Genomic DNA, 72,089 nt, shown 5'->3' with positions numbered 1-72,089 from the left:
GTGTAAATATGTCAGAGAGGAGGGAAGAAAATCTGACCAGCACCATCTCTATAGCATTAAAAAGGGATGGAAATCATTTTATAGATTTATTCTTAATTATCATGGTTTTAACAAATGCCTTAACACACAACTGTGAGGACTGTATCAATATCCCTTCTCATGTCCACAGCACGAGGATCAGCCTTCAGGCATTTATTTACAGGTGATGTCAGACTGAAACTGAAGTAAACAACAATATTTCTGGTCTTGGTGATTGGTGTTTTTGATGTCACTACCACTGGTGATTAATAGAAGTATGCCCTGTTACATTATAAATGCCCCTGGTAGGCTTCAAGCATAAACACAACATACTGATTCGTTATCACCTTTACCTGTTATGGTTCTTCTGTGTTGAGGGTTTTTAAGAGCTGGTGGATCTTGAGTAAACCAGATGCAGGCTCGGTGAAAGATGTGAATTTACAAGAAGAAGAAGCGAAAGGTTAACCAAAGCACGCGGAACTTTCTTTTCCAGACGCCTGACCAGATGAAACCATCGGCATCCCAACCCCTCCCTTCCTTCCTCAGCGGGGAAATGACAGGGACCAGGAGCAGGTGGGTTTGGAGCGATGCTGGCGACAGTCTTGCCAGGCAGGCTACATCTCACAAACACACAAATGTCTCCTCCTGCGTTTAAAGACACAGACTGCAGCAGCACGCGCGCGCCTGTGTCCTGTGCCTTTATCCCGTGCCCTTCAAATTAAAGCAGACGTCCGGCTCAGCACGAGAAAGAGAGAGCGCGCTTCCGTAAACGAGCAGTCGCTGCCTGCCAACGATGTTCGGCTGATGATTAACGTTACAGTAATGTCCGACTCTATGCGCACAGAACTACAGCAGATAGAAAGGAAATACGCTATCAAATACATACAAACACGCCTACAAACATGGCTTCCGCGCGCGAGCTGAAGGGACACTTCCCTTTCTCTGTCTGTCTGTCTATTACACGCTCGTGCACCGACTCGACGCTGGTTTCCATTACAACATTATCAAACCATCACGGTTAGCCCATGTTAGGGCGCGAGCCAAAATACCATTTAACAGTGTAGATTTGTAAGGGGCGCTCTATGTCGTCAAAGTCTATGGTGAAGCACTACTGCCACATATTGGTTGAAGTGGCGAACTGCGTCGTATCTTTCCAGTTGAATCGAAGCACGTGTATATTTTAAATGGCCCTTTGTAGTAACACTTAGTCAGAAACCGCCCCCCAGCTCAGATTATTTTTGTTGGTGGATAAAAGATTTGGTGCAGCCCCCATACGTTTGTAAATATAAGCGCAAGAGCGAAATGTTGGGTTCAAGGGACAAGGTGTCTTGTCTTGGCAGAACTGTGTACTGTTAAGAATGAAGCTCCCCACTGATCCCTGCCTTCATCAAATGAAGAAATGCTTTTTGCCAAAACTTTATTAAAACCACCTTTTTAAAAGGCTCTTATAACCACGCTCCAGCACCTCAGCCTATGTATTTTACTATGTAGCCTATATACTGGCATGTAGGCTATATTTATACTATACTTTTACTTTACTAATTAAATGGAAAGTATTTGGCATAAACATCCATCCATCCATCCATCTTCTTGACCTCTTATCCGTGCAGGGTCACAGCCACACTGGGGAGAGTGGGTACACCTTGGACAAGTCAGCAGTTCATCACAGGGCTGGCACAAACCTATTGGAATTAATTCAGTTTTATTTGTAAGCTATAAATCTATACAGTCTGTATGACAACTTATGTTATTTTGGCCCTTAATTCAGACAAACTCCCCCTCACACAAAACCCTTTCAGTCCTCATTTTTCTGTATAGTGTTAGTATAGGCCTACTATATACTATTTTTTATTGCAGGACAGGTTGACCAAGCCTGCATGCTCTTTTACAGATACACCATGACGGTCAGAGGAGCCCCATGAGATTTTCTGCCCTTCACTCACCTCTGATGATAACGAGTTTTTAATTTAAGATTTAAGACTGTACAGGGACAGACTCATAAGTGCAGAGCATGAATGGGATAGATATTTTGAGGCTGAAAGGAACTTTATCACCAGATTTGAGGGAGCTGAGCAGTGGAGCTTCGATGTTAGAGTTTTGGTAATGAGGAGATTTCAGACTTAATGGGCTTTGTTTGTTTCTCCCTCTATCAGAAAAGTTTAATGGCTGATTATTTACTAATTATTTACTTAAATATTATTGTATTTACTACACATAATCTCTAAATAAAGACTTATCAGGTACGCCTACCACCATATAACCATTAAAATGATTGTATTTTGACACAAGCTGAAACACCTCCACACTGAGCCAAAGCAATGGATAAGGTGTTGCCAGATCAACACCTGAGGGTATCATATCAATCTTCATGACCTGTGGCCTTTATATGATTGATGTCAGAAACTGTGTGTGTAAAGACCACACCACAAAATATACATCTGAGGAAATGTATTGCATATGAATCAACACTTCAACATCTTCCTGTGGTTCACCAAAAACAAAAACAACTCATCACTGACTTTTATACCACTTTAAGGACTAATTCACAACAATGAGCTGCTGCTGATACTTTACCTCATTTATGTTCAGAGAAAAGTTCTGTTGTTGACGCAAATCTGTTGTGATATAGGCTAAATTATGTTATGTATATGTAATTCATCTGACTTAATTTCAGCACCATGCCCTGTTCAGAAAGCCTGCTGCCACTCTGCACATTGTTGCAGTGTTAGATGTTACTGTATGGGGTGAGGTCATATTTATTGGGATTTATACAAGCCTTCTATTTACAATTTATCTACCTTAATATCAGCTTTTGCCAGATTAGGTCCACAGGCTGCTATTTTCTCACCACTGCTGTAAAGTTTTAAATTGTAATTTGCAGTAATGTCATGTGGCAGTATTCTTTGGCTTCACCTCATCGTATGTTTAGCTGTCATTACGGAGTTAGTTGTTACACTTTTTTTAAAAAGGTGTTACAACCCCTGTTTAGCCATTGTTTAGCTAGTTGTAGCAGCATGATGGTTTAAATTAGCATACATAAAATGCATCACATTTTACCCAAGAGACTACTCTGATCTACACTGTAAACCCAAATAAGTTCAGAATACTCAAATTATTTGATTACCTCAGCAGTGGTAATATTTTTGAGTAAACCTTAACTTAAATATAATACATTTTTAAAAAACATTTAATTTCCGCATGCTAAATTACATTGATTCACTGATGCTTAATAAAATTAATCCACTAATTCTTTATTCAATAAATGCAATTGTGCACAACTTATACTCTGAGTCTAGCACAAAACATATTTTTTTGAGTAGATTTCCCTCAAATACTAATGGAAACTCACTCAACAAAATTACTACAAATCAACTTTAAATTTACAAAATGCCCATTTTCAGATAGTTGTCCTGAAAAATACAAGTGCAACTCCATTATTGCAATTCAATTATTAGTATCAAAACATCTTCTGTCATTTCTACATTTTTAAGGACACAAAATAAGGCACATCTTGCATAAAGCTGAATAGACTAAGTAATTGACTGCTTGATCAGATAATCAACCAGCAACAATTTTGATAATCAATTTGTTTTCATTCTTTTGTGCAATAATGTTGAACATTCTCCTAATGAGATTTTTTGGTGTTAAGTGATAATACCTTAAATCTTTTGAGCGAAATAAAATTTCCTTTCACTACTTAGTCACTTTTTCCACAAATTGGGTTTTGTGGAACAAGCGACTATGCATAATTTTATTCCATGAGCAGCACTTTTACTTAAAATTAAAAAGTATTTTATTTAAAATTTTATGGAATCATAAGCAAATAAAGATGGTTTAAAATAAGAAGTTCCACACTATGCAAATTCTTAAGTCAGGTGGACGAGGTAATGGAACAATCAGGGTTTCTGCAGGTTTCACCTGGTCAAATTTAAGACCATTGTGAATGAAATTTAAAGCAGTGGTATTATGCCTTTTTCTCCTCTCTTTCATTGAGTTAGATACCTTTTTTGTGCATGTAATAGGTTTGCAAAGTAAAAAAGCCCAAAGTCTAGCCCAAAGGGAGTTCCCATCTCCCACAGAAAACACTGCTCTGAACTGCTTGAAAACAGCGTGTTTATAGTCCAGCCGTTTCCCTTTCATCCCTGTGACGTCACAGGAGTGAAAGCTAAATGCGCCTCATTTAACGCTCACCAAGCGGCTAGTCCAACTCCCTTCCAAACACTAGCTACCCTCCAAGCAGTCAATGGACATAAAGTTGTTACTGTGATGTAGAGACAGAGCTCAGTTAAAACCTTATGGATGAAAAATACATTTGTTACAGATTAATAACTCACTCTGAAACTCTTGCTCCAGTCTATGTTGCCAAGCTGGTCGGCAACATGTAGCCTACAGCTGAATCGAAGCTGTTTACTGGCTTCTCGCTGACCTGCCCATCTCTGCTTCCGATTGGCGATTGGCTAGTAGTCCTTAACTAGGAACTGCGCATGTGCAACTCCCAACAAAGATCATTTAGTGACAAGCTGTATCACTCCATAGCTAAAACGAAGCCTTCGACACACAGGGTGAAAAGAGGAGCTACAGCAATATGCAGTATGAAAATAAAATATGGTGTTTTTTGAAAGTTAAACCTCAGGCAAGAAAATTTTCTTTGCCTGAAATGTGTTCGGGGTTTACGAAAAAGATGGCGTGTAGGGGGCAAGAGTGTAACTTTGTGTTGACGGGGACATAGGGAGTGTGACATACACTTAGCTCATGAAACATGAAGAAACACAATTTTGGGTTCACAAGATGAAAATTGTACACTGGTTTGATAAAACGTTTGATGTGTAAGTATATGATGGGGGGTCTGGGGTTCCTACCCCAGAAGATTTAGAACATTAAACACTTCATTTCCTGCATTCTGGTAATTTTTCTGCCACCACCTATAATCAGTGCTTGAAGTGGAAGATATAGGTGCTGGTACTTGGGGCCGGGCAATATGGCTGAAAATGTTATCACGATAAAACATTTGATATCATTCAATATCGACTATTCTTATGATAAATGTCAAATTATAAGCAGATTTTTGCTCCTGAGTGAAAATTGAAGAAACCAGATGGTTCATTGTAGTTTTAAACTATTTTTATGGTCAGAAGAAACCCCCCCCCCCTGCGTGTGTTCACTCGCACAGACTTTCCTCGGTTAAAAACACGTTACAAGTCGAGGTGGATATTTTACAAGCACAGACCAGGTAACGTAAAGCAACATTGAACACAGGGTGCAGATGTTGGTTTCGGCTGTTTGAGTTGTTTGATAGGCTGCCTCATTAACAAGCAAGTGGCTCACCTGAAAAATAATAATATAAATAATAAAAACTGTGTTAACGTGCGATAAAATAATTGTCAGCGTTAATTAGCCTAATTAATGCGTTAATAACGTGTTAACGTGCCCAGCCCTACAAAAAACGCGTCTACACGTTGACCTTTTGAGTGACACCTTAATTGACCCAATAGAAATTTCCATGTCCTGTCCACGGCCTACAATAGCCAATGAGTGTCCACATAGCCAGGAAGTGCCAGTCCCCTTTCTTTCGTGTATACACCGAGCCACCAATTGTGCAGAGAAAGACGCGACAGTTAAAAAAATATTTTCCACAGACATGTATTATTGTCGAATACAAAAACGCCTCACACCGGAGAACTTTAAGCTCTGAAACCTGTTCTGGTACAACTCCTAAATAGGATTTTGAACCTGAAAATGAGCATAATACCACCTCTTTAAAACCTATATCAAAGGAAATACAGTCACAAAATTACATGCAGAGTAAATGTATTCAAATTAGGGTTGGGTGATGTCTACAAAATTGCCATTGGACAATGTCAACAATGAAACACCGGGATGGATGATGACATTGATAATCTACGTAATTAACAAGATGGCATGCGGTGTACCTGCTGACGTGAAAAATGGATCACCGGTGGAGAGAAGAAAAAAACATGGAAAATTCAGGGGAGCAGACAGGGAGAGAGGGGTCCAACTGCAGACCCCCATTGTCAGGCCACCTCCACTGTCAGGCCGGTCTTTTACGTCCCCACAGGACGCAACGTGATGCATTCGGTTGTTTCGCTAGGTGACTGGTTAGCATTATCCAAAACATTGAGTAAAGTCTGAATGCACTGCTCTTGGTACATGTTCACTGTCAATATTGTACATCTAAATCACACAAATTACAGAATGTTACACGTGTGTAAATTAGGTTATTTGTCATTCTACATAGGTAACTTTAGGCTACGCCAACGGTGGCTAGCGTTAGCTCCTGAAGTAGCAGGATTAGCTTTTTTCTCCATTGGATAACGTAAGCTATTCATACTGTATGAAGCTACTGTGTGTTCGTTTTTGTAAAGCGTTTTGCAAGGGTATAGGTTTGCATTTCTCTTAACATGTTGACGACGCTCAGCTTAGTTACTTGTCCAAAAGAAAAGAAAATAAAAATCTATATCATTTAGACCATTCGGTGTAGCTTTTCACACTTAACGTTAAACAGTGTGCAAAGACTTTGCTGGCTGTATGAATTGATCTTAGTTGAATTGACGTTTATGTACTATGACAGTGTTTCCCAACCCTTTCCTGAAGAAACCCCATGTCCTGCATGATTTAATCTCTCCCTGCTTCAACACAGCTGATTGAAGCAGCTTCAGGATTCATAACGAGTTGATAGTCTGAATCAGCTGTTTTGGAGCAGTGACATATTGAAACAGTCATCCACATAAAGATACTACTCCTCACCACAGTCACTGTTGGCATATCCTAATTTGCGTGATTTAGATGTAGAAATGTTTAAAGTGGTAGATATTTTGATGGAACATGCCAAGACCCATGCATTCAGACTTTTTATTAAATGTTTTGGATAATGCAAATCAGTCACTGCTGCCAACTCCTTTTCTAACTGTGTAATCTGTGTGTGTGTACAGTGAATAAAATAAAAGTATTATTACAGTAGGCTATTGTCTCCATTCATTTTTAAAAAGTGGATATTTACAAAATTATAGATGCAGGTATGTTGTATTGCATCTGTGTTCATTTTTACGGATTGTACAGTTTGATAGTCCAGCAGGGTTCTAGTTACGGTACATAAGGAGAGTCTGAGCTCTTATTGAAGCAGTAAAATCTGTGTGGGTCAGTAATTCATTTACCAACAACCATTATTTTTAATCACAAATGTACATTATATTAATAAGATAAACACTAAAATAAACACGTTTTCCAAACGAACTATGCTGCGCACCACATGAATGTCATTACGACATGATTAATAATAATTAATATGATACCATAAAGGGCGGTTTGCGGTCTCTCCTTGAGCAGTAGTCTTTGTTGGTTTATTTCAGGATTTTAAAACTTAAACTTTGTTGCAGTATCACACTCACATCTGGGGCAAGTAGTGTCCAGGCTTGTATTATTTATTTATTAATCCCACTGGTAACGTCCATTATACTACAGACTCCCACGAAGCTCAAATTGTAGTCCAGTTTCGACAGTTGTCCATTTTTCCTATTAAATTCAGCTGATTGCAGTAAAATGCACTAGTATATTACTCTTCAAAGGTAAGTTATGAATGAGAAGTGTGTGTGTTTTTCTTTTAGGATGACTGTAAGAGAGGTTACGAAGTTACGCTCTTAATCAACAACGATGTTTTTCTGTGAATGGATGTGGCTAGCTGTATGGATGGAATTAACGTCATATTTTGATGCCATTAAATAGTGCCTGTCAAAAAAGATACTGTTACTAGTTGAATGATTGAAGCGATATACAGTGGGCTTTGTTGCTACATTGGCACGTTAAGTGTTAAGTAGAATAGGCTCAAATCAATGTACTATATTTAAGGAATTAGCCTGCTAGTCTCCCGTTACAATGTTGACTAATTAAATATAAAACAACAACAAAAACCCTACCCCTATGTCTACGTGATTAAACTTTATAATTTTTGAAAGCATTTCCTGTCAAATTGCATGCTTTTATTTTATAGTTTTTGCGTGTATTTCCTGTCCAGACCGGCCTGACAGTGGAGGTCTGCAGTTGGACCTTCTTGGACAGGGAGACAATAACAAACTACACCCCAAAAACTAAACTTGCTAAATAAGTCTACTGGGGTTGAATTATATTAGATCCGGGAAAATTTATTTGGTTAGTTTTGATGCTCTCCACAATGATTTTACATTCATTGCGCAGCACCAAGCAGTTTTGAGCCTCATCACCTTATAATGGAAGGAAAACACTGTTAACATGACCTCAGAATCATTACAGATAGGACAGTTCATGTTTGCCTTTTGTGTCTTAATTTACTGCTTTATACATCTGTAGAAATTAACAGAAATAGGCAACATGAGTACATTAAAATTGTTTTAACGTTACTAACCTCAGCTCCTCCGTGGTCAACAGTCTTTTTAATTTAATGTAACTATCAAGATGTACAGTAGAGGACAGAGCTGTAGCCCGACAACTTAATACTGATCTCCGCTAACTTTCACCGCCACTTTCTGCCACTCTCACATTCGCTCGTCATTTGAAGACCGAGGAGAGGGAGACTGCCACGGTAGTAGCTTACTGAAAATAATTAAGGATCGTGTGAAATTTTAATAGTGGTGCTCATTCATTAAGCAGTGACAGTAGGCTTCAAATATATTGCTAGAGACTGGTTTTAAGCCCCAAGAACCGATAAGGTTGCACTTCCACATAGCTGAAGAATAGGTCCGAATCTGTTCTGTTGTACATTCTGAAAGACACTTGCGGCAATAACACAAAAGCTGCCTGTTAGTCTTTGTAGTCGTAATACAGCAAATTATATTTGGACTAGCAACAGGAAGGGGGGAAAATAAAAAAAATAAAAAACACACAAAAAAACCAAACAAACACATTCTTGAGCGCTGCAGGGGCATTTCAGTGAGCATTAGAGGTAGCGTTACATGGACGTTGAAAAATAAAAACCCGTTTAAAATTATTATAAAAGACCTTTAAAACAAACTTCAGCAAATTTAAGACCCCACGGAAAACCTGCAGGACGTCTACCTGACAGGTGCAGTTATCAGAGCAGCTCCTTTAAATCTGGAGGTTTCAGAGTGTTTGATTGTGACAGAAAGTGACAGTGAATCTGAGAGGAGGAAAATATTCTGGCATGTCGGTGTGTCATGATTCTGCTTCTCCAGACCAACAAAAGTATGTTGTTCCCAAACAGCGGGAGAAGTGAAGCAGGTTAACAGACATCTCCCCTTCAGACTGTTTAGTTCCATTTATAGAAAGTAAAGACCAGTTGTATTTTATTCCAGCATACCTGTCCAGCTGAGAGAAAAAGAGGTGTTCTGAACGCAGACTGAACATCCATGGGGTACCATATTTGGGTCATACATAGCGACTTGTCATCAAGGTAGACCCATCCTAAATCTTCCCCTGTTTCTAGTCTATTTTCCTCTAAATGGATCATTACCAAATGAACATCATGCTGTGTTGACGAACACTTGAAACTAGCAACTGAGACCATATACGATCCAGTGGAGTCGCCCGAGTGCTTGATGTTAGAGAGAATGCAGGTTTGAGGCTACATTTTTCAAACCTGGGGTTCCTGCTTGGTGAGACACAAAGCTGCTTCCTGGTTTCACAAATCAGACACATTAAATATCAAATTCTCGTATGGTTTTGAAACGGACCAATCAAAGAACGAGAACGTGCGTGCGTGTGCCTCATCTTGTGGACCTCGTCACAGCTGGCCTGAACGTGCCTGAAGGATCGGGGACCGAGTGAAGACTGGCAAAGACAGACACAGTCAATCAGCTATCAGTTCCTCCTGAAGCGATCAATAAGCCTGTGTGTACTGACAGCTTTTGGTGTTGCTCAGGCTCAGCCTCAGGTTGTCCATGAGCTGAGCCAGTTTACTGCTGGAATTGTGAAGACTGAGGATGGAGACACAACTGCTGTTCAACAGGTACCCAGAGACTGTCCTCACCTCTGTCCTGTCTGTCCTCACCTGTCCATCCTCACCTCAGTCTCTTGTTAAGCTGGGCCTTGATGTGTTCTCCCAGCGTGTTGTCGTGATTGGATGCCCAGTGTCTCAGGATGCTGGTGGTGAACTGGTCCTCGGGGTGACAGGGACGACTCAGGACCATCTTCACCATCCCCTCACTGAGCCTGGGACACACAGACAGACGTTAACGGGGACCCAGGAGTCTCTAAGACGAGTGTCCAGGTGTTGGTACCCGGCAAATGTCCAGCAGCGCGGCGGTGGGATGAGGTTTCATGGAGTGATTCATCACCGGGATGGCTGGTTCTGACACACAGGAGGAGTAAAAAAAAAAAAAAGTAGGTTAGAAAATCTGCACAAATGTTTCCAGTCGAGCTCAACTTCAGTGAACCTGATGGAGATGAGCTCTGACTGGACGGAAAGCCAGAGAGTCCAACATGGAAGAAGCTATCATAGCTTATTAGCCATCAGCATGCAGACCTGGTTTACATACACTTAGCACTAGGGATGGGGATGGTAAATTTTCATTTATACTGCTTAATGATCCGATCCTGATCACCCTGACTGCCACATATTGTTTTGGGTTTATTTACGCTACAGAGACACACATTTGAATAGTTATGTTTAGTCACTCTTTTGTTCAATAAATGGCTTTGATCATTTATGCTGCCTCTTTTGTGTGTATGTTCCCTCTTTTGTCATGGCCCATGAGCCAGGTTGTGACAATACTTTATTATTTGGTAAGACCAGACCTAACGGGCATGAGGTAGGCCTGCACGGTATGAGGAAAATAGTCAACGTGCGATAACATTGTTATATATTGAGATCACATAAATAAACATATATTGAAGTGTGCATATTAACTGCCTGGTTGTTTCTCTGATCACTGTCTGGTTCATCTTATCCCAACATACAGGCAGCGACTGAAATCTGCTAAACCTGTTGTAAAGACTGTGAAAAGATGGACCAACGAGTCAAAGCTGGAGTTACAGTCCTGCTTTGACTGCACAGACTGGAGTGTTTTTGAGGCTGCAGCCACTGACCTGGATGAACTAACCAACACTGTGACATCAGTTTGTGAGGACATGTGTGTGCCGACTAAAACCTTCCGCACATACAACAACCAAAAACCCTGGTTCACAGCGAAACTCAGGCAGCTTCGTCAGACCAAGGAGGAGGCCTTCAGAAGTGGGAACAGAGTCCTGTACAACCAGGCTAGGAACACTCTGACTAAAGAGGTCAAGCAGCAAAGAGATGCTATGCTGAAAAGCTACATAACAGCTTTGCAGCCAACGACCCTGCATCAGTGTGGAGAGGCCTGCGGACACTCACCAACTACAGGAGACCATCCCCCAACACTGCTGGCACTCAACAACTGGCAGCTGAGCTGAATGACTTTTATTGTAGATTTGAAAAGCCCTCAGTCACACCTCTCCCCCGCTCCAACACCATCTTCAAACAGTCACCTTCCCCCTCTGACACACTGCCACCCCCCCTCTCTGACCCCTCACCTGCATTCAAGATCTGTGAAGAGGACGTGAGCCACCTCTTCCAAAGGCAGAAGATCATGAAGGCTTCTGGTCCAGACGGTGTGTCCGAATCAGAAGGAGCTTTATTGCCAAGTAGTGTTCTACACATACGAGGAATTTGCTGTGGTGATAAGGTGCTACACGTAGACAAACATACAGCTGACATAAATAAATGTAGAAATATATAAATATGAAATGGAAGAACAACGTTGCAGATATATACATGTGCATTATTCTGGGTCTGTGCCGTGCAGAAGTAACGTAACGGAAGAGATTATTGTGTACATATAAATATATAAACTGACAACATAAAAAATATACAACAACAAAGATCAACAACAAATATGTGCAACGTGCCACGTCTGTGCACGACACGAGATGAAACAGTATTTACATGTGCAGAGACATTTGTATCATTTGCAAGGGGGGAGTGTCAGTGGGGGACCCAAGCCTTGTTAATGAGGCTAGCTGCAGGACAGAAAGAAGCTGTTTTTATGGCGAGAGGTTTTGGTCCTGATGGACCGCAGCCTCCTGCCAGAGGGGAGAGTCTGAAACAGTTTGTGTCCAGGGTGGGAGGAGTCAGCTGCAATCTTTCCTGCTCGCTTCAGAGTCCTCGAGGCGTACAGGTCCAGACGAGAGCGAATGATGTGCTGCAGCCTGCCCTTGTCCCTGGCAGTGGCAGCAGCGTTCCAGATGGTGATGGAGGAGGTGAGGATGGACTCAGTGATGGCGGTGTAGAAGTTGTCTTTGGCAGGCTGAACTTCTTCAGCTGCCGCAGGAAGTACATCCTCTGCTGGGCCTTTTTGATGATGGAGGTGATGTTCAGTTCCCACTTGAGGTCCTGGGAGATTCCACAGTGGTGACTGGGGAGTCACACAGGATGATGGGGGAGGGTGGGGCTGGGCTCTTTCTAAAATCCACAACCATCTCCACTGTCTTCTGAGCGTTGAGCTGCACCAGGTCACCAGATGGTCGATCTCCAGACCTGTAGGCACACTCATCCCCACCTGAAATGAGCCCAATGAGGGTGGTGTCGTCCGCAAACTTCAGGAGCTTGACAGACTGGTGACTGGAGGTGCAGCTGTTGGTGTACAGGGAGAAGAGAAGGGGGGAAAGAACGCAGCCTTGAGGGGATCCAGTGCTGATGGTCCTGGAATCAGAGACATGTTTTCCCAGCTTCACGTGCTGCTTCCAGTCCGTCAGGAAGTCTGTCAGGCACGCTCAGCTGGGAGAGATTGTCCTGCAGCAGGGCTGGGATGATGGTGTTAAAAGCAGAGCTGAAATCCACAAACAGGATCCTGGTGTAGGTTCCTGGGGAGTCCAGGTGCTGGAGGATGTAGTGAAGGGCAATGTTTACTGCATCGTCTACAGACCTGTTGGCTCTGTAGGCGAACTGCAGGGGGTGAAGGAGTGGGTCTGTAATGGATTTTAGGTGGGACAACACAAGGCGTTCAAAGGACTTCATAACCACAGAGGTGAGGGCGACGTGTCTATAGTCGTTTAGTCCTGTGGTTCTTGGTTTCTTGGGGACAGGGATGATGGTGGAGGCTTTGAAGCAGGCTGGCACATGGCATGTCTCCAGTGAGGTGTTAAAAATGTCTAAACACCGGAGACAGCACAGTGCTTCAGGGTGGATGGGGAGACAGTCCGGCCCAGCTGTTTTGCAGTGTTTCTGCCTCCTGAAAAGACCGTTGACTTCCCTCTCTGTGATGGAGAAAGGAGTGGAGGGGGTGGAGGTGGCCAGCTCTGGGGAGGGGGGGGAAGAAGTGGTGGACTGAGGCTGAAGCTGAGCAGAGGAGTCACGGGGGATGGTGTCCGATTGACTCTCAAAGCGGCAGTAGAACTGGTTCAGCTAATTTGCCAGGCAAGAATCCTTTATGGAGTGGGGGACTTTGGGTTTATAATTTGTGTTCTGTCTGAACTCCCTCCAGACAGGAGGGTCCCCAAAAAACCCTCCATCTCTGGACTAAATGACTACAGGCCTGTCGCCCTGACATCTGTAGTCATGTAGTCCTTTAAAAGACTGGTGTTGGCCCACCTGAAGGACATTACAGGCCCCTTGTTGGACCCCGTGCAGTTTGACTACAGGGCTAACAGGTCAGTCGATGATGCAGTCAATTTGGGACTGCATTACATCCTGCAACACCTCGACTCTCCAGGGACATATGCAAGGATCCTATTCGTGGACTTCAGCTCGGCACCAAACTCACCCAGCTCACTTTGCCAGCTCCACCTGTCAGTGGATCACAAACTTCTTGACTGACAGGAGTCAGCAGTTGAGACTGGGGTCTGCTGTGGAATCCTTCAGGTTTCTGGGATCCACTATTTCCCAGGACCTGAAGTGGGAGCCCAACACGGACACCATCATCAAGAAGGCCCAGCAGAGGATGTACTTCCTGCGCCAGCTCAGGAAGCTCAACCTGCCTAAGGAGCTGCTGATCCGCTTCTACACAGCCATCATTCAGTCTGTCCTCTGCATGTTCATCACTGTCTGGTTTGGATCTGCCACCAAAAAGGACAGGAGCAGACTACAATGGAACAGTCAGGACTGCAGAAAAGATCATCGGTGCCAACCTGCCCTCCATTCAGGACTTATACATTTCCAGAGTCAGGAAACGGGCAGGAAACATCACTGCAGATCCATCTCACCATGGACACAACCTGTTCCAGCTTCTCCCCTCTGGTAGGCGCCACAGGGCTCTGTACGACCAAACCAACTTAGGAACAGTTTCTTCCCACAAGCCATCACTCTGATGAACAGCTGATTTCTGACTCACAGTGTCAAGAACAATTCTTGTGCAATACCCCAGTAACTCTGCCTCTAATCAGCCACCTGTTTACTGGCTAACACTTTTTATTTACTCACCATTCTCTATTTCAGTGCTGTTCATACTGTTATAATGTCATATTGTAGATACTGTATAACAAATCCACCTATCTCCTGCACAAAATTCTTATTTATTCCAGCATCCTTTGCACTATGCTTCATTGCACTGTGTACATGTATGCATGTATATGTACCTGTGTATCACATCCACCTACAACATTTACATACTCCTGCATCCTTTGCACTCTGCTCACTGCACTATTTGTCAATATGTCTATATTGTTTTTGTTCATAGTGTGTATATTTGTGTTGTCTACACTGAAGTCTGTGTCTGATTTTATCTTATTTTTATTATTGTGATTTTGTATTTTTGTATGAGTAAGCGCATCGTGAGCAATGTACAATCCAGAGTCAAATTCCTCGTATGTGTACACATACCTGGCAATAAAACTGATTCTGATTCTGACACATGCCTTTGGTGTGAGAGACCTGCGTTTGATTTCCACTGTGACACATCCATCAATGTGTCCCTGAGCAAGGCACTTAACTCCGAATTGTTCCAGAGGCGGGCCACCTTTAACATATATAGCAATTGTATGTCGCTTTGGATCAAACCATGGGTTAAATGACTAAATGTATTTATTATATAAGTGGAATACACTCCAACTGGTTCACTTTACTGGACCCACCACCCTTTCAGCACTAAGATCTACTGACTTTTCTTGATGTGTATGAGGCAGATGCTGCAGCATTATATTAAACTAACTTACACCAAAACCAGTAATCCTGCAGCTTGTCAATACCAACATTACAATTTTTAATAATGTAGCCCTGGGGTTCATTTAATACCCATCCCTAAAAGAAACATAACCACCACCACCTAATAGCAATGTTTCTTTAACTTAACGTTACTGAGACAAGACTGTCAATTTCACATTTACACATTTGGTAGACGCTTTTATCCAAAGCAACTTACATTTCAAGAACAACATACAAGCATTAACAAAGCAAGATTAATTTAACTAGCTAACATGACTGCCAAACACACTTTTGAAAGGGAACTTTTAACTTAACTTTTAACTATTTAACACTTTTAAATAGGCAGTTACTTATTCATGAGATACTAATTTGCTATGTCCTTGTAGGAATGCCCGCAAATTGTTCGGCAAGCTAAAGTTAGCTTGTTTAACTTGGAAGATTACAAATATTACAACAAAAATTACTCTTCCGCTATGACAATGTTAAAGTTATTTCTTGCCAACATGGTCGAGTCTGACATTAACTAGTAAGTTACTTGTCAATTTCATGGCACATTTAAGCCAGCCAGCTGGAGTTTATGGTGAACATCAATATCAAGTTATTCTACAACACTGCTTCTGTTAAAATTCAAAAGAATAGTTTAATAAGTAGCAGAGACTTACCACAGTCCAATAACGGGATGTTTGATACACGACATCGACGCTTGTTGTACTTTCACAAAGCGCGTGTTGCAGCTTATATATATGATATTCCACGTGACCGATGACATCACGAAGTTTTGGTTAATGTTACTTTAGTCCTATAACGTTACTGTGTAGACAGTCAAGCTCTGCCTTCCTTTAAGTTAACAAGCTGTTTCTGAACCCAGTGTTTGTAGTAAGATGTAACGTTACGGCTCCTCAAAAAGTAAGAACATTCATAATGTGGAACAATATAGAGCCTAGTTTCACTGATATATGATATGAAAACCCCTCCAGTTAAGAGATTTTCAACTCAGGTCAGTTGGAACTGTAATTATTATGTTTGTATGATGAGTATTTAATATGTTTATATTTAACTTATATCTGTTGTAATGTGTTTTAATAGATCTGTCCTCTCAAGTGAACCTGAGCGCTGAGTTTCCTGGAGCTTTAAAGACATTTAGGTAAGATGTATCCTGAAATAGTTTCATTTTATCAGCGGTGAAACTAATAAACCCCTCAGCCCTTCAATTGCAGACACAAGTTGCCTCATCTGAAGCGACTTTAACATGTATTTGTAAAGCAATATTTTTCCACTGTGGTAATGAAAGTTGGTGAGGAATGTTCAGTTTTTATATAAATTTAATATTATTATTTGTTCATTCACTTTTATTTAGCATGGCCTCACTGATATAAATGGAATTGACAAAATATCAGTAACACCGGTCCATGTGATCCAAAATGATCATACAGTTGCAACAAAAACTGAATATTATCATTTTTATGAAGGGAGGAGGATTTATTGCAGAAATGTTCGATTAGACTGCATTAAGCTAGACATACCAAATAAACTGGTAACTAAGTCTAAAAGACTAAATACATTTATCACAACAATAAAATCTGCCCATATCACATGTTTGTGAGAAGTGTTTACATGGCCTTTATTTTGTAAACTAATCAAAAGTTGGTGTTTTTATATATTGCGTGCCCATTAAGGACTCTTGCCCATAATTACCTGACTTGCCAAAGCAGCTCTTATATTGGTGAGTGTATTTTTTTAAGAAAATCAGCATTTGATGATGTTCACTACAAAGAGAGGTGTACTATAGGCCTTCTCCACAAGCAGCTCACCTGCGGTTGTTACCACAGAATTGTGGGTGAAAAAGTTCAAAACACGAGCTGCGTTTTTTGGGCAGTAAAACATACAGCTGACAATGAAAGTTGAAAGCGGACAGATAGTAGCCTGTATGTCTGTTGCTGCATGACACAGCAAGAAAGAAACTGAAAAGGGTGGGACAGAACTGTAGGTGCTTGTGCGAAACCGTCCGACCCACCGTGGTCTCCCAGTGAACCTGCAAGCGGATGACTGACTTCTTCAAAACCTGCAATGTAAGTACTCAGTATACTCACCGAAATTTCAATATCAATGACAAGTAATATGAAATGTAAATGTAATGTAATGAAATGTACTACGGAAAACAAACTCAAACGCCTCTTCCAGCAACTGACAGGTTTAAAGAGATGAAAGGATAGGTTTTTGGTTTTTTTTGTCGTGTATCAAAACAATGCTAAAATATGATGTTTACAGTGAAAAGGTTATTGTTGGCTATTATCATTCCTCATCTCAATTAAGCATCCCCTTCTTTGGCATGGCCAAATTGTAAGAAATTAGGGACAAATCCACTCTTCAACTTTGAAATGAAAAAATGTTTCCCAAACCGCCCAAGACCTGGGCTTTGATTCTGTGTGTATTTATATTAGTAGCATTGTCAGGGCGTACTTTTAGAAAAAAATGAGTGTACCGAATGTGTAACAAAGAAGAAACAGACATCAGAACATGGCCGGCAAGTGACCCTAGAGGGCAATAGGTCTAAGTTGAGCAGAATGAAGTATTTGGTGCATGGATCTCAAAACCTAAATTCCCCATATGAGGACACAGGATTTTAGGAGGCTAAGTTTAGTAGAAAGTAGCAGTCTAGTTAAAAATTAAATGGATATTGTTGTTAGGTCATTGTGTAGGTTCACTGTTGGAAGGAAGTATCCTACTGCTGCAGCCTCATAACTGTTTCTAATGAACTTTAGAATTTTGTCCTCATTCTAAGTCAGAGTCAGATTAAGAAAGCGTTACAGAGTCAGTATAGACAGAAGGAATCATAACAGCCACCAGTAACTCTTAACATTTTGGCATGTGAGTATTGTATCAAGACAAGCTTGGGAAAAAATAAAAAAATATGGGGGTGTGACAATGAGTATGTAGTGCTAGCTTTCTTTTATAATTATCCTCATAATTGGATTGTTTGTATTTTGCAGTGTGAAGATGAACCAGACGTTGCTGACACTGTGGTCACTGACACTGACGGTCCTGATGCATCCGCTTCAGCCCAAGTGAAAGGTGGCTGTGGATGGATTTGTCTGTTTCTCTGGGGGTGGTGATGCCTTTGACACATGCCTTTGGTGTGAGAGACCCGGGTTTAATTCCTCATTGTGACACGTCCACCAATGTGTCCCTGAGCTGGAAACTTTACCCCTAGTTGCTCCAGAGGCGTGCGACCTCTGACATATAGCTATTGTAAGTAGCATTGAATACTTTCAGCTAAATGTAAATGTTAATGTAACTCGTGTATAAACTCCTGAAAGCACTTCTGAACTGGCCGTTCAGGCCAGCTGTGACGAGGTCCACAAGATGAGGTATGTAGGCACTCACACACACACTGACGGGTGACATCACTGCGGCGGCTGATGATTCAGTTTCCTCCTGTCAGGTAGACGTCCTGCAGGGTTTCCGCGGGGTCTTAAAATGTCTAAAAAAAAGTCTAACATTTCAAAATCTAAATTTAAGCCCTTAAAAGTTTTAAATTCGCTGAAGTTTGTTTAATAGGTCTTAAATAATTTTAAACGGGTATTAATATTTTCCAACATCCATGTATCGCTACCTCTAATGCTCATTGAAATACCCCCACAGCGCACAAGAATGTTGTAATTATTTCTGTTGCTAGTCCAAATCGATCCATAATTGGCTGTATTACGACTACAAAGACCAACAGGCAGCTTTCGTGTTATTGCCGCAAGTCTCTTTCGGATTGTACCACAGATATAAAACGGATTTATTCTTCAGTTATGGGGAAGTGCAAACTTATCGGTTGTTGGATTGAAAAACAGATCTTACGGCTTAAAACCAGTCTCCAGCAACATATTTGAAGCCTACTGTCGCTGCTTAATGAATGAGCACCGCTATTAAAATTTCACACGATCGTTAATGATTATCAGTAAGCTACGGTAACACTCAACTCATGGCTGTCCTGTCTCCCTCTCCTCGGTCTTCAAATGATGAGCGAATGTGAGAGTGGCAGAAAGTGACGGTGAAAGTTAGCGGACCATAAGATCAATATTAAGTTGTCAGGTTACAGCTCTGTCCTCTACTGTACATCTTGATAGTTAAATTAAATTAAAAAGGAAGGACGGTGTTGACAACGGAGGAACTGAGGTTAGTAACAAAGCAAATTAGGGATGCAAACTAACGTTAGTCCTTTTAAGTTAATGAGGAGATTATTCTTTAGAATTTTAATGTACAAATGAAATGCTTGTTATTATCCAGAAGGGAGGTGGTTCTCATGTTGCCTATTATTTATGTTAATTTCTACAAATGTATAAAGCAGTAAATTAAGACACAAAAGGCAAACATGAACTGTCCTATCTGTAATGATTCTGAGGTCATGTTAACAGTGTTTTCCTTCCATTATAAGGTGATGAGGCTCAAAACTGCTTGGTGCTGCACAATGAATGTAAAATCATTGTGGAGAGCATCAAAACTAACCAAATCAATTTTCCCACATCTAATGGTGATAATTCAACCCCAGTAGACTTATTTAGCAAGTTTAGTTTTTGGGGTGGAGTTTATTCCAAATCTGCTCTGGATTTTCCTACTTATTATTCACAGATCTGGTAATAAAAATGTTCCAAAATGATGTGGAATTGCATATTTCTTTATTTTTGAAGACAAGAGTTCAGAATTTCAGCTCTCATTTCGTGGTATTCACATCTAGATGTGTTAAACAACTAAACTCTTGTCTCATACTCATCTTTTGATTTAAAAACCCAAATGTCTTCAGCGAACAACAAAACCAAAGGAATTTGCCTTACCGTTCCAATACTTTTGGAGGGGACTGTAGTACTTAACAGTGACATTGCCCCTAACATACTGCGTTTTCTAGTTTTAGTTTCTTCCTTTATAATAAATAAAAGCTAATAACACTTCTATATCATAAAAAATGAAATATGTACTTATATTTTAGGATGTGGTGCATCTCTGGGAATAATCAATTTGGATCTAAAATAAACTGTTTTGTGAAAATATGGCTTTACAAAAAAAAGTAGACTCTTGACTCAGCTTGCCCCATATGAGAGGATAAGTTGAGCCACATGGGGATCTGGGATATCAATGTCATTTCATCGTGCAAACTCAAATGCCAGATCCCAACATTCAATTGCACTTACATAGTGAAACATTGCAGCTATGTCTCCTAGTTGTTTCAGATCAATATATTACTTTAAAGTCATCCTGTTTATCATCATGTCCCGTGCAACCTGATGAATGGACTTCCCATTTGTGTACCTCTCCCACTACTCTGTCCAAACCCAAAATAGGAGTTGAAGCCTTTCTGTTTTCCATTCAGTGATGCTTAAGAATGCTATGAAAAAATTACAGTAAAATAGTTGGCTCAACTTCCCCCAGGTCTTTTGGCTCATATTACCCAATCTCTGTCATTTTAACAAACTTGTTTCATCCAGCACTTCAAGGGTAATGTCATGCTAACAGTATAGCCTCATATTGTAACTTCCTAAAGCACTAACTTCTCAAACATATCAGTAATTGTTCAGACATTAGAATCAGGACTCCTTGAACATAAAACACTCACCTTGAATGGCAAAAAACAGTTTTTTGATACTAAATGTGCTTATCAATTATTCCATGGGACTCTCTCCATCACAGGGTGAGTAAAAAGGATGACTCAAAAATATGTGGTCACATGACCAATTTTGTGTATGGTTGCAGAGAACTAAGGGGGGGCTCAACTTCCCCACAGGTTCAAATCACCACGCTCTACCCTATTAGTAAGTTGGGTATAATACTAAAACCTTAATTGTTTGTATTTTTCCATCCTTTCAGTGGGCCTGTTATTTTGTGGACCAGCAGTGCTTTATGTCTTTCTCTTCTGCTTCAGCTATGAATCACAATGACAACGACACAGGTTTTTGTGCAGCATATAGGTCATTGTGTGAGTGTGCGTCATAACCTGTGGTCATGGCAACTTATTCTTTGCTGCTTTCTTCATTATATCCATTCAGTTTTCCTCTATCTGATGTTCCTTTGCAACTCATCAAACCACATTCAGATCTAATGTGTCCTGGACTGCTTTTGAAATCTTTTGCTTTCAAGATGGCTCAAATCCTGTCTCACAGAGTAACATTTGGAAGATTAGAAAAATCCTCCCTAAGCATGTGGTCTGGTAGACGCAATAATAGAAATACTCCAGACATTGCTTCTGTAAAGTTTGTGTTGAAACTGAGTCAGAGGTATTAGGACACATTTGTAGAAATGTATTAAACTTGCGGTTGCATTATACTGAAATGTTAAATATGGAATTCAGTTGTGTTCAGCCGCTATGTATGTTTAAGATAAACAGAATATAAATAAATAGAATATAGATTTGAATATGATTCTGTAGGCTTTAACTGAGAAATTTGGTCAACATTTGCTTCAACATTTGCAAAGTTGGTGACACTCAGTTCAGGCCCACATGTTTTATGTTAAATATGTTATTTTAAATAGGTCTGCTTCTATTTGCTACTGGTAACATCACTTAACATGGCAAAGATCACATTTGTTTCAGGTTACAGGTGTCTCATCACCCTGAAGATTAATTTACCACATTCTATATGTAGGGATTTCAATAAGTAGGCAATATTACATTACTTGATTTCATTAAGTGTCCATTTCCTTTCATATTTGTGAGGAATAACCATAGATTACATATCAAATCTATGGGATGTACTGTATCTTGATGGGGATCTCGCAGATAACCAATGAGCGCCCTCAACACGCCTCTCTCTCCTCTGGAAGAAATATTTGACGTGGCAAGAGCTCCGGACGTGACATAGCTGAACATCGTCTCTCCTCCTCTCTTCGGCTTAGTTACCTTACCTGCAGAGATCTGCAGGCACTGGTCCCGGAGCAGCAGAGCAGAGTCCTGGTCCACTATCTGAACCAGAAGAAAAGAATGTGGCTGATCGTGTTGGCCAGTTTGCTTCACTGCGCCTCGGCCTACGATGTGGATCTGAAGAAACTCGACGGGTTGGCGAAAGCGAGGGTGGAGGTACACTAGCCTAACACAGCAGCATTCATGATACGCTATTACGCTTCATACGTGAAAGTAGCCAAAATTAGTTTTACAGTGACGGTAGGTCTGGGATTAAAATCTTCTGAGTGGGATTTGCGTTAATGTGTGAATGGATGTGTTTTATTCCTTACATTGGGCGCATGCGTGAGTGCTTCATCTATAAGGATGAGTAAGTGTATAAAGTGGATGGAGCTCCATACGTTTACAATATAACCAAATTAAGGCTGTGTAGACAATATTTCATTCAACTGAAATAACCATACAATCTGCAACGAAGTGGCCTTTTAGCTGAAAGGGGCCTGAGGGTGTGTAATTGGAGGTCGGATTCCTGCATGAAAGTTTCTGCAACTCTACCCCTCTTTTTGAGAACAACCATGCACTTATCCCTCAGGGTGTCACCAAATCACCAGTCTGCCAGCATCACAATAGAAATGCATGTTATCTGTTGCTATTGTGTTTGTCACACCTGCTACTCAATATCTGAGGCTCAAATTTCCACAGAAATGGGTTAGGCATCCTTCCCAGAAGCCTATCTAAATCTGTGCTCTGTAGAAAGGATTCAAGCTGCAGTGATACCAGAACATAAGAGACTTGCTGTAGAATTTCCACAAGGAAAATATGTTATAAAAATAGATTTCAGTAGCCAAAATTTGCCACTTATCTCGTTCCTAATCCAATTGATGTCCCATTTCTAAAGTAGGAGAACTGCTTGTAACCATTTCCTGTATCTTTCCAGACATGTGGTGGATGACAGCTGAACAGGCTCAGAGAGGTAAGTTACCCTCTATTATGTCATCAACAGGAACAAAAATGAGTGTCGGAGGCAGGCTGAAGCCTAATCCCTGCCTAGAAATGTTTGATCACTGAGAAACATTTGACGTTTCACATCTAGGGTTTCACATAATCCCCCACAGATCTGTCACTGAAACCAGCCCTGAGTGAAAAACATTAATCCCCACCTCTGTTTGTAGGTCAAAGCCTTTGTGATCCAGGACATTCCTCTTTAGTATCCTTTGACTCAACCACTGTTACTTGTTCTTAAATATGTCTGTTCATAAATTGCAGACTGCAAATATTATAGCATTTTATTTCTGTGCCAATCCTTGACCATCACTACCTCAGCCATAACCTGGTGATGAAGCACATTCCTGGGGCCGACCCTGAGCTTGTCCTCCTGAACCACTATTACGAAGAGCTGGATGTAAGTCTTTGCTTTGCAGCATGTTTTACAAGATATTTAAGCCCCTATATGTATAATTGACATTATGTGACAATTACGTAAATCAGCGTCTGTGTGTTGTTTTCAGCCCATCCAAGGGTTAGATCTGTGGAAGTGAGGGGGACAGACCAGTTAGATTGAAAATCCTACACACAGGACCTTTATTTAAAACAGCTTTTTTTAATCCAAATTTGCTTTAGCAAATATATAAATATATAAATCTGTGTTAATTTGTTTCACACTACACCAAGCTGAAAACCCTCATTACTTTATAAAGCAAATTTCCTAGCAAACAGTTACCAATTAACACATCCACCAGAAATGGTACCAACATCACATGCCGCTGCACTGACAATCATAGTCAATCAAATCATGGTGAAAATGTGTGATGCAGTTTTTCATGCAGCACTGACAATGACAGAAAAGTAAATTTACTTGTTTATTTATTTAACCCGTGTGTGTCTTCTACAGCGGATCGCCCTTTCTGACATGACCCGCTCTGAGATCAACGAGCTGCTAGAGAAGCTGGGCTTCTACAAGAAGGCTGAACCTGAGGATGACGTGCCGGACGAGTATCGCTTCTCTCCTGCCAAAGACAGCCCGTTTAAAGACGAGGCTGCATACAAACCCTCCACTTCCTCTCTTGCCACAGAGAACGCCTCCTCAGAGCCCAACGTAGAAGTCAAGCATACTGACCTATAACCCATCAGAGTGGAGAAAAGTAGTAATGTCACAGTACCACTCTGCCCCATAGCTGCTCCATGACCAGCTGGTTACTGCAGGTGATGACAAAAAAATACTTGTCATTTCAGTTTGCACATATTGTTGCTGTTTGCTCTTGTTTTGGCAGCGATAATAACCCAACAGGCTGCTTTGTGAGTGCTTTTTTACTCCCCACCCAAAGACTGGATGTGTGTATGGTTTTTTTTTATTCCATCATGTGTCAGCTGATTTCAGGATCTTTGCCTCACTTGGGCTCTCTTGTGTGTCTGATTGCTTCTTACCTACTGTGAAATTGAATGAAGCCTCAGGCTGAAAACTGTTTGACTGGCCAGAGGTTGATGCTACATGTTCTGGTGGGTTGGACTGATACACACAAGAGGATTCAAGTGGAAGTGTTTTAAAAGAGAAAAATAAAATGTTTGAAAATAAAATCATCTCATGGTCCCTGCTTGGTCCTTGCGGTGTTCAATGTAGTGTAGAGTATGAATGTAAGCATGTCTGACTCTCAACAGGAATAATCCGGTGTGGAAAATTAAAATGTCTAATGTTTGAGAGGATTCAGAGCAATAATCCCCCACAAATGCACTCATTTCTCAAATTGGTTTAATTTTAATTCACATTTAACTGTGGTGCACAGAAACATGAAATTATAAGGTGTTTAAGCTCTTATGTACAGCTCTCACTGCTTGGTGGAAGTTAATTGTTTTTCAGTTAGCAACAGTGGAATACTTCTCAATTAAAATCTACTAAAACAGAACTTTAAGAAATAACTTTCAACAAAATAAGCTCTGATCGGATTTTAAACATCTTCCTTATAAGGAACCAGCAGAATAAAAATCTTCATTTAAAAATTTTCTTTAGCTTCATGTCGTAAAATATACAATTGGCAGTTATGGTCAGTCATGATTACTCACGTTTACATAACAGAAAGCCAGCTTTCATCTGGCCCATTACCCATATGTTTTACTAAACATTGTGGTAGCTTGAGCTTATTGATTCATTTTAAACAAAACTTTTAGATGCATAAAGTATACACTAACGAAATACAAAATAATATATTTTAAAAATCTACTCAAGCATAAATAAAGAGCCCTCTAAAAGAGCTGTGTGTGAATGTGTTTGGCAGGGCAAGGCAGTGATGCTGTGAGGTCTTTTTGTACATGTTGTCATTGAGCTGTAAGAAACATCAAGTAATGATACAATTCAGCTGTGACATCAGAGTGCAATCAACTCCACTTGTTTTCAATCTACCTGAACATGTTTGGACTGCAGGAATTAGTGCTGTTAAAATAATGATGATGATGATATAGTAATACAGGAGGGGTAGAAATCTGAAACATGTTCCCAGTAGCACTTTAGAGTTTAGAGGTGAGATTACTGCAACAATAACAATGTTACATCCTTTAGAGCAATGAAGAAAGAACAGCTCTGTGCTGATGTATTAAATAGTATTATGCTAATTGCTTAAATCAAAATGAGAATAATAACTTAATTAAAATACTTCAAGCAATCCAAGTTTGGGTAAAAAGGAATTAATAAAAAATTAAGTACCAAAATGAAAACCAAATAAGGGTGGGTGTATTTTTCTTCTTCAGTGGAATTACCAACAGCAATGCCAGCAAACTACAATAATTACAAAAGTGTAGCAGAGAAAAAGTTGGTACAAATAACTTAAAAAGGGTAAATACTATAAAAATATTTCTCTTTTCCCTCTAGATGTTTTTCAGTACACTACCATAGTGACACAGCCACTGCATGTTAAATAATACCTGGTACAAAGCTTAGTTTGAGTACACAAAAAACCCACGTAAATTTTAAAGCTTAAAATGTACCCTTATTAAAGCTTTGGCGCTCTCTTGCTGGAGAAAAGTGGACTTTGTGTTAACAATGTGTGTTCAGAAGAGAATCGAAATAATGAATACACATCACCACTGCCAACAAAGATAATAAGCAAACGGACACACACACACACACACACACACAATCCCCAACTTGTCCATCAGAGATGTGCAACTCTGTGATGCAGCTCGTCTGTGTGGAGGCAGTCATCAGGTTTAGATGGAGGAGGGGTCAGGGCTGTGAGGTCAGAGGTCACAGGGCCGACCCATGGACATTTCGTATCTGCGCAGGTGGTTGACCAGAGACTGTACATAGGTGAAGACACATTTGGAGTCGGGTTTATTACCCATGATCATCATGTCCTCCACTTCCAGCAGAGGCATACAGTTGGCGTACGTCCTGAGGAGCACAAGAGACAGTGTGAATGAGAAAGAGGAGGATGAACGGACAGGGAGAGGACCAGAGATGGAGTAGGGAGGAGGATAATCTCATCAGATTTCATATTTAATAATCCATCAGGTGATTTCTCATGGTCATTAACCAAACTGGTGGAACAGCAACAGCACACACACACACACACACACTCTGACACACTCTCTGGCCCTTACTTATAGTTATACTCTGTTTTTAGAGATAAATCAACTTCACTAATACAGGTGTTTCAATAAGCAGTTTCAGGAGCAAAGATCTCACATGTGTGCTATGCAGAAAGTGACCACAGGGTGGCATTATCTCCACATACTGTAAACCCTCGGAGACATCCTGCACAAAGAGCAGAGTAAAAGGGAACAGAAAGAGGCTACATTTTTGCATGAGAAAACGTCATTAAGTATCTTTAAAAAGCTTTACAAGCCAAGTGCATAAACACCTGTAAATTCTGCCTTTCCATCCTCTGCTTCGTTTCTAAACTCCTCAGTTCGAAACATTGTGATACAGTAGTTCCTTTTAAAGTATTGAACTGCAGATGGTCTTGGCTCTGTGCCTGGGCCATAGTCTGGCTATGTAGAAATGCACACATGGACACACACACACATAAACGTGCATACCATGTTTGGTACTTTGGACCTCAGTAGCTTCAGATAAACATGAAGGATCAAATATCCAAAAGCAGCCAATAAAGGAGTTTTCTGAACCATCAAGTTTGATATAAATCCTATCAGCTGCTTAAAACTTACACACACACACACACACACACACACACACACACTCCCCGCATCCCATTAAGTTTGTAAGAACCAAAGTGAGGTTCCTTCACAGGCTCACCCCCTCTCTCACCATGGGTTCAGTTTAAGGTGGAGTGTGACTCTAGGAGGAGTTTTTGGTTTTAACCAGGCCCTTCGTCACCAGACCCCTGTAGAACTCCTGCAGGTACGTATATACACACTTCCAATCCGGCTCGCGCATCTTCACCATGTCATCCACATCCAACAGCTGGGGACAGTCCACTAGTTTCCTGTGCCCGCACCCGGCAGGGGGGGGAAGAAAGATGGTGGAAGACGAGGGGAGGAAGGAAAGGAAGAGAACCAGGGTAAAGTACAGATAAGAAGAAGAGAGGACAGGACAGAGACAGTGGATAAAATGTGGGAAAGAGAAGAAGAAGGAGGATGGGGGGGGGGACAGATAAAGCAGTGAGCAGCCAAATGAAAAAGATTCAGGGTGAAAGACACAGGGAGAGAGAGAAAGGACACAAAAAGGTATAACATTACATTCTCTGTGTTCACAAATATATCCATGAGTTGACATGCTTCATGAACATCATGATACGTACAGTATGTGGCAAACACACACACACACATACATAAGACAAAACAAAATGTCAAATGAGCGTCAGGCGATGCTCATTTAGCCTTTTTGTTTGTTGTTGTTTTTTTCTGTGCACTAAAGACAAGAGACTTTTGACCATTTCAATACGGCTATGTTCTGTGTCAGAAATAAAAAGACAGGATGAAAAAAACAACAAGGATTCTGCAAAAAAACAAACACAGAGAAACAACCATGTGGTGACTCTAAAAACACACTGGTGCACAGGATGGTGTGTGTGTTTGAGCGTTAGGATTCCAGATAACAGTGAACTGCTGGGAGGGTCAGGAGTGCCTGGGGGAAGTGAGTGATAGTGCAACACAAAAGGTGGAAAGCGGGAGGCTGTGGTTGGGTGACAGTCCGGTGTTGAGAGTATAAATAATTAAAATCAACATCAGCATGGACATTATCCTACTGGGAGCATGTGAACACACACACACACACACACACACACACACACAGACAGATGGATGGTGGGCATCACAAGTGAGAATGGTGTGATGCATGAAGGATGAGAAAGAAAGAGGAAAAGGAGCGGAGAGAGATTAGGAGTAAAAAGGAGGGAAAATATTGGGAGACATAGCTGAGAGCTCGTCCGTTTTTTTTTTTTTTTTAAACCTGGTGGTTGTTTGGGGAGGGTTTGCTCATGGGTCTCTCGTTTAGAGCAGATGGAGGGTGTCACAGCGGTTACTCATAGTAGAGGAAAGATGGAGAGTGGAGGTTTAGAGGTGAAGTAATTAGTGTAGAAGCAGAAATGGGGCTCGCTCAGCCTTGAGGTGGTTCGATACACCTGGGAGAGACAGGGAAAGTTAACACCGTGACAGTCAGTCGAGGAGCTTCCACATGTTTTCGGTCCGTCTCTGTGCTTCAGGCTCAAGTAGATCATGGTAAAGAGCAACACTGAATAAAAGCTACAAGTGGATTTCACAGAGCAATCAGAGAAGGACGTGATAACAAATCTGCAATGCAAAGAAAGGGGAATGTATTTGTTTGGGCTGGCAGCAACGCAGGAAAACTGGATTGTTTGGATTGCTTGGATTGTTTGATTTTGAATGTGTATTCACTCCACGACTGCCTCGGGTGAAAGGTAATGTCTGTATCTTTAAGTGGAAAGCTAAGCCGGCAGTGGCACCTTCAGCTGGTTTCTCCTCATATTCTTCACATTTTCCCCGACAAGCTTCAGAAAAAAATAAAACGAAGGTTCACTGTAGTTCATGTGGTTTCTCCAAAGAAACAAAGTTGGTAGATGCTCTCACTTGTAGTCAAAACTTAACAACAATAATAAAACTGATGTGGTTAGTGGACATGACAAACCTCCTCTTGTGTGTGTGTACTCACTCTGCATTGCTGAAGGCCACCTCAAAGTTTTGCCTGCGGTTGCTGGGGCTCAGGGAGCTGTAGTCAAAGGCATCAGGGAAAAAATTGTGCACCAGGGCACAAAACGCCATGCCATTGCTCCAGCTGGATGAAAAATTCTGAATATCTACATGCTGAAGGAGAAGACAAACAGAACAAATGTGGAGACAGTGATATATAACTGATGCAAACATTCCCAAAGAAGGAAAATATTATCAAAGCCTATCTTGTCTTAATCATCAGGTTCAGCTACAGCTTCGCTGGCTGACATTAAAGATGAGCACTAAGCCCACGGTGAGTTGAGTGGATGCTTGGCTCACCTCATAAGAGCGGGTCTTGGCACGGCACCAGTCGAGAAGCATCTGCTTGATGGAGTTTGCGTTGGGTACACCAAAGCTGGTGGAACGTTGGACCTTGTTTACCTTGGCGACCGCCTGATTTCCAGGGCTAAAAAGAAAAGTCAGGTTTGTGTTAATATTTACATGCCTTGACCTGCTCTTTTTCTTTCTTTGGTAGTAATACCTCTCTGTTTATCCTTACCCGCCTCCCTCCTTCTCCAGCTTCTCTATCATGGCTTTGCGGGCCTGCATGGCAGAGGTCTTCGGCAGAGTCTGAGCCCTCATCAGCTCTTTGCGCCTCTCTGCCTGCCTTCGCTCCACGGCGGCCAACCCGCCGCTGCCGCTGCGAGACGACGAGTCATCCTCGCGATCAAACACACTGAGGCGGGGACATGTACGGCAAGTTCATTTGTGAAAGTGAAGGGATTTCAAACTCGGTGTGATTACTGTGCTGATGTTTCTTAACCCACCTGCCCACTTTTTTGCTTGCATTAGAGGAGGAAGAGGACGTGGAAGAGGTGAAGCTGTATGATTTTGACTGGAGTGTCCCTCCTGAAATAATAAACAAATACACAGAGATATGAATGATACTATTGATGTGACTGTATTGTAAGAGAGAGTGAAATAAAGTAATGACTCACTGTCTGTTTTCTGCACATAACTGGCCTCGACGACAGTGCTGCGTGTTGATCTGTTCCCATTATCTAAACACACAAATAGACACTTCATATTATTTATTTATTGGAAAGATTATATTTTATGACTGTCAGTGTCCTTATGACTTGTTTTCCATTCACTTTCACTGTTTATTATGTTTTGCTCCCCTGTTTTTGCCTTTCTCTCCAAAAATGCCTTTTGTCTGCAAATAAGAACTGGTTCTTTGTTGAAAGGTTTAAAGAAGGTTCATAAATGCACAGGAAAAGAAAAAAAGGAAAAAACTACCAGACTGGGCAAAGCGGTCTGTTTTGGTGACTTGGCTGAGGGTGGAGCCATCCGCTGACTTCTCCACCTTCCTCATGACCACCTCTCCTGCTCCGACCCCAGCGCGACCCATCTGTGTTCGCTCTTCTCTCTGCTGCCGGAGCTCCTGCACACGGGTCTCACGCTCCTTTTCTCTCTGGTCTGAGGTGGAGGAGAGGAGAGGAGAGGAGAGAAGAGAAGAGATGGAGAGGTGGTGGGGAAGGTGGAGAGATGATGTCAGTGGAAAAATAGGAGAAAGAGGACAAGAGGTCCTAAACTAACTGCCAGCACCTCATCTGACTGCCACAAAGATGGATTAAAACTGAGCTTCCAAATTTCAGGCAATACATTTCAGGATTCTTTCCACACAGTACCGTAAAATTCCTCTGAACACACACAGGTGGGAGGCTTGCAGCCAAGCCAAAGCTGTCAAGTAATATGTACTGCGCAAACATCACAGATCAAATCACAGAGCAAACACACTCAGATCAGTCAGCTCAAAAAGCTGTGCCAAATTCAGCAATGTCCCCAACACTAATGTATCAACACCTGCACGGCTACCTCCAAGTTTTACCTGAGTAATCACGTGTATTGAGACATACTGTGTTAATCTTAGACATTTATTCTACTAACTATGTGATATCCTTTGCTAAAATTGCAGAGGTTATGGCTCGTGGGTCGTGGACCCTTTGCATACTCGATGCTACTAGGTGCAGTGAACCTCTCCAGATTTGTCCAGTGTAGACTCAGATCTGGGACTCCAATTAGGAGGTTCAACTGTCAGCTCAATGCAACCAGACACCTGGTGAAACCACATGGTGAGTGCTCACTATGAAATAAAAAATACACTAAACGTGAGATGTTTCACTAACTAATGTTGCAGCACGCTGAGGTGAGTGTAAACCAGGATTCATGCACATTAACAAAACTACCAACAGATGCTTCACCATCCACCACAGAAGTCCGAGAGATAAACTGTTTAAAATTTGTGGTGATCTCACAATGACAGGATGATGCACACAAAAAGACAAACGCAGGCAAGTATTAATTGTTAAATGCACAATGCACACCAACCTGCCCTACCTATTTCTTCTTGAGTACATCCCAGCTTGGCCTCTGAGGGCAGAATGAACAGAAATAATGTGGAAAATGCAATTTTTTAAAAATGTGCCAACCTCTGATGACTTGGAAGAAAGCAGTAGTCGTGACAAAAATGAATGAAGCAAAAAAAAAAAAAAAAAAAAAACAGATAAAAGATTTTTTCTTTATGCAATTACCTCTCTTTTTCTTGCGAAGGTCTCTCATAGCTGCACGGATAATCTTCCTCTCCTCAAAGTCTTTTGACTCATCGAGCTGTGGAGGGACATTTCCAAATATACCCTCACAAAGCTGGCAAGATATAGTGTTAACACACAAACTTTCTGCATGACTGAAGCTGCTGTGTTTGCTACAAAGTGCTTTTTAAATCTAAATCATGCAGAATTATAACTTGGGTGTGAAGTACCATTTTGTCAAGGAGCTCTTCATCCTCGATAGCAGCCAGCTGTTCAGCAGTCAGCTTTCCCGAGCGCTCGTCGGGTTTGGCCTGAGTGCTGGAGCCATTGGGGATTGCTGGGACGTGACACGCCACTTGAACAGATGGTCCAGCTGAAAACACCGGCTCAGAGGCCACAACGGGCTCTGTCTCTATCTGCAAGATAGATAGAAGACACATAACAAAACACACACAGCGTGAGCGTCAGCACATACATATTTATCTGAAAAAGGACGCAGGGTTACATTAATTAGTCTCATTTAAAAAAAAAAAAAGACATTTTGACCTTGTTTGTACACTTATGAAACCAGGATGAGGGTTTAAAAAAAAATAACTGAAGCTTGCTGACAGTTAGGACGTAATCAGCACAGGATGATTTTGGGTAAAACATACTGCAGCCATAATAGGCCTGAGTGTGTGAAGTACGCTCCCTCTAATAATCTCTTTTGTAGCAAGACTGCCCACTCACTATATCTCATAATTTCTTCCATCCCCTCTGCCGTCCAGCCATGCCAGAGAGGGTTGACAATAAGCACATGAGAGCAAGAGCAACTCAGCCAAGTTACTGTTAACGTAGTTCATGGAGTGTAACTGACACACTGAGTGTCCAAATGATACCAAGCTGCTCTTAACCAAGAGTTTATGTGACAGGTACAATACACCACTATGGCTGGAAGACGGGAACAATGCATTAGCAGATATAAACAATATGAAAAATCCATGTATGTGCACCACAGAAGCAGAAGTGAGCATAGGAGCAAAACCAAAGAGTGAAGAAGAATTACATTACAGGTCGTAAAGGTAAAGCTGGCTATCTACCAGTCACTGTGAGTGACCATAAATCCTACCGAAAACACCTCTTAAATTTCATAAGGTGCTGAATGCCTGTGGCAGACAATAGGCTCTAGCTGAGGCTTGAGGCAATGCTATCGTTGTAACTGAGTCCAGGCCCAGATATAGCTCAGACAACTGTCCCTTGTCCCTATCCACAGCCTTCCGGCCCTCCTCCCTACAGGCCCCTGCCGGGCCAGGTCTCACAAGGGAGGGACAATGCCAAGCACAGCGCTCTGTGATTACTGGTGGCCACTGGACATGGGACAGATTGGACTGAGAGCCACTTGACCGACGAGGAATGTTTAGGGACACAACACAGCCAAACAAGGGCTCTGAGACAGGCAATGACGGAATATGTGTGGGGTGAGAAAATCCCAGATAACCTTAGTGCTTGAATCATGTTTTATTCATCTTCAGACTACTCTTCAGCATGTGAGTCACCGTGGAATGAAACTGCTCTTTTTGTTTAGTTTTTCTCTAATCCTTTGGAAAGCTATTAGTTTCACCACTTAGATGTGTAATACAGTCTCTCCACCAGCAGAATTATGAATAGCTGACATGGTAGAAATAAGCTGATACTGCAAAAAGGCATAGGGAAAAGGGCCACATAAGGTCACCATCATCTGTATCACAATCATCTTTTTGCTATGGGGAGTAACATTTAAGAGAAGTCCATCACCGTTACTGGAGCAGGTGATTGGCAGAACCAGCTGTCTTTGTAGGATTAGACAGGAATATGAACACTGCGGCATTATCTTCTGTTATACAACTGACCAAATACTCAGTATCCCTCAAAATGTCACCAGTGTACACACAAGCACACACACACACACACACACTTACGGTTTGTTGTGGGATTTCAAGAGCACTTAGAGCAAACAAGGCTCAAGATGAGCGGTTATCTTGTCAGTCATGAAACTCTGCATAAATCTCTGTAAAGAGAATGTAAGGCCTTAAATCCCATTCTTGCTCTGAAGCCAGACAAGTAAAATGTTTTAATTTATGGCTCCCTTTGGAAGGGTTCATGTATGCCAAACATTATGGATGATTTGAAGATGGCAAACCACAGGCCAGGGCCACGTTTACTGTTACAACATGTTAATTTTTCCCTCCTCCAGGAACTGTATCTACTCAGCAGAACACTTGCATACAGACACACACGAGTGCTAGCCAGGACGTGATCAGAAACACATGGTGTCGGAGGATTGGAATACCGCCATGACAGATTGCAGTGAAGTTCTCCACATAAACACAATCTGTCAAAACTGACTGACAGCTGAGATGGTGAGGACATGATGAAAGATTAAAACCAATGGAAAGCTAAGAGAGGTGGGCCAATACGTCAACAAGTACGTGAGCAGAACAGAGACTGTCACTGGCATGTCATGTAAAACCCATGGCCAGCTGAGCCACAGGTACTGTCAAAACTGGAACAAAAGACATTCCCATTCTTCAAGCAGTTTATCTGAATTAACAGAGAGCAGTACCGTGCTGCTGTTGCAAGAACTGTCTGCCATCACAGAGGGAGCAGAAAGGGAGCGGCGGGTTGCAAAGGTGGGTGGGTGAGGGACAGGTGAAGGCTCTGAATTCTGAGGTGCGCTTGTCTCAGTAGATAAAGAGTCTCCGGGGTGTGATATAGGTTCCTGTGGTACACATGATGGAGTGCTATCTGGAGTGTCCTGGGGTGCACTGGATGGAGACTCTTGAGGAGTGCATGAGGTATCATGCGGTGCTTCAAGTGCAGTGTCCTGGGGTGTGCACGCTGGAGAATCACTGGTTGGAGTTTTGGTTTCACATGGGATTGAAGGTGAGCTTTCAGCGAGTACAGGATCAGGTAGCCCCATTACTTGGCACAGGGCCTCCACTTGCCTCACCAGCATTTCCTGTTGAATCCTCAGCCTCAGGTTCTCCTCCTGCAGCCTGGCAAAAGCCTCGGCCAAAGGAGCCACCTGAGCTGCTGCCTCCTCCAGACGGACATCCACTCGCTTCCCAAAGACCTGCAGGTCACTATGGATCTCCGCCACTGCACACTGTAACATTAATTCAAATTTCCTCCTGCAAAACTTCTCCTCTTCATCCTCTACCTCCTCCTGAGCAAGCAGATCACCGATCATTTCCTCTAGTCCAGACTCAGCACAAGCACTATCTGGGCTGCCCAAAGCCTCTGGAGCCTGTGAGGCTGGAAGGAAGTCCAGGTTCACTCCAGGCATGGCCAGACCAGAGGCACTAAATGTTACACTTGCCAAAGTCCTTTCAATTTAAATCCACTCCGCAAATAAACAAGATGGGGTGTAAGATCAGAGAAATCAAAAGGTTGTGGCCTTGGTCTCAGATGTGAGGGTAGAAGGAGTCCTCTTTGTCCGTCTGTCTGTAGAGACTATCTAAAACAACGCACAGTCTTTATACCTCCAGCAAATATCCCCTCTTTACCGGCCAAAAACCTGACAGCCAATAAGCATGCAAGGAATCCTCTTTCCCAGGCAGCAGTAGCCCCACCCCCCTATTTCCAGGTGCTGTGGACATGTCCGTTTATCTCCTGCCGACATTATTCCACTAAGCCAGTCAGTCCCAGGGTACTGGTGGAGACCAGAGGGGGAATGGTAGAGGCAAGAATTTAGAAACTTCACCCCTCCCTCTTCCTTTTTATTTAGAGCCCTTGTCCTTCACACCTCCATTGGCAGGCAATGAGGGTTTAGATGTGGCTCGAGGCCTGGGCTGAGTAGAGTTATATGTTGTACGGGTTTCACTCCTCTTCACATTGCTTTCTGACAAAATGCAACTGAGACACTGTGTTGCATGACTGTGATTCACAGCAGAACTCCAGAGGGAAGATCATTCCATGAAGTGTTTCGGACCATGACAGAGCAGACTGGGACCGGTGAGGGTGAGAGGCCCAGTTCTCCACGGCTCTGGGAAGAAGGACATCACAGCCCTTCAGAGATTTTGTTTTAGGCTGACTGACAAAGCAGTAGGGGCCCAGCTGCGGCTCATGTAAATGCTTCAAGTGCTTTTGTGTTAAATTAAGAGCTCTCCAAGAATGCTGACAGAAGTCTGTGAGTGTATGTTGTTTATAGTGTAAGATGCTCAAGTACATCTTTTAAATGCCTACAGATGATTTATTGGCATATTACAGGCCATGCGGAAGAAATGAAATGGTACTGTACTTACTGTATCTCTGAATGCCGTCTGATTAGAAGCTAAGCTACACATGACAAAATGTTAACGACCAACAGTCTGGGATTCAGTGGAGAGCAATATGAGAAAGGGCAACAATGGTCTCTCTTGGGATTTACAGGTAAGCAAAACAGTTCCCAGGAAGAATCTGGCCCCAAGGGAGAGTGGAGGGAAATGTGAGTGGCAACAGGGAAAGTGGGTCAAAACCCAAGAAGGACATGGCTCTAGTCTTAGCATGCATCAAAGCACTAAATCACTTTACCCACACTAAAAGGAAAGTGATGTCGGAGGACAAGGAGCACAAGACTAGAAAGTGCTTATGCTATAATTGTCTGCTTATAGAGGTCCATGTTTCTGATTATTATGTAGGAAAATACCGTAGTAGTGTGAGTCGAATTCAATTTTTATGTTTTCTCACTCTTATGTGACAGTGTCTGTGGCTATTGTGAACCGTCTTGAAAGTAAAGTTCATCCAGTCATTAGATTCTCTCATACCTTTTTCTCCAGTTTGCACCTCACTCTGCAGAACAGGCTTAAATCTGTGACAAATGTGAACTGGTTGGGCTACCCTCATGTGTCATGGATCAGCAGTATGTTAACAATGGGGTCTTTATTCCTCTGTGTGACCGTAAGACAATCTGTTGCTGACTGTGGGCCTGTGTGTCCATGTTTACGCAGCAGCACATTACCAGTGTGACCTGGAGCTTGGCAGTAATCTCTATGACTACACGAAACAGACTGACTTTCACCACATTGGCTTTAAAGCTATGGCATTATTTATATTTGTGTTCAAGGCCGAGTGCAGTGGTCGGCATGGACGGACAGCTGAGATGAGCCGGAGCAGCTGTGATCTCTGGAGCAGGAGGCATCAATAATCAACTGCTAGTCTCACCTGTCTGAAATGAACTCTCATCATTGCACTGAAATACTACAAGCATCTTGACCTTAGCTAGTAGCTCTATCTCTCTAACTCACATTTGTCCTACAGTGTTTTGGGGTCTTTCCATTATTTATTTTATCTAAAATGTTTCTCCCTGTTGACTCTTAAACAGATTGTAATTTATAGTCAATCCCCAGCAAGAGATGATGCTATCAGCTTTATTGGAATAAAAAAAAAAAAAAAACACACCACTAAGTAAAAAGTAGAGGCTGTGAGTGCTGAAGTTAGACCACCGAGGAGAAGCCCAGACCACCCAAACAGATCAGAGTCCCAGACAGGAACCACTGTGGTCAATAAACAGCAATCAACAACACTAAACAGGACAAGCGTATCATAACTCTCACTACGCTGCACACTCATCTTGCTATAATGAACATACAACAATGTGAAAAAGGTACTTTAATATGAAACCACCCTGACATGTCACCTCCTCCCACACAACCTTCGACTAAACCAGGAAGAGTCAGAGAACAGGTTGTCTCTGGATCAGTCTTAAGCTAACCAAGCTGCCTACCCCTGGTTGATGTTAACCAACAGTGTCTGCTGCTGTTTTTACAATCTCATTAGCCAAGTCACTCAGGCTCAGTGTTTGTATGGTAAAACTTGAGAAAATCCGGCACAAGCAGGTAAATATCTCAGTGACAAAAAGAGAGACAGACTTGTGGGTTATGCGAAGGCATTCATGTTGAGCATATACAACGATGCAGTTGATGGGATAAGCTTCATGTGAACCACAGCCTATTGGTGCCAACATGCAGTCATGCTTGGCGTGTTACATTTTGGAGCCAGTGGTAAGGCATGTGGCTTAAGTATAATTTCAGCATTTTTAAACCTGGGCCCTGTCTTCACATATTTTGTTGGAATCCATGCAGTAGATGGCTTTAGTCGGCAGCCACAAACTCGGATGAAGTGGCTGAAACGTATTCCTTCAGAGCAGTTGTGCTCATGAAAATTAAGTCCACAAAAAGTGCCAACAGGATGGTAATAAGTAATAACAGGATAGGCACAATTCAGGGTTAAACTAATGATTGGTGAGTGACACATGTTTTGAAATCCAATAAAACAAATTCTTCACCTACATATATCATTTTTTTATTTTTTTTTAACCAAAATATAAAACATGTTAGCACCCACACAAAGACGTTACCTGCATCCTGTTTAATGTTGTAACAGCACTCAGCTCAGACAAGTATACACTTCATTTCCTGCAGAATCTTTGTCCTCTTCCTGCAAATCCCTCTTGTACAAGAAAGACTCTGCTGTGATATATTTGTTCGAACCTGCCCCTGTTTTTGTGTGTCTCAAGAACTGCAAAACTGATGGAGACAGTCTCATTCCAACACCTTAAATCCACCCTGCAGCCTTGTGGAGCCTCCTCCCAGCCCTAATTAACCAGTTCCCTGATCCCGTAACCAGATTACCACTGCGCTGGACAAGGCGTGGAATACACAGCCATTAAAGAGTAAATAGGACACCGCTTCTCCTTCCCTCCCCCTCTCAATCCCCCACTCTCCATTCATGAGGACAATTCCTTTCATGGAGGAGCAAGGAGGTTAAGGAATGAAGCAAATGGGAGTTTAACTGTTCCTAAATCCAGAGGTCACTGTGAGATGGGAGGGGATCGGTTTGCGCTCCCTGCTCAGCGGTCACTTTCCACCATCAGCAATAGACTCTGCCCACTTTCAGCCTATTAGAGTGCACAATTAAGAAACGGAGTCGCAACTTTGGGTTTTAGCTCCCCATAAGAAAACACGTGATGAATAACTTGTGTCAGCATGTGTTGTAATGCAGCTGGACAGTAATTGTGCATGAAGACAGACAGGTGTGATTTAGGAAACATTTCCTAGATAGAACTCAGAGGGCATGGCCTGCTGAGAGAAAACAAGGAATACCCAGAGCACCTTCCTCTCCCTCTCTCTCTTTCACATACCCTACAAGGACAGATGTGACTGGCTACCCACTCTGTGTTTGATAAACACTGTTCTTCCCTCATCTCCCTCCTTTTCTCACACTCTGTCTATCTTTTCATTTTCCCGGCTCACTTGCGTTTCAGGCCTTTATTGGTGATTGTTGCAGCAGACAAAGCAAAAATACAGTGCAATTCAATTGTGTCAGTTTGAAATGAAGTAGTGGATAAAAACAAAATGTTAATCTTTAATTCGAGGGAACTGGGAATGTGTTTTTAATGTATGTTTGTCAGGTCTCAAGATTCTGTGGGGCCTCAATGTTGTGAACATTTCCAAAAGATGAATCTGCAAAGGCAGGCTGTACCTTGATGGAGGATCCGGAGGAGACGCTGGATGAGGAGATCTTGAATGGTGTCGCTCTGAGGCCAAGGGTCAACTCTGAAACAAACACAGTAAAGCCAAATGGATTTTAAGTAGAACACATTCAAATTCAGATAGATGTGGTCCATGGTTATGGGTTGATTATAAACAAACTTCAGAAGACCAAGAAAGGTTCTGGGGCCAATATGCATGGTCTTGCAATGAGTTGGTGGTAGACATTAGTCAGTTACATAAGCTGCCATAGTGTCATAAACAACATGGACTTATGTCTAATGAGAGGCAAGTGAGAAAATCTAGATCACGGCACCTTTAACATAAACAGCACTCTTCGTTTGCCTGCAAGAGTACGTAAATGCATGTCCTTGTGACCAGTTGTCAAACCCTCCACTCACCTCCTTTCACTCCACACACACACACTATATCATAAAATACAGGATTGATGCACACCAGCGCAGCACAGTGCACATTTGGTAGGCACTTTTGAGAGAAATCTGTGACACGATCTCAGCCTGCCTTTAGTCAGTGGGAGACAGGCAGGTTCCCAAAAAAGGAGCCCAAAACCATTAAAGCAAATTGAGCTGAAAAGAAACAGAGTGACCCGTGTGACGGAGCCCAGTGGGGCTGCCAGAACGGGTCCTGGGGGGGGGGGGGGGGGCAGTAATTGCACAGGTCCAGCTTGAGTCTTAAATAAACTGTTTGGGTTGGAGGTCCCGGTTGCTGGGAAGAGCTGAAACTTAAGACCTCTTGTTTGGACAGACAGTAACAGCAGCTGTAGCAGCTTTGCTTCTGAAATGGACTGAGATTCATACTATTCATGTTTTTGTTTCATGCAATTAATGGTACTGGTTGCACTATGAGTATGTATCGGGCTGAATATGTACATTACACCATGTTTTCATCAGCTGCACAGTGATGTCTATATATTTTCTTATATTCACAGGGTGCCCTTGTGGCCTGGAGTTCAAGGCGCAGGCAATGAACTGCATCATCCCTGGTTTCATGTCAGGCACAGGGACTTATGTTGCATGTCCTTTCCCATCTCTCTTCACTCATTTCCTGTCATATCTCTACTGTTCTCTAAAAAAAAAAAAAAAAAAAAAAAAAAACATAAAATGCACCCCACAAAAATATTTCAATTATTTTCATGTAGTTTACAGTGTTCCCTGAGAGCCGTTACATCATGACTAATGGTTGCTGAACACAGCATATACTAAAGTGTTAACATGGAGCATCAGAGCAAGTAGTCAGCCAGGTAAACATTAGGGCTGCATGATATGGTACTGAAAGGTGGTGAAACAGTGGAGGATTAGTAAAAAATAAAATTGACAGATATTAAGATCTGAGATGTGCTTTACGATTAGTGGGAATTATCATTTTTGCATCACAATTTTTTTTTCCCGCTGAAAAAACATCATCAAAGATGATGATGAGACATTTGTTGGGGTCTGTAGCACACAAACATGTTTTTCTTACATCTGGAGAACAGGATTTATAGACCAGAGGATCTCTGCAGCACTTCATTATAATGCTCTTTTAACACACATTTTACATTCATCAAAAAATTTCAGTTTCCTCGGTTTGGATATTGCACCTAGTCATACTGCGATTCTGATAATATTTCAATTAATTGTGCAGCCCTAGAGGGGACAGACAATATCTACATTTCTGTACGTAACAAAGAGAACACTGTACTGTGTGGGCTAGCAGGCTTATTCAATTGTACTTGAATGACACTGCGCTTGGAATTGCTGCGCTGTAACAGTATTACTATTCAGTCTGGTCTGAGACAGCCAATTGTTGTTTCCTTTGTCCCAATATACTCTGCCACTACTGACCTCACCACCTCCATACTGCTGCAACATGCCCACTCTACAACAAATACCCTTCAGTACAACCGTGTGATTTCATATTCAGCCCTATCATCTATCCCCACTCATTCATGTGCTTTGCTTGTTTAGCCTCACAAAAACCATTGTCACCATCCCACTTGTGACCGATTCCTTGGTGCCTGTTGCCTCCCACAGTGGCTGGGATTTCATTGTGATCGAAGGGATCATTTTAGCAAGGAAAGACATAAAACTGCTAAATTAAGATTCATACTGTTGGGAAACACAGTGGGCTGCAGCTTCGCATACTGTTCCAGTTCCAAAGAGCGCTTTCAAGGGTCAACATAATAAAGATAAACCTAAAAAGCATGGTGTATTGGTTAAACAAACAAAAGAAATAAGTGTTCCAATCCTGAACTAATACTTATACTGCATCACGTTAAAGTTATTTGAGCACTGACTGAGCTGAATATGAGTGCTGTTGCTGTAAGATTGATGAGCCTACCTGCTCTCTGTCCCAGAGTATTAGTGGTGATGCGTGGGGTCATGTTGGTGATGGGTACGATGTTGCCCCTAGTGGAGGATGTTGAGGAGGTGGTGGTGCTGCGTCCATCCTTGATCTCGATGGTGAGGAAAGTCTTCATGTCCGGGTCTGCCTCTCCCTGGGTGACCTGCTGTCCAGCTGCTCTCCCTGGGGTTCTGTCTTCCTTTGAGTTACTGGAGGCGTGCACATCTTTTTCAGCTGGATGCCTCGTCCCACCCATGGAGTTCTGCCATTGGCTAGCTGAAGACAGAGGTCTGTTAGCCACACCTCCTGGCTCATTTATGGCCTGACTCTGGGATGCGGCAGAGGTGTGAGAGTCCACATGTGGCCTTGCTGGCCTGTCTCCAGATGTGCTGAGGGATGCTGCTGTGTGTGTAAACAGCTCAGTAGCTCTGGAGAGATTCGTCTGTCCACTGCTGCCGGAGGTGGTCCCATTCCTCAGAGGAGCTTTCTTCAAAGCGGGGACATTTAGGGTCTGGCTGGCCTCTGTGAACTTGCGCATTCGGTCACGTACAGAGTTGGTGCGGTTGAATTGTTCCAATATAACATCTTTCTTCTCAAGTGCTGTAAAGACATAATGCAGGAGGGGAGTTGAAAGACACTCACTCAGTACAGCACAGCCTAGAGCCTCTTGCTCTGCTCATCCAAATCAAAAGCCCTCTACAAATCCCATTCTTCTTTTTCCTCCTCTCTCTAGGTTTTGTTCCAGCCCCTTTACTTTGCTTGACTAAGCCTCCCACGTTTCACCACCTTTCAGTTCCTATTTTGTGGACTTTTCAGGACATGTTTCTTCCACTCATGGATATTTTTTCTTTCGCTGATCCTTAATAATGTCAGATAATGTGTGCAAAGCTCATGACTTGGCACAGAACCTCCAACGGAAAAAAAACACTAGTGATTAGAGTAAAGGATATTCACTGAGGTCATCCTAACAAAAGAAAAAAAAAAAAAGATGTGCCGCTTGGAAGGAAAACCACAGTTTACAGTACAGTGGACACAGCAAAGAGCACTGTCTGGTAAAAGGAAAGAAGATGGTGTATATTATAGCATGCCCTCTTCCCAGCTCTCTCTCCTGTGAGTAGAATGGCTGGAATTGTCTCCATATACTTCAGGTGATGAACCATCTGGTGTGATATTATCACACACTCTTAGGTTCCCTTGATGAAGATGACAAATTCATTATTTTCATTATGAATAAATCTGTTGGGCCCATAATATTAATAGTTGCTTGTTCTTTCCATTCAACAGTACTGAATGCAAACATATTTAATTAACAATGATTTAAAAGAGAGCAGCAAATCCTGACATTTGAGTGGCACGAAATGATGAGTGTTTGGAATTTTTCTTTGATAAATGTCTTAAAAGATCACCAAATTGGTGTTGATTGATTTTCTATTGATTAGTCAGTTCAGGACTAAGAGCTGGACTAGTTTCTTACCAGAATCCTTTGCTTTGCCATGAGTGAGGGGCAGGTCGCTGTTAATTGTTATCTAAAAAGAGGAAAAAACAAAGAAACATGACAATCAGTAGAGGAAGTAGAGGTGATTAAGGGTTAAGATGCCTGGATTGACATCCACAGACCTGCTATACTGAATGTCTCTACATTAAACAGGACAGCATTCAAAAGGCTACAGTCTGCATGGATAGCTGTTGTGACAACTACACACAGACCTACACAATCCTAAATACAGAATCGACCGATGGTGTTTTCATTATGTAACTTTTGTGTTTGGAGTGAAGCAGTGGACCTCTGTTCTTTTTTTAGCAGCAGGGCCATGGCGGGCCCCTTGATGTTTACATTACGCTCTGGAGACGGAGCATCAGCATATATTGCAGGGAACAATACAAGAGGTCCGGGGCCAGCCTTGGGTAAACACATTTAGATGAGCGACACAATGGCGTCATGGTGACCTCAGCCCCCAAGATGGGAAATGTTGTTTAACAGTTGTCAGTTCAGAAACGGCAGCTCTGTGTGTTGTGTGTTCTGTGTACTGTGCGATGAAGAGAGACAGAACCTCTGGCCCGTAACGCTGTCTATCCCTCTCTGACAGCAGGTGAGGATGACATGCTGAGGTGAAGCAGAGACACTCAGGTGCACAGTTTGTTTGTGTAGCCAAGTAACAAAAGTTAAACAGCACCTAACAGGAGCTCTGCATGGTGTGTTTATGGATGCCGATGTGACCTGGGTGTCACAGAAGAATGGAGTGTCGGGATTTCTCGTCAGGGATAATAATGAAATGGAAAGACAAAAAGGGAGAGCTTGGACTATTGTTGCATTTGACAGTGGCAATGTAGCTCAACACCCCACTCTAGTGGTGCAGCTATGATAGGCACTGTGTGTCAGCTGGCTGAAACTGGTCTGAGATAAAGATGGGTGACAATGAAAAGAAAAGGCAACCGTCTATAATGCCATATAGCATAGATTCTACAAGTCTCTGTAACTCTACTGGAGGATGTTCTTCCAGTAGCTATTCCCTCATGTGGTGTTTTTTTAATGCATTATTAATATTTTTTTTATTACTAAAAAGGAAGAAAAAAGGTCTATCAGAAATACTCCTTTTCCGGTCAGCCGACAAGAGAGAAAGTCTTGTTTGATTGACAGCAGCTGGCAGGCTGCCATGCAGTCTGTGTAGACCATTGTAGAGATCAACAGACAAAGTAAACTAACTTGCACTGTAGCCTACATGTCACGGGCAGACAACATGTGTGGTACTGAAGTGGTACTGAAGATTAAGGACCACACCAGCATTGAAGTTGAAGTGACATTTGAAGGTACCTTTACATGATGTTTAATGTGATGCAGGTGAGCAACCAATCAGTTATCTAGCCTGCAAATTGACGTTAGCAGCTTGCAGTTTGCGCTATTCCCTAGTGAATGCTAGTACGCTTGTTAAATCACCAACAGTGCAGGGCCAGGCATGTGTTCATGTCTGTAAGTTAGATAAGAAGGAGACTTTAGCAGGAAAGTTAATATGGGTTGTTGTTCAGAGTATGTGGCTCTTGTGCTGTGTAGAAGGTAGCTGTTTGGTTCAGTGTGACCCTCTGCTCGGTCTATGTCAGAAAGCTGACGTTACTGCTTTATGCAAGATCTGATCGGTTGTATTGAAATAATATACATTAATACCACATTAATGCAAAACTAGGTGGCGCCCTCATGAAGACAAAAATGTCAGATGAAAAACAAATAGACCATTTGATACAAGGACTGTAGATTCTACCTTTTGCTTCTGGAAGTCGGTTTTTCCCTTGGCACTGCCATTGAGCAGACCATTTGCAGGATCTCTCCGAGATAAAACTGCCCCATCTGGCTGCTCCTGGTCAATGACGTGGTCTTGGTTGGACAGAGTCTGGAGGTCGGCTGGATCGCGGCTTCTGCCTTCGGTTTCTGAATCTGTGCTGTAAGTTGAACCACTTGTGGCGACCTCCACCTCCTCTGCTGGACCCCTCTCCTCAGAGGACATACTCACACTCTGGTCAGATGTTCCCGAGTCAGTCCGTTTTCTTGACAACAGACCAATGCTGTCTGAAGCCCCAGAGCCAAAACGGGGTCTGACACCAGAGTCAGAGACATCTGAGCCCAGTCTCTGTCTGAGGTGAGAGCTGATGCTTTGCTCTGATGCCCCAGAGTCTAGCCGACCACGCTGCAAGGGACTCTGGCTCCTGTCTGAGGCGCCAGAGTCCCGCCGGGCTCTGTAGGCTGAGCCCAGACTCTTCTCTGAGGCCACAGAATCCAGATTGGACCTGGATCGCACTGAGGTCACACTGCGGTCTGAAGCTGAAGAGTCTGACCTTTGCCGATGAGACAGGACCAAGTCGGGCTCAGCACTCACAGCTTCTCTTGGAGGCTGGATCAGCAGAGGTCCAGAGCCATCATCCTTCACCAGGTGATCCAGAACCAACACCATGCCTGAGTTGGAGCCTGCAATAGAAAACACAAATAAAACTTGAGCAACAAAGGCCTTTATGTACCTTGTGGCTCTTCTGATTTTTTAAAAACTGATTTTATAGTCACTTTTATTCTTCCTCTCACATCAGTAAAAAACTGTGCGAAGTGAAAAGGGTTTGACTGTATTTGAGCAAAGGAAGCAGTAGGTGATGAAGCTGCAGAATGAAATGATGGAAATGAAATACTTCTGCGGCAGCGGGGCCCCACGAGAGGCCGGGCAAAAAAATATCACTCGGGATCACAGAAGAGGCACGTGGGATGTAGGCATTTCCTCCAGACTGGCCTGAGTTCCTGAGCGAGATTTGTGAGATTGTGTTGGTGGATGTGCTTAAAAGAGAAGGAGTGGTCACAACTGAAGAGAGGGAGCATGTGGCACAACCATAGGTGGTGAGCAAGTACAAGGAGGAAGTGGGGGTGAGGAAGACAAGCACTTCCCCTCCCCTCTGTCAAAGTTCCTTCACTGCTCCTTCTCTCCTCAGGAAACCACACTCCAAACAACACAGAGGTGCCCACATCCTCCCCTGTGATAGCCTCAAACACCCCATGGTGTTTCTAGTATTGGAATATCTGAGGTTGTGTACGTACCGCAGATAACGAAAACAGAGAAAACCAAGAGAGTATCCGATTCCCACATCCCATGTACACACCAAGGCATGAAAATACTTCTGCCTGAACTGTGTTTGCACCAACTCTGCAACCAAATGGGGTTCACCAAGGATGCACGTCTGCCATTTACAAACCGAATCAAAGAGAAGCTTGATCAGTAGCCGCAGCAGTCTCTTTCAACTTTCAACAAGAAAGGACCCAAGTGAACATTCATAGCTTCATTTAAGGCAGCTGATCTTTTTTTTCTTTTTTTTATTGCGTAACAACTCCTCCAAAAGGATGCTCGCTAAATTGTACACAATCAATTTACAAATGACATCAAGTTGTTGATTAAACAGACCAGATGATTATGTAATACAGTCTAAATAGAAAACATGATTATGATACACAATTTGGACAATAAACGGCTGCCATTCTCACATGTGACACTATGAATGGTCCCCTTGACAGTAGCGTCTATATCTAATGATGAACTCAACCCAAACTCAATTACTGCTCAACTGTAACTGAAGTGAAAGCCAAAACTTGCTGCTTCTTTTATGGACGTTATTGTTCATGTTTTGCCATTGACGAGCTGTCATGTCCATTGTGTGGCAATTTCTGGGAAAATCCCCACTGCTACTGGGTAATGAGAGGCTTGCTTTTTGTTTGAAAATAGCTACAAAAGCAGTCTAAACATGTACACTGTGCTGCCAGTCAATTTATAGAGCACAAACAATGGCCAACCAAGGGTTTTTTTATGTACTTGTTTCGCACTGAAGCAATGACCCAAGGAAAACTCACGTGTTGACGCACGTCAACACAGGTTTGCGGATGACCTAGGTGACAGGTTTAAATTGAATAAATTTACTGTTACTATAAAATTATTGTCTTGGCTGCAACTTGTAGCTCAAGATCACATGTTTTAATCAAGTTGTTGCATTAGCTTTTCATAATGTTAAATAAATACACACTTAGACGTTAAAAAAAAACCCAGCCTTTTACAACAAGCATTTAATGATTTCAATCTTGTACAGTTCCCAAGCAAAGCCTACTCTTGACTCCTTGTCACAGGTTCCATTTGTCTAATAGATTTTCAGACAGAGATTTCAGAAATGCCACAAAAGTGCTATAGTTGCAGACCAAGGTCATTTTTTATATATAGTAATATACAAGGTGCTCAGTCCTTTGTGTTCTTTATAGGTTTGTGTGTGAAATTGGCATTAGTGTCAAATTTTAACTTGAAATTTCTCTCTTTAGGGAATGTAAGGCACACACCACATTCACTGAGTCTCTACAAACATTTAATTTCCTAAATCACAGCCTTACCAGTTACAGTTTGCACTAAAACGCAGTACATCTGGAAACATGGTCATTGAGGTAAATTATTGTAAATATAAGCTTTTTTTGTCTGAGAGGCAGAGGTATATGTTTGGGCTATGTTCAAAGACCAAAAAGAACCCGTCACTGATTCTTCAAGTCAATCTCTTATTTTCTGCTACTTTCATTCTGTTCAAAAGACAACCACCCCTCCAAGAACCACCGGCCCACCCCTGGCTATGCTGTCCTTTCCCAACCACAAACGTCCATGTCTTTGTTGATTGGTGTCCACTTTAAAATACGCCTTCCCCCTTTGCTTTTCTATGGTGGTCTTTTTTTGTTCACCCTAGCTTCACCCTGGTTTAAATTGTAAGGCAGGGATAAATCAGGAACAGTGGGGAGTTTCTCCGCCAAGTCAACTAGGCCTTAGTTCTGGTATCAGCTTTATTTAGCAGAGGTGTGGCTGTTGGGTTTCCCACTGTTGCTTCCCATAACCCCACCACCAACGCTGGGTCCATGAGAAGGACACTGGAAGCCAAGTCCAGGGTAGACCAGGCCACACAGAATCACATTATTATGGCCGTAGGCCACAGGCCAACTTCAGGTCAGCCAGGCCCGGGTTTAAATAAAAGAAGAAAACCCCTTTTCATCTTCAGCCAAGGAGGATCAAAGTTAAATTTTTTGTCCTATATGAATGGGATTATCCAATTAATAGTTGGCCCTTAGGTGATTAAATTGAACAAGCTTTAGGTAGGTTTATGATTTGTCAACAATGCACTTTTGACGTTTAACATCTATTCATCGTCAACTCTGTGCCTGCTAAGTTTCAAGGATTCAAGTGAATGAAGCATATTCATTCCCCTCTGAAGGCTTGCATTCTTACCACTTTATTAATGGTTGGGCTGACAGAGTGGTTAATTAAACCACTTCACACTTGCAAAGTCAAAGTCATTAAGTGTATGGCTGTGAGTGACTCTAAACAGTTAATAAAGTTGGATGAAGGAGCTTAAAGAGCCTGAACTAATATGACCCCCTGACCGCCAGCTCAGGAGAATGGCTCCTTCAGCTGACTATTTTAACAGGCAGCAAAGAGGAAATTGCATCAAGACGGATGTATGGAATCACACGTACATGCAACAGAGGTGGTCTGTGTTGTCTTCAAGTTATAAGTGCCTAGCCAAACTTCACCTTTAGGTGATTTTAGATGTTTACAGAATATAAAATATTTTTTGTTTCAATAATTCCATCATGTGTAGCTACAAATGATGTGGTAACTGGTGGTGTATAGCATGCACACCATACCTGTTAGGGAGTAGGTCTACAGATGGAATGAGCAGGTCACAAGCAATTTGGCACTGAACGAGTGTTTCTCACCTAGTCTCTGTAGCTCTCTGCTATGTTGTGTCTGCTGGCCGCGTAACTCCCGGATCTGAGATCTGATACACTCTGGCTCCCTGCGAGTCTCCTGCTCTGTATCCTGTACAAAAAAAAAAAAGAAAGGAAAGAACCACACATGCTCAGTGCATTTTAATAAACCTCCAAAAGTATCACACTCTTTAATTTCCCAAGTCACGTTGTCTTTAGGTTTTTCTTTGGGACAAACTGCCAACCTATTCGTCTGATCAAAACCAGAGTGAACACATCAGTCCTTAGTCTTTTTTTTTTTTTTTTTTTAGATTGAGGTCAAATGCTCAAGCCATGTTGAGCAACATGCGTGGCCAGCTGGAAAAGTAAAAATCTTTTCTATTTACAATTGTCTATGTCTGACAGAGAGTGAAAGTGAGTGCCAAAACAGCCAACACATACAGGCAGTGTTCGGTTCAATACTGTGTTATATCTCTTCTTCCCAACCTGACTTTACTTGGGTAGTTCCTACTCCTTCAAAATTACCTACAATCTGACTGTAGCACATAATACAGTTCTTACTGTGGCACTCTGGCCCTAACTTGCATTGATATGAGGAAAGTCACAGCAGGAGGAAGATCACGGAGGAGAGGCAGCTGTATTTTTGCATATGGAGAGGAAACAGGAGAGGTGCGGAGGGGAGGACAGAGGGGGAAAGACAAAGATGCCGGCACTACTGTTAGGCCTCTGGTGCCTGACCATGAGCTACTCCACAGGAGAATCAGCTGCACAAACAAGGCTCCCCCAAGCACGTGTGCACACACACTCTTTAAATCACTCCCACACATATTCTTAATCCACAACACTGAGAGGACTTGCAAACTTCTCTATTAAAGGGCATAAAGTTCTTGTGTGTGGAGCTTCAGGTGGTATGCATCATTCTGTCGTGCATTTGCAAAGACGAACAATATCACAGCACATCATCTCCTTAAAGGTGTTGTACAAGAGGCATCTGAGTTACGAATAGTCCAGATGTTCGGGTGGAACCTAAAATAAAATATACAGGACATGACCTTACACAATGAAAACATAATATGTTCAGATTTACAGCCTACTATTACTTCAAAACGCCTCTGAAAACACATTCACAAGCTTTCAAGCAAGCGAAGAAAGCATACACACCCAACCACACAATCACACGCCATTATCAGTTTTCCATGTCTAAACAATGTTACCCTACACAAGAGTGACTGGACCGGTTGTCAGCAGCAGCTACGGTGTGAAAATCTTATTAATAAACGTGTTTTTTTAAAAGGCTTTTAATCAATACAGTGTGTGATCAGAAAGAGGAAGCGAGTTTAAGTGGTGACTAAACACAAAGCCCATTCGAATCTAAACACAAGTGAGAGGAAGAGGTGAGAAAGGACGGGAGGCTTTCTGCTCTGTTGACTGTGACCTTCCCCACCTTGAGCAGATTACAGGGCAGAGCGGCTCAATCACTGAGGAGAAAATGTAATCAGACACTGTTGCAGGCAGCACAAAGAGGAAAGGTGAATCTGGAATGGCACTGCTGCGGGTTGTAAACAAAAGACACCGCACGTTTAAACGGATCACATAATGTAGTTAGGTAAGATTTTTTAAAAATTCATTAAATAATAATTAAGTGAAGCTTTGTTGCCAAAAATCGACCAGGAGGAAAATCTTCACAAAAAGCTAGAAAACTGAAATATTACATGTGACATCACAGCAATGTAAATCTACATAGAATGTCATTTTTTCCATGCCTTCCATTTTTTCCACATGGAGCAAAAAAACCCTAAGTAGCAGCACAGATTTTGGGGCTTAAAATAGTCTGCTCAGCTTTTCAAGTCAACATCAAATATTCCTCATGCAGGCTGGGATGCTGCAACTCAGAGGAATGCTCATTTAATGGGTCATTACAGTCTCTGATGAGTTTGGAGGACACAAACAACACAAAAGACTAAAGACACTACACTGTAGTAATGCGAGAGGTCACACACAAAAGGGCAATCTCCTTCTGAGTGGAGTCACACAATCAAAGAGTCACAGGGGGAGATAATTGTGTTTGAGCCATAAACACAATTAGAGAGGACAAGTCTCTCCTCACCCACCCCTCCTAAACCTCTCCTGCTTCTCTACCAGGAGTCAGACAGACAGCCGTCATTTCACAGCTCCCACTAAACCACAGGGAACATATTTCTCACAGACAGTGAGGCAGAAGAGAAAGAAAATAGGAAGATAGAGTGGAACTGGAGACGCAGACCAGAGCTCGGGACCTGCTGCCAGCCACCGTGCACTCATTAGTGGCTTCACTCTGGCCCCAGCAGTCAAGATCTGACAAAGTGGGACCAACACTGACACCATCCCACTCATCCCATCTGGCCTCAGGAGCCTGTTTGTGTTGGACTGTAATTGCAAAAGTTCAAACCGGTAAACACAAAAACAACTGTCCTCTCATGACCACAGCAAGGCGTGGGCCATCTGGATTCCTGTGAAGCCTCAACACCACAAAAAGTAACAACAATGAGGCTGAGGCACACACCTCGTCAGTCAGCTGAGCTTAACACACTGGCTTGCTATGCTCCAGTTTTTCCATGAAAGTTAAATCCATCACTACACTGGTATGGTCAGACCATTTGAGGGTCTTCCATGCCTCCATGTGGAAGAGAGAAGAGACCTGGCGGCTCATTTTCCATTACTGCAGCATGAGGAGCCACACACTCGGCTCACCTCCAATAACTGAAATACAGTAGCTGGAATGAAGTAGCAATCATCTCAGTATCATACACACTCAGTCTGGAGTGAGGGAACCCACAGAAGGCTCAGCCCTGAGCCTCATTCCCATTTTTACTTACTGCACATCATCACAAGCTAAACGTACTTCATGGTGTTCTGTCAAAGTGGATCCACTGTATTCGGATCCACTGTATTTTTTTCCCCAGCAATCTCATCCCCACAATCCGCTAAACCCTCTATATCACAAATGCCGGGCCCCGTTTAAGATAATTAAGATACTCTTTCTTCAGGTCTCTTCTTGCAACATGTTTATGATGAGATCTGAGAGCAAACAAAACTCTGGAGTTGCAACACCCATCCTCCCAACTGCCTTCCCGAGCTCTCCCCACACACCTAGACAGCATGCAAGCCTGTAGCCTCAAAGAGACAACTTGAAACAGATTTGAATCACTATATACATTTAAACTACAAGCATTAAATATTCAAGATTTTTCTTTGTCTAGAATCCTTACCAAGGTATTGTAATTTCACAATTCTGCATATCAATGGCCCAGTTTCATCTCACACATTAAAAAGGTCTATGTCTGCATACTCAGAGTTAAACTGTCAACTTAAGGGAATAAAAATTATCTAACTCAGCAATAAACCATTAGATACACAAACCTTACAAGGTAAACAGAGAGGCAGGTAGGTCCCATTCTTCAGTCAGACATAAACAAGTGCTGGTTTATGAGGATAGATTGTTCAAATTGCCTTTTAGTGCAAAAAATAATAAGAAAGAAATCAATAAAGAAAGTCAGAGAGGAGCCTCTGGTGTGTGACACACGACAGCAGAAAAATCATAATGACATATACCTTCTCTTCACTGAACCGACTGCCTGTCTCTCTCTATCCCTCTCTCTGCAGTAACCCTCTTGGAGTCAGGACGTCCGCTTTTCTGCCGCTCTACTCCCTCAGCCACATCATACACACTCACTCACACTCACAAAAACACGCACACCACCAACACCACACACACACACACACACACACAATACCAACAAGCCACTCCCTTGACTTCCCCTCCCTCCCTTTCTGTCTCCACAGGGATCTGACCCCCACCACACACGCACACTTTCCTTACAGGTTAAAGGGTTGCCTGGTTGACACATTAACTTCTGACACACTCTGCCTTTGTTTTGATCTCTTTTTTTTTGTTATTTCTCTAACGGCAGTATTATTGGAGATATTTTACAGAAACAGAATCTCATTTACATTATTGAATATTTGGCACTTTTTTATGTAACACTAATGAATAAAGATAATTTTTCCGACAGGCATTTTACATACATATAATTAAAGTTTTTTTATAGACTGTTACAGTATGGTTTCTCCCAAATGAGCAAAAGGAAACTTTTACTGTGTATCAACTATCCCTGAATGTCAAATGTGCCCATTAAATCATTCATTAAATCAAGTCATTAACTTCTAATGGATGTTGGATTCTGGTAAAATTACAGTTGAGCAGCTACATTAATGCACTAATTAAACACGCATATACTCCATATATTTTCCATCTTAAGCTTTTGGTACATGAGTTCTTGAGCTGGTGTTTCTTTCAAGCTGCTGGCAGTGTACACATATTTTTGTTCATGTTTGGCTGCTGCGGAGGCCTATCTGGGACCTCCATCTGCCACGGGACAATTGCACGCAGCTCAAAGAGATCCGTTGCCGTGATGTGAGTGGAAGGAGTCATGCTGCTGCTGGTTGATGTTGTTTTTGGCCACGTCCCCATTCCAGCGCAGACTACACGGCTGAGGCACAGCTGGTGGGCTGCCGGTCTGTCTGTCTGCCCGCACTCCCACCCCCACCCAGATCTCCAACCTCCCTCATCCATCACACCGCCTGTAGCTCACAACCCCACCACTGTACCGCTCAGCTGTCTTGTAGGAAGTGAGGTAAAAAGGCTTTAATGTTAGAGCATCCTGTGACGCCAACATGCTATCATCACTTCCTATATGGGCACAACACACACACACACACACACACACACACGCAAAGCACAGGCTGCAACAGACAATGGGGCTGATACTAAGAACCTAAGAAAAGTTGATTTCACTTGAACCATTGAACTTAGGTTATTGTATTTTCCTTTTAAGCATAGATACTGTAGGTGTTTCTCTACTTCCATCACTCAGAAGGTTAAAGTAACAACAACAGTGACTGCATACAGTAAGAATTAACTTTGTTTTCCTCCACATAATTCTCAACCGCTGGAAACAGAGCAGTCGTCAAAAAACTATGATCACAGCTGATAAGATAGCATCTGGCTCCTGGCAAACTCTCCCAAACAGTTAAAGCCTCATGTCTTCACATGTTCACTGCAACATCCATATTATACAATCCATTACGCTGAAAAATATTGAAGTTTAGTTCAACTCTGAAAACGCAGTCCTTCATCATCCACTAGAGGGCCAGTGCAACACCACTATTAAAGTATTTGATCAAATCAGACAAAATTTAATTAAAAGTCTTTAAACTCTTTGAACTTCTCTCTCTCTCTCTCTCTCTCTCTCTCTCTCTCACGCACCCTCCACTCCAAACGTTTTAAATTTCAGCGTGGAACTGTCTCAAAGGGTGAAGGGCTGCACAGATGAGTGCAAAATGATAGTGGCTGTCAAAAAGAATTTACTGCCTTCACCAAACAGCAGGCTAAAAGTAAATTGTATATTTCTCCTCATACTTGACCAAATCTGAATGAGGATGTAAAAAAAACAAAAAAAACACATTCCTTGCTCTGTGGAGCCCACAGCATATGTTGTGTGCGAGTGTGTTGTGTGGTGTAACCACATTCATGGCACAGTGTGTGACTTGATTCACAATGCCTGTTGTTGTTTGCTTCATTCTTCATCATGGCGGCAGAGAAACCTCAGTGGCCACTGTTGCCAAGTAAATAAACTCAGCATCCGGAAATTGGTCTGGTTGATATGTGTATGAATATTGGACAGTTTCCCCGTTAGCTGTAATGTGACGTTCAGACTATATCAGAATAATGCTGTGACATGTAATCATTTCTCCTCCTTTAAATAACACTGGTCTGCTGTACTCACCCCAGTACCCATGCTTCTCTGGGGCTCCACACTCTCAGGCTCCAGGCAGCGATCAGGAGCTTTACCCCGCTCCACAGTCCCTAAACACACACACACACACACACACACACACACACACACCAGTGGCGATAATTAGAACACAGTAGATGACCCATTATCCCATCTTAAGTCAAACTTCTGGTCATTTGTGAAGGAGGAGGAGCCTGGGCAGTCTGTATGCATCACAGTGTCTCAGTGTGACTGAGGTCTGACGCACACCAGACAGGGCTAATGAATGACAGAAATCCACTATCTGAATCCAGCAATACAGGTAGATCTACCACGTAACTATGGCGATCACAGACAGACCGCTATCTCTCCCACATCAATTATGCATTCAAACTCATAAACAATGTGTATTTACTCCCAAGGTTTCTTAAAACACTATTATAATGTACTAAATAAAAAATTAAACTGGCAGTTAAGGAGTTTAACAACATAATTATGACCCCAAAATCTTCCATTTTGACCTTTGACTATATTTACAGCACCTTCTTCAGATTAATCAGTGTAAGATGCCTGAGCACAGTGATAAAATGCATCATCTGCTTAAATGTTTTGTTACAATCACAAAACTGGTGCCTCCCTTCCTTACATCTTTCTGCATCTTAACCAGACAAGTGGCATCATATTTAAACAGACACACACAGACACATCTTGAGTGCATTTTATCAAACAGCTGGGCTCACCTTGCTGCTGATCTTCTCGGATTTGTCGAATAGCTGCTCTGATCATCTTCCTCTCCTCGTACTCGCTGGCGGCACGGAGCTTCACGCAAACGGACACAAAAAATCTCAGTACACGCACGACAAGCATGCAGTGTCACGCTGTTTCATGAGTTCTGGCCATTAACACTCACCATTTTCGTGAGCTCATCGATGTCCTGGATTGACTGCAGCTTTTGAGACAGGACGTCCAAGTTGTCGCTGGATTGTGACCTGAGAGAGAGCAAGACAGTGAAGTGTTTATAATGGAGGTCATTATGACTGACCTGTAGAGGGTGACACTGACTCTATCCTGAGGCGTCTCTGTGCATGTCAAACACAGCAGAAGACAATTCCAAGATAACACACTTTTCCCATCAGAGGAAACACAACCAATTTAAGCGTGACACTCTGGCGTAACAGATTTAAAAGCAATGGCACACAGCGCCTGAAAAAGGCCGCTCTCATCCTCCCTCTATTCAGCCTCATATTTCCTCATTTCACTGCTCGCTTGTTTCTATTACTCATACTCTCCTCCAATTCTCCTCCTTTGGTATTAAAGGATGTGTGGCACATTGGAGTGGAATATTTTACATTCCACTGGTGAGAGGCACCGGATAATGCAATTTTTAGACGTCTTGTGTGTGTGTGTGTGTTTGTGTGTGTGCGTACTGCATTTGCTACAGTTTGCTTCCTCTAGTACCTTCAGTGAGGCACCACCTTCGTTACTGAAACCCAAGTCTTCTGAGAGCAGCAGTGAATGGAAGTGATTAAACCCAGCCACTGGTCTTAACGGTGACAGAGAAAGAACGACAGCAGAAGGTCTCTTTGCTGTGCTTCAGTCCAGACATTACCAGTCATTAATTAACGCTTGTAACAATACTCCATCCATCCTGGTCTGTGGAGGTCAGGATTCCATCCACACAGAGAAAAAAAACTTCACAACATTAAAACTTTAAGTTCCCATATTATTAGACTTATTGGATAGATTTTGGTAACATGAGGTTTGATAAAGAGTTATATTCCACTAAGGCTCTTTAAAATACAGATAATCAAGTTTACAGTAACATAATGTTCTTCAATAACTAAAGTCTGTTTGTCCTGTTCCTCATTCCGACTGCCAACAAAAAAACCTGTAAATTGACAAAAGGTTGTTGATCGACATTCCTCCGCTAGATTATAGGTGCTGGGAATTGATAAATCACTGAGAAGGCTGACAAATGCTGACAGGTTATCTGACATAAGGACAAAGTGAAAGTATTTATTGTGACGTGCAGACACAATGGAAAAGGGAAAATTTACTGTGGTTGCAGTTTTCTGTCCCCAATGATCCTCCCGACGTGACTTTCCAGACTTCTCTCTTTTCCCACTGGAGTTGAGGAATGCTGCATGTCTGTTTGACCATTTTCTCAGCATCTCCAGTTTACCTGCACTGGTGCGGTTTGTCATTAGGAAAGGTCTGTCTGTCTGTCTGTCTGTCTGTCTGTCTGTCTGGTCTTACCTGTGCTGGTTCTCCTTGTCCTCCTGCTGTTTGAGGAGTGTGGGACGAAATCTCTTGCTGGCCAGAGCGGCCTCCAAGTCCTCTATCTCCCTCCTCCTCAAGTCCCGGATGGCTGAACGGATGAGGCGCCTCTCGTCCAGATCTACAGTTCCATCCAGCTGCATGTGCAACAAAAAAACACAAACAAAAAAAGGGCAAGAAGATGAATTCCAAGTGTTAAAAGTGTGCACAACACAGCAAGATGGCAAACATTTGGCTTGTACAGATAAGCTCATATCTGCATGTGTGAGCGAGTACACCACAGAAACATGGCGAGGAAATGGCCAGAGTTACATAAATCCACTGCTACAGTAAAGGGTCACAGGCTTGTTCTCAGTGTAAGTACAGAGCTCATATCGTAGAGCCATAGCTATAACGTCCTTCAGTCAACGTCTTCCGCCCTCTGTAATTAAACCCGCCAAATAAGGACCATAGTGCACTTGTTTACCAGAAAGGCCAGACTTTGAGCCAATTGGCCATAACACACAGCTGTGCCGCCAGAGAGGCAGCGTATCCTAAAAAGTTCAAAATCCACCTTCAGGGGAATTTTTGCGATGCGAGAATTATTCCTAACGTTGGTGATCCCCTGACTTTTACTCTAGCGTCACCAGCAAGTTGACATTTGTTGTTCGTCAGCGAGTTAGCATTGTCCTTGTGATCTTGTTAGAATGCTGATCTGGGCATTTAGCTCAGATCAGCATGCTAACAGGCTCACACTATGCTTAAGTTCAGCCTCATAGATCTGCTAGCATGGCTGTAGCTGTTAGTTTAGTTATTTGCTGCAGCTTTAAGCAGAGCCATAGCTGACAGATAAGCGGACAGAAGTGTGTCATCCTGGTGTGTGACATCCTGACAGTATTAGACTAAACTGCCCTGGCTTAGTTTTAAATGTATGGTAAGGAGTTAAGGGGTCAGCAGGGTCGATGAACGGCTTATAGACTGGTGATGACAAGTGATCTGACTTCACTAATGTGAAAAGACAGGACCACCTGAGAAAAGGTGCACAAGATAAGAAACAGGCACGCCAACAGCTGGTGCTCGGCTATAAGAAAGAAGCGAGTTTAGCTCTCCGGGTCAATCCATCACCCAGGTGTCTTCTTCTCTGGCTGTAATTCATCTTGGTTAAACAGTAGCCAGGCTGCAGGGCCCCCACAGAGACTCAGATGTCAAAGTGGCTCACTTAGAAACACTCACTGAGCCATTTCATCAGCTCTGAGTGACTATTAGTTTACAGGTTTATTTTTTTCCAAGCAAAACAGGAGTAATTAAGGTGTGTGTGTGTGTGTGCAGCACGGCTGCAGACAGACACACCAATCAGCAAGCTGGATGCTTTCATGTTAGCGACAGCGGTGAGCATGGGAGGGCAGAGGGAGCCCCCTCCTGTCATGTGAGAGAGAGAGATCTCTCTTTTGGTCGGCAGTGGGAACCTGTCAGCACATGCAGAGATGAGCGGCTGCTGCTTTCTGATACACTTCATGCACAAACACACACTTTAAGGTTCCCTGCTGCATCAGTTAAAACCTGCAGAGTCGAGACACAGACCTTTGCATGGCAACTGGTTTCTACTAGAGGGAGCTAGACGCGGTTGTTAAACTAAGCCTTACACCCTGATGGGTTGAAAAGGGGGTTGATGTCGCCCCCCCCCCCCCCCCCCCCCCCCCCCTTGCAGGGCCGGGAAGGAGAAGGAGGGGAGGTGTCTCACAAGAGATGAAGAGAGCCAGTGGTTTTGAGGTCTCGCTGTGGTTTCACAAAGTATGCAGTCCGAGCTGCACTAGCTCACAGGGCTCTCCTATATACTGTAATTTGTGGAAATGTAATGTGCTGAGCTGACTGAAAATAATGGGTAAGAGGAGAAAGCACTCAGAAAAGAATAAAAGGACATGGGGAAAGCGGAGAAGGATAAGAGGGGAAAGCAAAGCGGTTAACAGGGTGAAAGGATGACAAGTGAAAAAGAGAAAAATGAAAGAGAAGCTGGACTTGGCTATGCCTAAAAATGGGCAGATGAGAGCTGGGTGGGAAAGGGCCAGGCTTCGTACAGGTCATTCCTCACATTCCTGCTGACTCACAAGGAAAGAGATGGTAGTGAAATCTGCCGATCAAGAACTGGGGTTGGGTCAAACCCAGCAATGAAATGATGCAACAACCAGGAGCTTTTGATTTTGAAGCAAGGAAATCACAAGCGGAGAGACGAAATGAGAACACATTTGCTCATTTCTATCATTGTCCATCTGTCTCCCTCCCATGCCTATACTCACAAACACACACTAACCAAACACCCGAGGGAGCTGTCCATTACCACACTGTCAAGCTTACTGCTGAATGAATGTCATGATGTGATTATACAGCCAGTTCGCTGCCAAGTTTTAGGACTGACTGATTATATATATATATAAAAATAAATAAAAGATAGATATAACAGAACAGCCTCAAGCCTGGGCCTCTACTCAAAAACAGTAACTTCTGCTAAGCATTTCAAAACAGGCTGCATTTTTTGCCTACATACTGTCCATATCAGTTTAAACATAAAGCAAAGCCACATAATAAAATGTTTAACAAACAAAAAAAAGGGCCAAGGACGACTCCTAAACTCAGACCTGTCCAAATCAGTTACAGTTATCTTTCTAAATACAAACACAGCAAGAGGAATTAAAGTCATGATGTGATGATAAGAGATGAAAAACAATCCCTACATGTGCACATCAGCACTTTGACTTTTACCTGTTCCAACGCAAGACATTTTAAATGGACCAATCAGTGTCCAGATGGCTGCACGTCAAGTCAGTTTGGATTGGTGGCAACATGTATTTACTGAATTCAACTGGCCATCCCAGCTGGCACAAGGCCAGTGGCTGTAACTGACTTTTCCTTTACATATTTGAAAAGAGGAAAATAGAAGTCGTCGACCAATAAACTCCCTGCACAGGAAGGTAATGCGTGGGCGTAACCCAAGCAAATAAAACACACCTTACACTTGGGTGCCTGCCAATGAAAACAGAATAACTGTTAAAGTACCAGACACGGAAACACGCACTCGTGTAGACAGAGTCCATTTGACAAGACCGCCACATGAAATTGGTCTTTAGAGAGTGAACTGTGTCGGGGGGGTGGGGGGGATCAATCCAGTTACACAGTGACAGCACAACACCAGTGACCATCTGTAAAGGCATTTTCCAAACCAAGCCACAGACATCTGGGTAACCAACTGTCACTGTGGCTCAAAACAACAACAACACTGTGGCCCAGAGAGCAGCCGTTGTACCCAGACAGTCAGCTTTTCACGCCCTTTACTGCTAACAGATGAACGAGTCAGAAATGAACACATAACAAATAGATTTCGCACACAAACATGTTCTACTGAAAATGATGCAGTCATCACTGAGCTGTCAGCACCTGTGACGACATGGTGGGGGGGTACTCATGATACAGTCTGGTCTGCTGTACTTAATGAAAACTCATCACCAGCTCTGAGGAAGCTACTGTGACACCTGTTGGCCTTTCACCTGACTCAGCTGGTGAGACACAATGTTAAGAACAGGATGGAGGGGGTGTTTATGCCGGGGTGAGGAGAGAAAAGACTATCCTGTAGAAACTGGAATAACTGCTTCAAGGTACTGATAACAGATTGGTATTCCCAACTTGATGTTCAAATGCACTTACTCACTGAAAGTGCATTGAGAAAATGATTGCCTTATTTGGAAGGAATCCTACAGTGGTGAGGAGCAAGATACAAGTTTTAACATTTCACAAGCAGGCCTGCTAAGGCTTGTACAGCTGGTTCATTTGAGTCACTTCCTGCTGGGTGGAAGATTTCTATGGAGTAAAAACCTCAAACCTATCCAAAGACATCCGGCTAAAGAAGCTCAATCAATCACGGCCAATTAGAAAGCATTCATGGTTTAGCAGTAATCCTGACCAGCTGGTGACACACTCCTGAGGACAGAACACACTCTGAACTCATCTGCTACACATGAGAGAAACAGATATAAATATGGTTTTTCAGTTGGTTTAATTTATTGCGCCACACATGGAAACTGCCTCAGAAGTGGTCAAATATGGCAAGAACTCAAGGTTCTGCAGGTAATTGAAATATACTGAACTACTATTTAGTGGGTTTGCCATCCATTGCTGAGCTAAATACACAAGCTGCAACAACTACCTGTGGGCGTAGCACTGGAAGAGGATTAGGTTGAACCTGTGGAAGTGAAGAGTCACAAACTCTCAGCTACATTACTGTGCAAAGAGAAAGCAAATAAGCTCAGATTTGTCTTAATAACACCCCTCTATTCTTCTTCATTAAAACATAGTCATAGCAATTGAAACATGAATTAATGTTAATTAACCACTTGTGATATCTAAGCTATGTCTCTGTACAATGGGCTGAATGGTAACACGTTAGTTTGTAGATTAGTAGATATATAACACATCCTTTATTTTTAGTACAAATAAAAAAATGTGTCTGCAGCACCAAGAATCTGAACCTGTCAAGTATTGAAAGTCTCATTCTGGTAAAGATATTATAACTACTACTAGTACTACTATATATGCATGTGTCTCTAGCTGTGTTGTGTGCTGTGGTTTACAAAACGGCAGGTCAAACATCACAGCACGGTGTGTAGATGACATCCTTCACCCTCCCACACATAAGACCCCTCAGGCCAAGTCTCGACCTTTTGACTCCCAGCGGGTGTGCACGTGCTTGGCTGATTTTGTACTCAACACTTTCTACTTTGTGACCTATGACGTTTCGAGCAAATTCCCTGACACAAAAGGAGTGTGTATACTTTCTGCAAGAAATGTGTGCAAGAGTCCACATGCATAGGTAAGAATGGGGGGGGGGGTAAACTGTGTGTTTGCGCATGAAATGAGGGCTACAGTAATAATTTCCAGAGCAGGCTGAGGTTAGAGTGTAGTCAGGCAGCAGATCAGTTCAGAGCTTTAAACTCACTTGTGTCAAGCTTACAAGTGAGTCTGCCCTTATAAGGACACACGGTACACTCCTGGTAGCAGAGCTGAAGTGGATTACCAGCTGCCACACGAAAGCTGGTCTGGTACAGACATTGAAACAGTCACAAATAAACAATCGAGAATGACTGAAACTGTGAGAAAGTTTAGAGCAGAAATATTTGTGTCACACTTGAATCTCCTTATTGCCTTGCTTTGGGGCAAAACTCCAATATTAAATCAGGTGGAAACCTATAATAAAAAATATATATACTCATCGCCTCAGAAAAACAATGAATGTGTACAGTAGTCTGGCGCACATACACCACACCCACTGAAAAATGGGAATCAGGATACATGAGAGCCCTGCGAGGCACGGGACTCTGGTATTTTCAGAGGAGGGAGTTTCAGTCACCTCTCAGCTAAAAAATTAACAAAGAAACGAACTAGATTCAAGGTTTACAGTGCACACTGAGCCTTCATTGTCTAGAAAAAAAGAGGGCGTACCGGTGAAATATACAAGCCAGGGGGACAGAAAGATTACCGCACATGTGGCAACGTGCTCTTTCTGAGTGCACCTACACGTGTGGGAAGGCTTAAACTTTATTAATAACTGGATGGTAAGACAGAGGCCCAGAGCAGACCTGGGAAAACAGTGTCCCCTTTACACTTGAGGTAGCAGGCATAAAGAACGGATGCATGGAGGAATGCATGTGGGTATGTGGGTTGGTGGGGGGAATCAAAAATGTTCTATAGGTCTGTAATGATGCACTGAAGACAGATCTGAACTCACCGTTACTGACTCATGTTCATAGTACACAGTCTTACATTAGTGCAGTGGACTCCCCATGCTGATGGATTAATCAGGACATGTGGTCAGTGTTCTGATCTAAACAGCAAAATATTGACCTTTCAGCTCTGTGCAGGACCTCAAAGTAATCTCCAATCTTGCAGCATTGTTGCATATCTGGCTACTCAAACTTATTGTCATCCACAGCAGAACATTTTCCCCTTGGGCTTAATCCACCGTGAGACGTTTTGGCCCATTTTAGCTGTCTGGCTCCACACACATTTTGCCCCATCTGAATCAATCCCTCTTCAGAGCTGCAGGTCAGGTCACAGAGAGGGATCCAGGTCAGTTAAAGCCTGGTCGGGAGAACTGTGCCCCACATTTTGGAGCTGGCCTCATCAAAGGGTTTAATATCAGCCAACATAGGCAAAAAGCTGGCTCATTATTCTGCAAACAAACTGCCAGAGCTGTATAATATATTACTAAAACCTACAGCAGACCAAGTGTGGGTTTGTTTGACAATGTTATTTAGATTGTTTTTTTATTATTTTATTGACTCAATTCTGCACAGATAAAATCCCTAAATTAAGGAAATCGATACAGAATCGATCCAGCAGAAACAGATCTTTTTTATTCCACAGAAATTCTTCTTCCTTACCAAAACTGGTGGCTACATTACACACCATGCAACTTAACTTAACGCTTGAGACTTAATTTTAAAACTTTTAGTCCTTAGCCCCCAACTGCTGACTTAAGTGACATTACTTGAAGCAATTTATCAGTCTTCGCTCAGCTCCCTCTGGAGCACCAGAAGGCTTTACACAACTTTTTTCACACGCAGTCGTACTACTCAACATCTGTAAAATGGTTGCAAATCCCTGTAATTATTAGGTTAGAAAAGTTTGAAAGCTGGTTATTTAGCATGAAACCATTGCCTGACAGCTAAATCCAAAGCACAAATACTTCATACTCTAACAGTCTATCACAGATTTTTCTTTTCCACCCAAAACACAGGCAAATAATTCCAATCGTTGAACAAATGGAGGGATATACACACACACACACACACACACACACAATGATTTTATTGTATAATCCATGTGTTTGGATGCCAAGATCTTTACTTTCTGTGCAATTAAATTGGATCTCCAATGCCACTGCATTGGTTTATGTTGTTCCAAAATCACACCAAATCCTATCTTTACCCAAAAGCAGGATTTATTTTTCCTTTTCAAACTTTCTTTGTTCAAACACACCATCATGCACAATTACAGGAAACCAACAGAATCAGGGAGCTGTCCACAGTTTGTTTGTACAGTATACTTGTATCTTTCCTTTTGTGGTCATAAGCAGAAGATATGATACAGTGTGACAGATTTCAGCAGGAAGGAGTCTTCATAAATAAATAAATAAGACCGGATTGGATCATGCACTTCAGCTGGCCTGTGTCCTGTGAGCAGACCCAGGTGGAGCTGGAGCATGATGATTCTTCTCCAAATATGGGACATTACTGGTCAGACTGAAGCCCTTCGTGACCGGCTCTTTGGGTTTAATGAGGAAAGAGCCAGGAGATGAGAGGGATGTCCCACAGGAGAAAAGGCGGGATGGGGGGGTAAAGCGCTTTGGGAGGCAGCAGAGCACAAACAGTTTGTTCTAATAGATCCATGAGAGCCAGTCATGCTGACTCTGAAAATCCACAGTAAACATAACAATGGGAGTGAGAGTCGCACACTGACAGACAGACATACTAAGCCAAATTACTTTTAAAAGATCTGCTGTTACATCTCAAGAATGCCACAACATTAACAGTGGGCTGGAAAGCAAAACATCAACATCCGTTGGACGATTTCTTGTTCATCTCAGGAAATGGCTCTTTCCTGGGGGAGGCAATATAGAAAACCACAGTGTTTCTACGCGTCTCAGTTTTATTTCCCATTTAAAAAGTACCATCCTCTCCCAAGCTGGTCACTTGTTTTATGTGACTTGGCAGAAAACCCTAGACATTTCTGATCCTGCAGAGTGCTGCATGCTGTTTCCTGTATGCCATTTTTCTCTATAAAACAGAGCCACGCCTTAGTATTCCAACATAAAGCCAAAGGCTGCTGAAGCAGTGCCAAAGCCCTGCTATGCTACCTTACAAATGATAATCTGTGTTTGGGTAAACCAAATGGGTGAACATCGAAAGCATCTTAATAGCATCTTGGCAATGATGAGAGGCAGAATTTTCTCTTCCCCTGAGAGAAACACTGCTTCCTCCCTTCATCTAATGTAAACATCAGTGATGTTTCAGGTTAAAATGTTAGTGATTTTGCACAAATTATAAAACATAGAATCTTCAATTTGATCCGATAATCCTCTTGAATTTGGTCAGGTCTTAGATTGTTAAAAAAGCCTGCTCATATTGAGACATTGTAGAATAGGCATAGAGACCACAGAAACAGTAGCCACAAAGCAGATTGCACACATCTGGCAAGTGTGAGTCTAAAACACCTGGAAAACAGAGTTTGGAGTGTTTGTCACAAAACTGTCTGAGCACCTACAGCATTCAAACTCAAACTGGGATTTTTGCTAGCCAGAGACGCCTGGTGGTAGTGAAGGATAAGGGGGACAAAAAGCACACAGTCAATTCCTTATCCAGACCTTTTCCATTTGGCAGAATGATGAGCCAGCCAGATGGAGATCAGTCACAGAAACCTTCTCTGCTGGATCACCCACCACAATGCAGCTCTGACAGCAGAGTCTGTCTCATATCTCCTGCTTATAAAAATTGGTTCACCCCTCGGTTAACATCCTCATTTATCAGGGCAGAATATACTACATTAATCTAGTGAGTATACTGTAAAGATCATTTGGTTGAGGTCAGTTTTCTGCAGCAGTAGCAGCTGGTGTTGCCTCCTATTTTTCAGGCTGTCGTTCATCTCTTTGGCATCCTTCTGTAAGCGCAGGTTGGCCCTACGTTGTTTTTTTTAACTGTACTATGCGGAGATTTTGACCACTAGCAGCACTGTGGAGCAATCGTGGGTGTCTCGTGCGCACGCACGCCTACTCATGATGCACGATGCACTAGGGTTGGGCGATGTCTACAAAATTTCCATCGGACAATGTCTACATTGAAACATCGTGATGGCATCGGGGGCATCGGGGGTGTGCGGGGGGAGACAGAGATAGAGGATGTGTTTAACTGAGGTGTAGGCCTCGTGTGTGTCTGAGTGTGGGGAGAAGAGAATTCCGAGGAAGGTGCGAAGCATATTTAAAATTTATAATAATAATAATAATAATAATAATAATGTTCGTGGTGATTAAAACCTGCTTTCACATGGCGGTATTATGAGAAAAATTCACACAATGCCTTTCGGTGAATGTACACACTTGGTGTAAACATAACTTTGGTTTATATACACAGAAATGGTGCACCTTTGAGCATCATTAAAACTATAGTGAGTGACTTATAGGGGGTCTTTGTAATCACTATCGTGCACAATATCTTTGATTGCCAATGATTGATTTCCATAACTAATAATGAAGCATCTTATTAAGACCGTGTTAACACATTTGTTCAATTGTCTACCTCACAAAAAATTATGTATGTTTTATTCAGTGTAATGTCTCACTACAAAACCGCATAATTTACAGACAAGCAGCATGTAGTGTATGATTTAAACTCTGAAACACATGGTCATGTGTCACAAAGTGTTAATTCATTTAATGTAAGAACATAATCCCATTACCTCACTGACAACAGCCAAAAATACCTCTTTGAGGTCTGTTTATTACACTAAGTGATACATTGCCACATTATTCTTTTTTGACATTATAAAATGACAAAACAGCGCCTGGTATTCTGTTAATTAACAAAATACTGCTCCTCATATTCAAATGCCAGCTTATGTTTCTAAAGTATCCCACACTTCAAAATGACAAAACAATACCGTGTATCTTCCTCAGTAAGGAAATACGACACACTGAACTCATTTTCAACTTTAAACGTGGACCAAATGTTTGGTGAAATACATAAGAGTGCTCTACTTCTTCCGAATTATTGTTTTGGAGCAACAAACTGTTTAAAGGCCACCGACCATAAAAAGAGTTTATATGCACATCATCTCAAAGTCCACTGCTTTTCTTTTCTCATCCTTTCAGAGCCTAAAAATGGAATGCTATTTATAGTAACATCCAGTAACAAATGTTTCCTGTTTTATCAAACAAGCAAGTGACTTCTTATCTCTCTGCTCCCTGGCTGTTTGTTTGGATATTCACTGTCAGAGGCTGAAGTCTGCAGGCTGTAACTCAACATACTGTCACCACAAGAGCGGAGATAACTCAGTTTCTCAAGTGTCAGTTTAGAAGGAAAAACTGCCCCGAATGATTAACTGTTGCATTTCTTCATTACCGCCTCACTGACACCTTTGAAACAGGAAATGATTTGTGGAAATGTGAAGGGAGTAAATAGCTGTGAGAATGATGACAGGCTCTGCAGAAACAAATAATCAGGTGTACACTGTGAGCGCTGTGCTTGTAGTTTAGAGCCTGAATGACTTTTGTTTCCCTCCAGAGGAGAAAAACACTTACAAAAACACCCACTAAAAGGTCAGAGGCAGTTATGTCCACCAATAACTGGCAGCATAAACACAGAAGTAGCAGGTGTTATCAATGGTCAGGAGCATAAAACACTTAAGACTTTTCCTTGAGAGTGTGTGGCAAGGAGCGGGGGAGCTGTATTAAAAGGAAGATCTGTTGCATGCAACAGCTTGTATCCAAAATATTCTGCAGCCTCTTTGAAGAAAGTAAAATCGTTTTCAATATTGTTGACGAGGCTCAAGTCAAGTCTTGCAGCATCATTATCCTGCAATTTCAGACTTTCTCTTGAAAGTTTACTTTAGGGCTGCAACTAATGATGATTTTCAATTAATCTGATGATTATTTTCTCAGTTCATAGTTTTGTCTACAAAATAGTGGGAAAACTCCAGTTATAATTTCCCACATGGCACCATTTTTGAATGCTTTATTTTGTCTGACCAACTGTCCAGAACCCAAACTTTTACTTACTAAACCTAACCCCTACAATCAAAATGAGAAAACAATACATTTCTAAAGAAATACTGTATTTAATGTGAGACAACATAAAAAAAAACAAACACATAGAAAATGTCCCAGACATTTTTTTATATAGTTATATAATCCAGCGTAATCTTTCCAATTTATTTGTTCCTGATGATGAGGCTGACATTTTGGACCATGTCTCTGGGGGGCAAAGAGAAGCTGGGACTGTACAGAGAGCCTACAAAACAAACCCATTCTTCCTCTCAGACTGTAACCGTTGAGCCCTTGTCAACGCACAAAGGGTCCAGAGAGCCATAAAACAAAGGCCCAGGGGTCCCATATATCAACGAGGCTGGACCACAGAGTAAAATTGTCCTATTTTAAACATGTGTGAATGCTTCTTGCTCACCAGGGAGAAAGGACAGTCACGGGGCTGGCAAGACTAGTTACAAATCATTATGAGAGACATGCTGCATGTGAAATCAGCCCAGCAGGCGCCACAGACGGAAAAGTCTCTAAGCGGTCATGTCAATTTATAAAGGATAAAACAGACTTGTGCATTAGCAGACCATAAACTGTAAAAAGACAATAGGATTTCATGCATATATTGACATTTTGACTTTTCCTGCAAATGTCTGATGAAGCATCGCAGCAGGGACGGGGTTTCAGAGATAATTAGAAGGGAGATCACGGTGTGGCTGACAGACAGGCTTAAGTCAAACCTTATTCTTATCCATGGAGACAGGTGCACAATGCCACAACAACAGACACCTATGCACCTGGTTCATCCTGCAGGTTTGACATGCACAGGAAAGAACTGCCACACAGCTGATAATCATCAACCTCAGAGCTGGCAATCAGCTGATAAAATCTATTTTTAAGTGATAGTGGTTGGAGTGGTTTGGTTGGAAAGGGCTTTCCTGCCGACTGGCCACGGCTGTTTTTGTCTTTGTGTCCACAGATCTTGAGCACCGTTCAGACAGATGACCCGCAACAAATGTCCTTTCCCAAAAAAAACCAAACAAAAAAAAAATGGGACACCAACTGATTGTTTTTGTGGATATTTAAATAATTGTGGTAGCTGAGAGAAAAGAAAAATGCTTTTCCTGGTTGCCATGGAGGGCTTAAATGAGCAATATAAAAGACAGGCTGGGCTTTGAATAGAAGTGTAGAGATGGGATTAGTGGCGTTAGAGAGGCCGCAATATGACCTTCTGAATGTTTGGTTCATTAAGTACCACAAAAGCCTGGAGTAAGTGTTTGTTAACCGACTGTTGTTTAACAGAAGCTCCTCCACCCGGCTTTACTACCAGTTTAATTAAGCCTGGGCATCTCTGAATGTCCATCATCTTTTACTGGTGTGCTGAAATACAATTCTTAATTCACTCCTCAACAATCACTGAATATAAAACACCACAGAATAGAGTGTTAAGAATTCATAAAAACTAAACACAAAAGGCTCCATTCATGTCTCTGGGGAGCAGAATTTCAAATTCCAACCCCATATGAAGTTTAATCAGAGTTTGTTTCCTTTGAAACCAAGTTGACTGTGGAAAACCCTGACACTCGAGTCACCACAAACACCATCAGTGAAGATGTGGGATCTTGGTGACCTTATAGCTGGTGGTCACATCTGAGGGTGGGGAGCTGTGGGGAAGACGCTCAGCACTAAGGAGAGGAGGCATTTTAAATCTACCCCAGTAATGTGTTGAGCATGACTTGATGATAAACCCCACAAATTCCAATGTCTGCATGATACATATGATTCTGCTGCTGCTGCAGCTCTCTAGACAATGCCAGCATTTTTACAGCGAGCTCTTAGGATTCGTGCCGCACTAGAAGATTCGGACAAAGCTTGGTTTCTCGAAAAACAATGAGGTCCATCTTAATACAATTATTACAAAAACATCTCTGAAATAAAAAGGCAGTGTAAGTCCTCTGACTCACATACACCTGTAAATCTGGAGCTCTATTCAATAAAATGTAAAACTACAAGACAGTATTAGAAAACTATGTCTTTATTCTTTCCACTGGCAAACTTTGTAGTAGCCATTTTTAATCCCTCCTGCTTCCTATTCATTTTAACGCTGTATTTCATATATGTACAAATCAAAATCAACCAATACTCTGCTTAAAAGGAAATCATTATGCTGAAAGAAGAATATTATTTCCTTGATATATTCCTGATTTCCCGCGGTTATAATGTCACTTGTGATAAAAGTTTGGCCTTTAAGTGATTTATGAGAAGAAAGCTCTTGGCCAGATGATTCCAGACTTTGGGGAAATAAAGGTCTGGCTGTGTTTATACGGTTTAAATAGTCTCAGGCAGGTCAACAAAACATTACTTTTGTACCGTGCCTTGTTCCAAGGTAAACAGCCTTTTCTAGTCAGGTTTACTGAGCTTTAAGAACAGAAATCAAAATGTTTTTTCTGAGATGACCTCTTCTTAAAGCACTCTTGGGAAAGCAACTGGTGAAGATAATGACTTTAGAAGTTATGTTAAAATCAGATGCAGTAGTTTGAACACTGTAGTTCAATCGGACAGAAGTTGACAACACCACCGTATTTCACCCCAACTTGAATGACATAAACTTCTTGTTCATTATACATTCATATTAATTATTATTCCAGAATGAAAAACCACAGTAAAGGTATTAACCAGATGTTTCAAGAACAATTGTTGGGTATGTGTAAATGTGATTCAGACAGCGTTAGTCTAAAGGACAGGATGACTCATGTGTCCTTGTCTGTGTTACAGGTGTCATGATAAATGTCAGACAGGCAAATGTCTCATCTTCCTCTGCTTCAGGGAATAATTAGGTAATGACTAATGCGACTGTGAACCAGGAAGTCTCCTTTTTTTGTACATGTTCATGTTCTCTTATTGATTTGCTGCTCACCCTCGTGACATAATGTCTACTTCAGAAAACGTAACATATCAATGTGACTCACAGACAAATGAAATTAATGTTACTTTCATTCACAATTTTATAATAATAATAATAGAGGTTTGATCAATCTGTCAGTTACTTATTTGGTTATCGGATTGATCGTTTAGTGTGTAAAGTCAGGGTGACATCTTCAAATTGCTTGTTTTATTTTTTACAATGACCCATCTGACAACTGACTGTCAGACACACTTTATTACATCTGCAACTAACAATTATTTTCTCAATTGATTGTTTATTCTGTGAAATTAATTAAAAATGCCCATTAAAATTCCTTAGACCCAGGGTGACCTCAGATTTCTTAGTTTGTCCAAACAATAGTCAAAAACCTAAATATATTTAAACAATGATATATAAAAAAAGAAACTGAAACAATTAATCAGTTATATACAGTCTATGGTTATATTAGTTTCCTTGCAGTTGTTTCAGGTCTACACTGAGGATGTAATATGGCCTGTAAAAAGCACACAAAACCACAAGAAGCACTGTATGTGTGCAGACCACCTGTCAGGATTATCATGTCATGTATGAATTATCAAAGGAGAGAGATGCCATGAAAATAACAGTAATGTCAAAAAAGGATGTTATAATATGTTATTGTACTATAACCCTTGAATCAAGGTATAATTTTGTATCAGTAACATCCTTGTAAAATAAAGGAATTAACCATTCTGATGCAAATCCATATGATGTTAGGCTACAGGATGCAAACTAAAGATAATGCTGATAAACTGATTTACATCCGAATGTTTTATTAATTAAAAACCCCGTCTTTCCGAGGCAGGTAGCAGTACCACAGTGTAACTTTAGTTCAGAGCATCTCCCTTCATCTACTCACCAAGGCTCGGAGAGAGGACTCATCCAGCGCCGAATAACTCTCGACGGACATTTTAATCTTTCTTGTCAGGCTCAGGTGAGACGAAAAGGTGTGGATGGCGAGTGTGAGCTGGTTCCCCGGTCAATGTATGGTCTACCACCTGCACGAGTTGTAGCTTGTTTTGTGTCTTTTTTTCCCCTCAGTGCGGTCTGTCTCAATCTTCAGCGCAGTTAAAGTCAGAAACCTCCTAAGAGTCTAAAATAAAATAAGCCCGTGCTCCGCTTATGGTGAGCATATTTCGAAATTCGGTCTTCTGTTGTCTCGTGAGCTGCAGTGAAAGCAGAAAGCAAGCCCACACTGTCTTACAAGAGGACGTTGGCAGCTTTTTTGAACAGAGGATTCCCACTGAAAAGGTGTAAGCCCGCCCCTCTGTGTCCCCGGCTTCTCCAGGCGCTCATTCAAAGCGCGCCGCTCTGTGGGACGACGCAGAATAGCCTCCAGGTATGAGGGGTGATTAGTGCCACCGTCTGCCATTGAAGATCTATGTGGAAATTCACATAAAGGCATTATTCCGTTAGATTTTCATGGAAGCAGACTCCGTTTTAATACTTTCATCAAGCAGGAATACTCAATGTTTTTATATTCTGTAATTA

The 72,089-nt window shown here is 42.1% G+C and overlaps 3 protein-coding genes across 7 annotated transcripts in view; 1 reads left to right on the top strand and 2 right to left on the bottom strand.

Moving 5' to 3' along the window:
• inpp5jb (inositol polyphosphate-5-phosphatase Jb) overlaps positions 1 to 939 on the bottom strand; it is a 16,351-nt gene extending 15,412 nt beyond the window's left edge. Inside the window, exon 1 of the mRNA XM_038703008.1 lies at positions 372 to 939. The gene's annotated coding sequence lies outside the window, so the exon portion shown is untranslated. The remainder of the gene's footprint in view (positions 1 to 371) is intronic.
• A 21,006-nt stretch (positions 940 to 21,945) lies between these two features.
• Positions 21,946 to 24,588, top strand: selenom (selenoprotein M). The gene is made up of 5 exons (XM_038703007.1): positions 21,946 to 22,178; positions 22,939 to 22,974; positions 23,174 to 23,208; positions 23,325 to 23,403; positions 23,893 to 24,588. The coding sequence occupies exons 1-5, from the start codon at positions 22,083 to 22,085 to the stop codon at positions 24,121 to 24,123; spliced, it is 477 nt and encodes a 158-aa protein (XP_038558935.1). The 5' UTR covers positions 21,946 to 22,082; the 3' UTR covers positions 24,124 to 24,588.
• Positions 24,589 to 24,729: 141 nt separating this feature from the next.
• Positions 24,730 to 71,814, bottom strand: smtnb (smoothelin b). 5 transcript variants are annotated; one of them, XM_038703003.1, is made up of 21 exons: positions 71,458 to 71,813; positions 56,863 to 57,020; positions 55,517 to 55,595; positions 55,347 to 55,425; positions 54,619 to 54,698; positions 48,803 to 48,905; positions 44,796 to 45,496; positions 43,016 to 43,067; positions 41,539 to 42,141; positions 39,191 to 39,264; positions 31,942 to 32,127; positions 31,715 to 31,790; positions 31,521 to 31,553; positions 30,420 to 30,599; positions 30,119 to 30,181; positions 29,948 to 30,029; positions 29,680 to 29,856; positions 29,460 to 29,586; positions 29,122 to 29,273; positions 27,259 to 27,436; positions 26,245 to 26,382 (listed from the first exon to the last, which is right to left on the bottom strand). In XM_038703003.1, exons 1-20 carry the CDS (start codon positions 71,506 to 71,508, stop codon positions 27,289 to 27,291), a joined length of 3,204 nt encoding a protein of 1,067 aa, XP_038558931.1. In that variant the 5' UTR covers positions 71,509 to 71,813; the 3' UTR covers positions 26,245 to 26,382; positions 27,259 to 27,288. The 5 variants fall into 5 exon arrangements, with proteins under 5 accessions (XP_038558930.1, XP_038558932.1, XP_038558934.1 ...); XM_038703002.1 differs by lacking the exon at positions 27,259 to 27,436 and having other exon boundaries at positions 24,730 to 26,382; positions 71,458 to 71,814; XM_038703005.1 differs by lacking the exon at positions 31,521 to 31,553.
• Positions 71,815 to 72,089: the final 275 nt, after the last annotated feature.

Source organism: Micropterus salmoides, unplaced genomic scaffold (genome assembly GCF_014851395.1).
Source record: "Micropterus salmoides isolate LMB-PRFRI ecotype aquatic unplaced genomic scaffold, ASM1485139v1 Ms_hic_scaffold_7, whole genome shotgun sequence".
Taxonomy (NCBI): domain Eukaryota; kingdom Metazoa; phylum Chordata; class Actinopteri; order Centrarchiformes; family Centrarchidae; genus Micropterus; species Micropterus salmoides.
This window is presented reverse-complemented; position numbering and strand designations above follow the sequence as displayed.

What these genes read in the sequence shown, in the direction of transcription:
- smtnb (XM_038703002.1), bottom strand. Translation starts at nt 71,508, where the DNA reads ATGTCCGTCGAGAGTTATTCGGCGCTGGATGAGTCCTCTCTCCGAGCC. An exon ending in TCGATGAGCTCACGAAAATG is followed by an intron (nt 55,426 to 55,516) that starts GTGAGTGTTAAT and finishes GTTTGCGTGAAG; the next exon opens with CTCCGTGCCGCCAGCGAGTA. An exon ending in CAGAGAGCTACAGAGACTAG is followed by an intron (nt 45,497 to 48,802) that starts GTGAGAAACACT and finishes TTTCTATTGCAG; the next exon opens with GCTCCAACTCAGGCATGGTG.